Here is a 72,089-nt window from a genome sequence, read left to right as displayed (position 1 = left end):
GAAATATCAAAAGGACCCTCCCTCCAGCACTGCCTGCCAAGCTCACTTCCTGTGGTCTGTTTAAACTGCTTTGTTTTCTGTAAGTGTTCATTGATCTCTGCAAGTTGATGATTGTTCATTATACTTAGTCTCTGATTAAACTAGGAAACTTCTGCTAAGAAGATCTAGTTACAATTTCTTTTTCCACAGGTATATAGAATTACCTAGGCATTTTAACCCATATAGACCAATATAGCCTTGTGATCCAGATTCTGTCAGGTGTCATAGTAAACAAAAGAAAAACAATAGTACGAGAGCAAACATACAATCTAAAGCAATTAAAATCTCTACTCAGTTTCTTATGTAAATATATGGGGGTAGCCAGTGGTGATGAGTATTGGACAGTTTTCCATGAGTGTCTCACATTTTCTTGTGAAGGAAAGGACTGACTGCCCTTTGCTCTGGAGTGTCTTTTCAAGGATGTTTGTATGCCTAACAGCCTTGGAAGTTAGAGATTATGTTTCCTTCTCGAACAAAGGACAGTCTTGAGTGGTGGGCAGAATAATGGCTCCTCCAAAGATGTCCATACCTTCATTCCAGGAACCTTTGAATATGCTGCTTTATGGGGAAAATGGGAATTAATGTTGCAGATGGAATTAAGAATGCTAATTAGCTAAGTGATCTTGAAATAAGGACGTTATCCTGGATTATCAAGGTGGGTGCAGTGTATCACAAGAATCCTTTAAAGTGGGAGAGACAGAAAAGGTTAGAGTGATTTGAGGTAAGAAGGACTCATCTTCTGATAATTTTGAAAATGGAAGAAAGGTGCCATGAGCCAATGAATGCTGGTGGCCCCTAGAAACTGGAAAAGTCGAGACAGTGGGTTCTCCTGCCAACACCTTGATTTCAGCCTAGTGAGATCCAATTTGAACTTCTGACCTCCAGAACTATAAGACAATAAATTTCTGTTGGTTAAGCCACTAAGTTTGTGGTAATTTGTTACAGCAGCAACAGAGAACTCATATTTCTTGGTAGATAGGGATAGTGTTTCCCTCTGGGGCCAAGGGTAAGTAAGCACACTCACTATACAATATGACAAAGAAAATGTTTCTTTTCAGGGCAAAGGCAGGCATACTATTTTCCATTATAAAATCTTCAGGTTCCCAGAGGTTTTCTCTGCTGTAACACAACTCACTGTGGATGCAGGTATGATCTGACTTTCTTTTCATTGTCCTGTGGGTGTTGGGGCTTGGAGCAACTGGCTCAGATGCTGACACTCCAGCTACTGCTGTTGCGGGGAGTAATGCCCTGTCGTTTGTCTCTGACCCAGGAGTGTCATGTCTTTTGCCAGCATCTGAAAAACTCCCGCAGGCTAGGTTGTTAGTTTGCAAGTAGGCTCTTCACATTTGTTCATTGTTAATGCACTTCTGCAAAGTTTCTTTGAAAATCCTCTAAACCGGGGCTAAGCAGCTAGGTAATTATTGCTTTCACGATACTGTGTACTTTCTTCTCATAATATAGGGATAAAGTGTCTCAATGTCTCTACCTTTACAAAGATCAGAGATCAGTTGGCAACAGATTGGAAATTAAAAACGAACAACAAAAAACGGACTTCCCTGGAGGTCCAGTGCTTAAGACTCTGAACTTCTGCACCTCCCCTGCAGGGGGTGAGGGTCTGGTGCTTGGTCAGGGAACTAAGATCCTGCATGCTGTGTAGAGTGGCCAAACGACATCTCCCCCCCATCCCCCCCAAACCCCCCCAAAACAGAACGTTGTTGTCTACCACAGATCGTTTAAGAAGCATTTCTGTGTTCTGAAAATTGCTGTGATAGCTGCTAGAAAGTGTCTTGTCTTTTGATTTCATGTACAGAATTTCCTTACTGCCTTGCTTCTCCCGTTTACCTTTTTTTTTCCACGCCGTGCTAAATGAAGAGAAGATCCTTGGGAATTAGTCTCTCAGAGCTCTTCTCCCATGAGAGAGGCTTTCCCACTCTCAATTTTTCCCACTCTCAATTTTTGATAGATTAGATTTCCTTCTTGGTTATACCATAAAGCTCCCTGGCTTCTATAGCCACTTTCTTGTTTTTATCGTGAGGTCTGTGGCAAAAGTCATGTCAGAAGCCATCCAGACCAAGGATTTTGTTGCATAGATGTGAAAACCGAAGCCTCTAATGACCAGACAAGCTATTGCCTTGCTTAATTCTTTTCAGACCTAACTATCAATACACCTGCCTTGGGAGAAACTGTCTAAGCTACTTTCACTCCCCTTTTCCCTGACACAAGGTCTGGCTCAGTTGTTAGTTTGTTAAACAGTATTGCTTCCCTCCACTCCTCCAGAAATGTAACTGTGAAATTGAAATTACTGTATTTTACAGGCTGCCTGTGGCTAGAGAAATTGACCTATGAAAGAAGTTGGAAAGAAACTTACAATTATGCTTATAATTAATTAACTCAAGCATCTTTTGAGGGTCTGATACAGACAAGGCACTCTTTTAGAAACTGGAACAGTGCTTGGAGTAAAGGCTGGGAGACCGGAACTTCCTGAGCAAGGTTGAAAAGGACTTTATTTGGGAAGAAATTAACAGGTGTATTCCAGGGTCTGGAATTGTGAAGGAGTTTGGGGATTCTAGAGAAGGGGAATTTTGTGCGGTTTTATCCTTGGATTTTTTTTGCCAGGAGCATGTCATTTTTTCTTTTTTTTCCAGAGTCGGAAGTTTGAAACATTTCTTTCTCTTAACAGGTGTAGTAAGAAAAGCTAGAGAATTTTTTTTTAAATTTTCCAATTAATTATCTTTGAGAGAAATAATTTAAAAATCTTAATTGCTTGTGCTCTTGGATGTCACTAATAGATAATGCGGGTCAGGACTTTGTCAATTAAGCAGTGGACCTGTTACCCAACGCAAGTTCACGTGCCTGACAGACAGTGAGGCCAAACAAATTGAAACATCGGAGTTTGGGGTTTGGAGCTGAGAAAGGGCCATGCAAGGAGAATGAGTGGCTCGCACTCAAAAAACGCTGAGCTCCCCAAAGGGTTTCTGCAAAGCCTTTTTAAAGGCCAGGTGAGGGAGGGGCGTCCCAGGGTGTGTGGTCTGCTCGTGCACAATTCTCTGATTGGTTGATGGTGAGGTCACAGGACAGTTAACATTATCAATGCATAGGCGCCAGTAGGTCTGGGGGCTACATGCTCATGATCATCAAGTAGTTAACATTCCATTTGGTGGTGGTTTTTAGCATCTGAAAAACTCAGGACTTATGCATGAGATACTAATATCTGGGTACTTCAGAGAGGAGCTACAGCAGAGGATATGGGGGAGGGGTCTGTTCCGGGAAGGCCCGGTAGCGTCCTTCTGGGTTACAGACCCACAGAATTCTCCGTGCTGCTTCTGGGTTAGACATCTAAAATGTGTGCTCCATTTGTTCTGAGGACTCCAAAAAAAAAAAAAAAACGAGCTGGGGATTACCAGGTTGGGTAATGTATAATCTTAATGTAGTCTGTGCAAAATACATTATACATAAATATCCAATTTTTAAGGAAAGACAGTTGGGTTGTATAGAATTTTGATTCATAAAAGAAACATTTCTTGATGGAAGAACATAAAAAAATAGTTTTGTGCGTTTTGGTAAAGTTATGTAATCTAAGCTTTTCTATTCTGACCACTACAAAAGAGAGAAGCTTCCATGTGTAGCAAAAATTCATTGCAAAAGGAGATCAGTCAGCTTTACTCCATATCTGTTCAGCTTTTGAGTATGAGGATGTTCTACAAAGCAACAGAAGATGCTTCAGAACAAATTATGAGTCCTTAAGAAGAGGCAGATGAATGTCTTTTTTATTAGTTGCAAAGGAATGGTTATTACCAGAAATATCCTGTATTGAGCTTACATCCTGAAGCTGTCTCTCAAACCGAATTTATATATAGACAAGAGACCACATGTAATTCATTAACTGATACAACTGTAGGTGAGGACAAATATGATTCCTACCATTTTTATAAAACTACGTTCGGATTTAGGAGCAGTTTGTGTTTATTGGTTGATAATTAGTTAAGGTGATTAACATGTAATATTTAACAAATCTTCCTTCAGTGGGAAATATAGAACAATGCTTACAATAAATTTTTACATGAAGACATTTTGCTGTAGAAGAAACATATATTGTGATTCATATTCTCATTCTTGGTATTGGCCGTTTGACCTACTAAACTTAAACCAGGCACCACTCTATACCTGGTAACTTTTTCTAGAACTGGAGAAATGTTTAGAAAGAGAAACTATTTGGGAGTATACCTTATAAGTCTGTAAAGTACTGGTAAAACTCAGTGATGGAGTAAAGATGTTTGGAAAAAATACTTTTCACAGATGTGTAAGATAAGAAAGCAAAGAGCAAGACAGAATTAAGGGATATGTAAAAATAAGTAAACATGCTGTATTTCCTCTCATGGGATAGATTTTTCAACAAGTCCTAAGGACCAAAATATAAATGATGACGTCTTAAGTTCCTTTGTGGTTCTGTTCTAAGAAGTAATTAAATCCATTTAGTATTCCTGCCTTTTTACAACATTAATTTATTCCTACTTTGACCTTAAGGGTTCTAACAGAATTTATGGTTCATTCATTTGCATAAATGTTGTAGATTGTGTAAAAGTATCTTTAAATGAGTTAATGTATATGAGGCACTTGGATGAGGGTCTGGTATAGGTTTGCACTATGTAAATGTTATTTTTTCACAAGAGGAAAAAAAATCTTAAAATCTCAAAAATCTTAAAAATCTAAAAGCATTTAAGCTGTTTATGGTCAATCTTTAGAGTGCCTTTGGTCAAACTTTCTGCACCTCAGCATGACATTAGATTGAATGCAGTGAGCTTGTTTCCCAGATGGCTGGATGACGTTTTTGACTTTTTTAGATGACTTTGAGGCTCTTTGTCTGATGGTTTATGTCAAAGAATCTCTTTTCTAGCCCCTTGAGTTTTGGGGGCAAATGGAGTTGTTTTGAAGTAACCAACCATTAGATGTCGCTTTCTTCTCATCACTTTTGGTTTAGGAGCAATATCCTGGGTTTAAGCTTTTTAGTTTTCTACTTTAAAAAAAAAAATGCCTATAAATAGTCTTTATGTCAAAGCTAAACGGGAAATTTAATTTTAGATTAGTAGATAAGGGGCACAATACTCAACTCCTTGGAATGATTAAACTTTGTGCCTGTTTTAAGTGGCCTGACTCAATGTCCCTAGTTGACTAAATTTGGAAATGCAGTATTTGTGTTTTTCTTTCTTGCTGAAATTAGCATAGTCCTGTTTCTACACGAGACACATTTGCCTGGGAATACCTTTATTCTGGTCAAAGTTCATGGGTTTTTATCTATTGATCGCTGGGTAAAAAGTATGTTCTTCAGATATCCGTTTAGAGTTTTTCCTCCGGGAAACCTCAGTGACCCGCCCCCTTCCCCTCCCCCAAATCGCTTAGGAAAAGCCCTGTGCTTAGCCCGTCTTAGCCCTGATGACACTCTATTGAAATTGTTCACTTATCTTTCAGCTGTATTGAACCTTCAGTATCCTTGGACTCTGTCTTTTTCACCCTTATTACGTTCCCAGTTGTTGAAGGAGGTCATTGAGAGGACGTGACCTCTGGTTGACCCTCGAGCTGTACCGCGGCAATCAAATGCTTCTCACTCCCTCCCCTGCCCTTGGAAATGTACGTTCTGCCCACCGTTCGCATACTAGGAGCGGGTTTTCTAGGTTCTGGCCTTGAGAGACTGAGGTGGTGTTAAGACCATCTGGACTGTTTATGTGTCTTAACCCTGTTAAAGCCTCTCTATAAACTCTTAAGATTCTGGAGGGCGGGTTTGGAGATCTATTCATTTTTCGACCCCCCAAGACAAGCCTCTTACGTAAATTCCCTTGCTTGTTAAATCCACCACCTACCCATCTGGACAGGTCTGCCTTTCCTTCGGTCTCTCCTCGCCCTCAGTGTACAGGTGGCCAGTTTCAAATTTCAGCCAGGGGAACTCTTGAAGCTTCCAACCAACAACAGTGCATTTCACAGCCTTCTTCTATCAGGTGCGTCATCAATAAGTATTTGTTAAACGAATGAATAAATAATTAAATGGGGCAGAAAATAATTTGGGAATGGTTTGATATTGTTGCCTGCTATGTATCCAGAAGTTCTAGCTCTTTTCCTCTTCTGGAACTAACCACGCAGAGACTTCTTTTGAAAAGGTAAGTCATAGTCTGGGTGGCATGAAGCTAATAGGAGCTTTCTTCAGCAAGAGGCAGAATTGGGGCAATACTGGTTTTCACTTGGCTTCTAGGCTCCTGTCCATTTTTATCTGGGTGTTTCCTTTAGTGTACACCACAGTACCAGCTTCTAGATGAGGTGGGGTTTTGTTTTGTTTTGTTTTTCAGGAATTGCTCATCAAAAATTTCCTTGGGGAGGGGCTTCCCTGGTGGCGCAGTGGTTGAGAGTCCGGCTGCCGATGCAGGGGACGTGGGTTCGTGCCCCGGTCCGGGAAGATCCCACATGCAGCGCAGCGGCTGGTCCCGTGAGCCATGGCCGCTGAGCCTGCGCGTCCGGAGCCTGTGCTCCGCAACGGGAGAGGCCACAGCAGTGAGAGGCCCGCGTACCGCAAAAAAAAAAAAAAAAAAAAAAAAAAATTTCCTTGGCGGGGGAGAAAAAACAGTTCCTTGGAACTTGGAAGAACAGAACCTTAAACAGAAGGATGAGGGTAATTATAAATTAAAGTGAAGTTTTTACTTGCAGTTTGAGTAATCGTTTCATTGCTCCAATTTACTGTAACTGGGGGGCCTGGCCTGTTGCCTATGTTGACTTTGTCCCCTGGAGGGGAAAAATGTCACCTAAACAACTTGTGGAGATTATTTCCCAACATTTAAAGGACTAAATCCCAGACCCTTCTGTAAACCTCAAGTTCAGAAATAGCACTAGATGATAGAATTTCCCTCATAGAATATGATAAATTAAAGCAAAATTAAGTGGCCTTCGTAAATCTCCAATACTGGTATAAATAGCAGACTAAACTCATTTATTAATTATCACAATAAACTCAGCCACAGTGAATAAAGTTCTTAGCATGGCCATGTTACATGACCTCATTGCTGTGTTATTAACTGAGTTTTTAGTCCTAAAGATACGATGCTTACTTACTTCCTTGGTATATTGTACAGTGAGCTTGGGAGTGCTCCTTCCTCTGCAGTTTTTTGGAAGAGTTTCAGAAGGATAGGTGTTAACTCTTCTCTAAATGTTTGAGAGAATTCGCCTGTGAAGCCGTCTGGTCCTGGACTTTCTTGGGAGTTTGTAATCACTGTTTCAATTTCAGCACTTGAGATTGGACTGTTGGTATTTCCTTTTCTTCCTGGTTCAGTCTTGGAAGGTTGTCCCTTTCCAAGAACTTGGCCCTTTCTTTCAGGTTGTCCGTTTCCTGGGCGTAGAGTTGTCTGTGGTGTGCTGCGCAGTGAGATGACTCGGGTTAGTTACAGCAAAGCCCTTCAGACCTGCTGGCACTTTCTTGGTGTCACATTGCAGCAGAAGCAGCTTTAACAGCAGGGGCGATGATTTGGGAGACAGTTACAAAGCAGAAGGTGTGAGGCTGGAGACAAGATACTCTTGAATCGAGTTCTTGAAATAATAATTGACATTAATTTTTCTCTTTTGCAAAATTTTCTGTGTTTCTGGTGTGAAGTTCTTCGAGATTTATTTCTTTGGTGGTCATAGGCTTTGCTCCTTTGAAGAATCGTAACTAGTAAAGATCATTAGCAAGTTTAGGTATGAGAATGTGTTCAAAATTTAGGAAAAGCTCATCCAATAGGACAGGATGAAAATTTATATAGATGTCCAAAAACAAAAGTGTAGCTTTTTGCATTTTATGTAACTTGACCTCATATTGCTTTTGTTCTTACTGGCGTGGAAGGGAAAAACTGTAAAGTGGCCAATTAAAAGTAAAGCAGTTTTTGTCTTAGAACCGTCTCTGTTAATCTTTTTTTTTTTTTTGCGGTATGCGGGCCTCTCACTGTTGGGGCCTCTTCTGTTGAGGAGCACGGGCTCAGCGGCCATGGCTCATGGGCCCAGCCGCTCTGCGGCATGTGGGATCTTCCCGGACCGGGGCACGAACCCGTGTCCCCTGCATCGGCAGGCTGACTCCCAACCACTGCGCCACCAGGGAAGCCCTCTGTTAATCTTTAAAAGGGGTCTCCCCTCATTGCTTCTTCCCACCATAGTGTCTGGATTCAGGCGTAAGCTTCATATCTTGATAAGCTTGGTGCCCTCGTGGTGGGCTGGTTGGATCCTGTTGAGGGTATTTTCCTGACTTCCACCGCTAATGACCTTGAGATCTGCCATTGCCTCTGGAGGTGAGGTCTCTGTAGGCTTTCTGCCTTCTTCTCCAGATCCCAGGCCTCTTCCCAGTCATTCTGAAAGACTACACTGGGAAAAAGATTACTCGGTGCCTTAATGGAAAACAAGACATAGTCTAGCACACTCTTTTGGTTACCTGATTCTATGGGGGCTCTATCCCTTTCATTGTCTTTTTGCTATTTTACAGTTCTGTAAATTGTGGAAAACTAATAATGATGCAAGCAAATGACTCTTATCTACAGAAATGCAAATTAATTGTACCCAGTGGAATGCACTAGTTCATTGCCCTGTGGATACATCCATTTCGCATCTATTTGTAAATTTATTGCAGCATTCATATATAGGTGTGTGTATATATATGCATATATATATATATATTTGTTTAAAAAGTATAGTTCCCTGTGCTATATAGTAAATCTTTGTCACTTATCTGTTTTATGTATAGTAGTTTGAATCTGTTAATCCCATACTCCTACTTTATCCCTCCCCCCTTCCTCCTTTGATAACTGTAAGTTTGTTTTCTGTCTGTGAGTCTTTCTGTTTTGTATATAGATTCATTTGTATTATTTTTTGAGTCCATATATAAGTGATATAATAGTTGTCGTATATGTGAGTGATAGTAGTTGTCATATACATATACTTTGAACCAGTCGTACCTTACTGGTTCCCTCCTTAATTAATGAGTTAAATACAGTCTTTGAGTGTTCACTTTATATTTGTGTCAGAGTCAGTATTATAAAAATATTATCCTTTTGGGCTTCCCTGGTGGGGCAGAGGTTGAGAGTCCGCCTGCCGATGCAGGGGACACGGGTTCGTGCCCCGGTCCGGGAAGATCCCACATGCTGCAGAGCGGCTGGGCCCGTGAGCCATGGCCGCTGAGCCTTTGCGTCCAGAGCCTGTGCTCCGCAATGGGAGAGGCCACAACAGCAAGAGGCCCGCGTACCACAAAAAAAAAAAAAAAAAAATTATCCTTTTAAAAAAAAATAAAATTATCCTTTAACAAGTCCATCTTCTTCTCAGAATTTCCATGCTTCCCATGGGGGCATATGCAAGTTTTAGGACCCCCTGCATGCTGTACACAACCAATTGTGGGCAACTAGAAGTGCTGTCTTTGGCTCATTTAACTACCCAGGCCTGAGGGGCAAGAGAGCTGTGGTCTGGATGTTCATGGACTTTCTTCCATTATTTGGGAAGTCATGGTCCAGGAGGGCAGTACACGGGCCATGATTTATTTCTTGGGATCCCAGACAGCATGTTGTCCTAGTTTTTAAACCTTCCAATTTCTTCTACCTTTTGCTGGCTACTTGAACTTTTATTTCGTTTTCTGTGCCCGGGAAAGCTGCTTTGATGTCGTAACCTCTCTACTTTGTCTTATAGAGAAATTCTATACTCAGAACTTAAAGCTCTGTGTTAATAGGAAAAAGAAAGATTTTAGGATTAAAAAAATTTGTTTCCCTGAAAGTAAAGCCAGTTATCTTAGTTGCATTCAAATATAACCTAAAACTTAAAGTTGACTTCTTATACGTCATTGGTACCATTGATTTTTACTTAAAATTACTTAATGATTAATCATACTTAAAATTACTTTAAAGAAATTAATACCATGTTATTGGTGTGAAAAACACATTGGCTTTATATCTAAAAATATCCTTTTTTTTTGAAAAAAGCATTTTTAGGTTTACCATAAAACAGATTGCCCGTTTACCCCTGTCCCAATGCATGCATAGCCTCTCCCATCATTAGTATCAGTCACCAGAGTGGTACATTTTTTACCAAGGACAAATCTGCATTGGCATAGCATAATCACCCCAAAGCCCACATTTTAAAGTTTCTCTTGAGATTTTTTTCTTTAACCCTAAATGTGTTATTTAGAAGTGTGTTATATCATCTCTACATATTTTAGGATTTTACAGCTATATCTGTTACTGATTTCTAATTTAATTTCACTGTGGTCTGAGAACAGACATTGGATGATTTCTGCTCTTTTAAATTTAAGGTGTGCTTTATAGCCCAGAATGCGGTCTGTCTTGGTGAAATGTTCGAAGTGATCTTGATAAAAATGTCTGTTCTGCTGTTATTGGATGAAGTAGCCTATATAGATGTTAATTATATCCGTTCGATTGATTGTGTGGTTGACTTCAATGATGTCCTAACTGATTTTCTGCCTGCTTGTTCTGTCTCTTCAAATTGTGTTTTTTGTCTCTTGGTATGTCTTGTGATTTTTTTCTTGATAGCCAGACACGATGTCCTGGGTAAAAGTAACTGCTGTAAATAAGGCTGCAGTAACATGGTGGTGAGGGAGGTCTTAGACTTTTAGTGAGCCTATGCCTCTGAGCTGTGAATTTAAGTGCTTTTCAGTTTTTCTTCCCTGTAGGTGGAATAGGATGGCTAGAATGGGCTAGAGTTGGGTGTTTTTTGTCTCCCTCATGGAAGTTAGACCCAGCTGGGGTTGGGTATTTCCTTTCCGCAAGTCATTTAGGTTCTGATCATACCCTGGCAGGTTAGGCTCTGGTTAACTAGTTTCCCCTGAGGTCAGATCTTGTAAGAAGAACAGAGTGCTCTTGTGTATTTAAGAATGTTTCTTTTTGTCCCTTTGCTGGAATTTATTTGGGAATCTGGTTGAGCTCCTGAAGGCAAATCTCACAGTACTGTGGAGAGTCCCCCATGACTGGGTCCCCCTGAAGTTTTTTAACTCTCAGACTTGTTCACGCTGAACCTCCAGCAATTCATCAATTACAGTTTAGATTTTCCTACCCCTGCGCTGGTTCTCACAGTGGTTTCTGCTAGTAAGTCTGTAACAGTAATCTGTGACTCCCTTGTTTTTGCCTGTCTCTCCAGTCTTGTGACACAGGTTTGCCCTGTGTCCTCCTCTCTCTTAAGCATCCAAAAAGAGTTGTTGCTTTTTCAGCCTGTTCAGCTTTTTACTCATCAGAACAGTTAGGGACGAATTCCAAGCTCCTTGCCTGTGGAACTGGACACCCACTATCATTACCTTCTTTTCATTATCGTGATTTTTTCTGTTGGCTCCGTTTGCTCCAGTGTATAACCCAATGTGTTCTTTGGCACTGGAGAAAATGCTTCCATTGCAGCATGTTCAATGAATGCTGTATCTCATGTGTACTTCATATTCCAGGCTGAAAATGCTTTGCTAACACTTTGAATCTACCTATTTTTTTTTTTTTTTTTTTGCGGTACGCGGGCCTCTCACTGTTGCGGCCACTCCCGTTGCGGAGCGTAGGTTCCGGAGGCGCAGGCTCAGCGGCCATGGCTCACGGGCCCAGCCACTCCGCGGCATGTGGGATCTTCCCAGACTGGGGCACGAACCTGTGTCCCCTGCATCGGCAGGCATTGGCAGGCGGACTCTCAACCACTGCGCCACCAGGGAAGCCCCTACCTTTTTTTTTAAAGCAAAGGTCCTTTGCTCTCTATTGCTTCACTGAAATGGGTTTTTTTTTTTTTGTTTTTCCTTTTTCTTTCTTTTTAATACTGATCTCTGGCTCTTTTTCTCTAATCACATTTATCCCAAGGGTCATCTGTTTTTTATGCATTTCTTCATTTTATAAGTTGACCCTCTTGATATTTTTGCTACAGTTTGATTTCTTATATGTAAGCAATTTTTGTGCTTGGCTGGAAAGCTCCTTGAGACAGTCTAAAACGTTGCTTTTTCTCATTTTTGTGTAGGAGCATAGTTATATCATATATCTCGCCTTTTCCTGAATTCAACATTTCATGCTTTAATTTATCCAGAACATAAATTTTTTGGCTTCTAACCATCTTTTCTCTTTCTTAGATTTATTTACTTTATCTTTTCTTACATCATCAGCCAACTTTTTTTTTTTGGTGGGGGGAAAAGCATATGGGAGGGCATTTTCACAGAGAATCAAAGTTTTATTACTTAACAAGAATAACTCTGGACATCAGACTATAGGGATCTGTGTTGAACTGTGGGTTTTGGGCCATTGTCCACGGCCAGTCACTAAAAGCATACTCACCTTGTACTCAATTTAATTCCTTTCTTTGCAAAGTTAGACGTTATCAAGACGTCATAAAGCTTCAGTGTTTTTCACGTTTAGTTAAACCCATGGCTGTTAAATCCTTGAATGTCAAAGCTAAAAGTAACCCAGAGTTTATAAAGTATGCTGGTGTAGAATACTAATTTTAGAATCACTTATTTTTATGACTGGGCATTAAGCCCAGTAATACTAGCTAAGAGCTATTGAGTGTGTACTATGTATTGAGTACTAGTCTTAACATTTTCTGTGTAGTAATTACCTTAATTTTATAACAATATTTTGAGGCAGGTAATATTATTACAGTATCATTGTAAACACAAGGAGCTTGAGTCATAGGGAGTTTAGAATCTCCCCCAAGGTCACAGCTTTAAAATGTACCTGGTTTTTGTCCTAATCAGGTATAGCAAGATGTGTACACATAGAAATCATTATCATGAAGGAAGAGGTTTTTACTCACAATTCTCTGGAAATCCAGACACAGTCCAGCACACAGGGCCACATGGGGAAGCACCAGGGTCAATCAGGAGGCAGAAGGAGCAGGAGGAAAACATGGGCAAGAGTCTTCATTGCAGTGGCCCAGGGAAGGAAAGAATGGGAGAGGCAGGGTAAGGACGCAGAGGACTGGGTAGTTTGAATAAGTTCAGTGGGCTCTGGGGCCTAGGGACTCCCCTGGTTTTCTGGTACCCGACCCTGGGATGATTAGGGCAGAAGAATATTGCTCCGTGGTGTCTAAGAGCCACATACAGGGGTTGGTTCTGAGTATGGGCTCTGGATTAGTTGGATTGCATATGAAGGGTACGTTTGAATTGACTAGCTTTGGGAGGGGCAGTCTCTCGCTGTCAGGAAGACCCTAGGTGCTCTACCATCAAGAATACAGGAAAGGGGCTTCCCTGGTGGCACAGTGGTTGAGAGTCTGCCTGCCGATGCAGGGGACACGGGTTCGTGCCCTGGTCCGGGAAGATCCCACATGCCGCGGAGCGGCTGGGCCCGTGAGCCATGGCCACTGAGCCTGCGCGTCCGGAGCCTGTGCTCCGCAATGGGAGAGGCCACAGCAGTGAGAGGCCCGCATACTGCAAAAAAAAAAAAAAAGAAAGAATACAGGAAATAAGAAAATACTGTTAATACAGTCACACAACTAGTAAATAACAGAGCAAGGATTCCTCTGTAATATTTTGATCTACGGCCTTCTGACGTCATCTTAGTTGGTACTGATGGATTGTAGATAATTATAAAATATGACATATGGATTAAAATGCCTTCCCGAGTAGTCTTACTGTGCTCCCACATAACTGAATGAAGAGCTTCAAAGAGATATAATACTGCTGCTCTAAAGCTGTTACTTGACATTTATTGGGTCCCAGCAGTGTACTCAGTCCATCCCCATATATTGAGGTGAGGCGGCAGCTGGTCCTACTTTGTCGACTTTGACCTCAGTTGTGATCGTCAGCCAGGCCACAGTGGACAAAAGGCTATTAGCTTTTAGGTTACGGGAACCACTATAAAAAATAATGATCCTGACACGTATTTCAATGCAAAGCTATAATCAGTTGTAAAAGGCCTTTTATGAATTACTTTAACTGACCTTAAGCTAGAATTTTAAAACATTTATGCTTTTCCCAGATCTATGCAAGATGCTGTAGTAAAACAAAAACAAAAACACCCCACATTAGTCCCAATCAGGAGGCAGGGTGATAAGGGCAATAAATAAGTGTCAAACTTTGGATGATACAGATTAAAAGTGCAATGTGAATTTAGATAAAGGATTTCAGATTGTTTTGAGATGAAGGTAATGGTTTACTTAATGTCTTTGAGCTTTAGTTGTTATATTTGTAAATTCAGAATAATTACACTTAACCCCTAGTATTGTGGGATGAAAGTGAAATAATGTGTGTAAAATAGAGTACTGACATCATTATAAGTCAATTCAAATGGGCTACTATTACGTTATACATGTATTATACATTGTATATATGTAAATTCTATATATGTACAGATCTATCAATCACAGGTAGAACAGCTTCACTACTAAGATGTTAACTCTTCCTTTTCCCCTCTCTCCCACTTTGTCTTCTCTTTCCTATCAGTAAAAATAAAGGCATGTTATTTCTGGAGTTTGTTGTTTTAGGTTAAAGAGCTGATTACAGATACCTTCTCACCCGTACGCAGGACATGGGATGGGAGTTGATAACTGATGATACTGCAGATACTCAATTTTTCTTTATTAAAACATGCAGTAACAATAGCTATTCTGAGTTTGGTTACATTGGAGGGTTGGTGCCACTGTCCTGACTTCTGGAGAGGTCCCGTTCTCACCAGGTAGGCTCTATCTTACTGGGCAAGGGCTGTCTTCCTGAGTCACCTCAGGACAGAGGACTTCCTTGGGTTCTGAGGATCTGCTAGATCAGAGACTCAACCTGATGTGCATCAGAAGGGACTTGATCTCCATGAAATTACAGTATGTGTTTTTAAAAACATTTTATACTGTGGTAACTACTAAATAACATGAGCTCTACTTTAAGTACACAGTACGTATTGTCACCTATAAGCATAATGCTTTACAAAGCAAATCTCTAGAACTTTTTCATCTTGCATGATTGAAATTCAGTACCCCTTAAATAGCAACTCCCTACTCTCCCCCCACCCCTGCCCCTGACCTTGGCAGCCACCATTCTACTTTCTCTTTCTATGAGTTTGATTGCTTTTGATACCTTGTATAAGTGGAATCATGCAGGATTTATCTTTCTGTGACTGGTTTATTTCACTTGGTGTAATTGTTTACTGCTATGGAAAACAGTTTCCTTGAAAAAGTAAAAATTGTTTACTGCTGTGGAAAACAGTATGGAGGTTCCTTGAAAAATTAAAAATAGAACTATCATATGATCCAGCAATCCTACTTCTGAGTATTTATCCAAAAGAATTGAAATCAGGATCTCAGAGATATGTGCCCTCATATGTTCATTTCAGCATTATTTACAATAACCAAGAGGTGGAAAAAACCTAAATGTCTACCCACAGGTGAGTGGATGATACAACATGGATTATAACTATGTTTCAAGGGAAAATTTGGGGGGGAGAAACTTGTACCTTTCTGTCATTCTCAAAGGGATCTGGGGTCCAAACAAAGTTAAGTATCGCTGCATCAGGGTAGGCCTAACATTGAACAGATTTGAGATAGGTTAAACTTGCCCTTGTGCTTCCATGTTTGGGGCCTACTCCAGGTAATGATGTGCTCACGACACTGCTCTCCCTGCCCCAGATTTTAAAGGGTCCTTATCTGTAGTTGCTCACTTCGGTCTGCACTTTCTGGATGGAGCCCTAATAGGGACACTACCATCCTATCCTTTAAAAGCATCCTTGTCCCAGCACTACTCTTTTCCAGGGAAATGAAAATGTACAGAGCCCAGATGTAATGACTTGCCTTTCTCAGATGTGAGTATTTCTATGGAATTTCAGGAACCGAAGCTGAAGAATGCAAATGGTAGATTTGGGGCACAAGGGCAAATTAGAATGGTGGAAGAGATTATGTCAGCTTTTTCAGGTCATAGGGCATACACATTCTCCGCGTGCAAGACAGATCAGCCTACTTAAAAAAAAAAATACAGATCTATTTAACAATGGCATCTAAAATTCATTTCTGGATCTTCAAGAAGGTATCCTTAAAATAAATGTTACTTTGGCGGTCCAGTGGTTAAGACTCCGTGCTTCCACTGCAGGGGGCATGGGTTCAATCCCTGGTTGGGGAACTAAGATCCTGCATGCCACAGAGCGGCCAAAAAAATAAATGAAAAAGGAAAAAAAAAAATGTTACTTTGTAGGAAATGTATCCATTATTATAGTTGCGTTTCTTAGGATCACAGTTTCAGGGATTAAGGATTCTGTTAGTTTTTCCTCTGTGTAAGAGCTTGTGGCCGGAGGTTTCTGTCACACAGGATTGAAGAATAAATCTCGGGTGAAAGTTTAACTTTTTTTTTTTTAACGCTCAGGACACTTCTAATGAGCTTAATTTTTTCCAAAGCAGTTTCCTAGTAACATAAAGATTTGGTAGTGAGAGAAGAAGTTCCAATTTTTTTTTACTTATAGCTCCCACCTACCTTTTAATGTTTTCTTAAGGGATGCCTTAACCTTTTGCATGATCTTTAGTAAAATTTGTGTAATTCATGTAACAAAAACAAAGTTACACTGTATTTCCTATAGATTTAAAGTATTGGGATGGGGTGCGGGGGAGAGATAGGGAGTTTGGGATTGACATGTACACACTGCTATATTTAAAAAGGATAACCAACAGGGACCTACTGTATAGCACACCTGAACTCTGCTCAGTATTCTGTGACAACCTAATTGGTAAAAGAATTTGAAAAAGAATAGATACATGTATATGTATAACTGAATCACTTTGTTGTACACCTGAAACTAACACATTGATAATCAAGTATACTCCAATATAAAAGTTAAAAAAAAATAAAGTATTGATATAAACTCAAGTGTATTCTGTATAGACTACTTTGTTTTTAGAGTTTAAGTCGCTTTCTCATTCAGAAACTAAAGAGAAGCCTGTAGTCACTGGCTTAAAGATTGATTCCAAATAAATTTGTAGACATAGTACTTCCCACCCCAACTTCATTCCCATTTTACCCCCTTTATTTCCTTACAAAACAGACGTGAAATTTAAATATTTCTCTAATGTTATTGGCATAACCAACTTTGTCAAAGAGCCAGTATGGTTTATGCAAACACAGAGATAATCTTGGAACATTGACATATGTAAGTTTAATTTAAAAAGCCTATGCAAATAGTAGGAAGCAGATGGAGCGTTGCCATGGAAATCACTAACAAGTAGAAGAAGAGGAATGTTACTTTCGGGTCATTGTTATTTCTCAAGGAATGGTCAGACTTGCCAGGGTTTTTCCCACCCAGTTTTCAGTCATAAAAACAGTTGTTTGCACCTCATTATATTTTTTGTTTATCTATGATTTTGTAACGCTTCTGTTGCACTCAGTGCATTATAGGTATGCATATTTTCATTGGTAAAGATATTTTTGGTAGTGAGAATTAGACCAATTATTCACCAGTATTTTAAATTAAAACATTATTTTCCTTTTTTTTCTGAATGAAATTTTAAGTTGTCGCTTATTTTTATCTATAAGCAAGCTTTCATCTTAAGTCTCAGAATTACGTAGTCTTTAAAAGAAGATAAGTTAAATGCATTTATGGGTTAATTGTATTAACTGTCAAAAATGGAGACTTAAGTCTGGATAGCTCAATGAAGGTGATAAAAAATTGCTTAGGCCAGATTCTTTATTAGAAATTATAATTTCTAGGCACTGCTCTTTACTACAGTTTAATCATAGAGAAAGTTTAAAAAAAAACCCAATAGGAAGTCATTTGCATTGCTCATTTTGCACCAGTGATTGATTATTTATCACCTGATTGTTTTATGTATTCATTACTATGCACTTCGGAAAAGTCAACAACTAAATTCTAATTCTCCTTTCCTCTGAGGCAATTTTAGTTGCTATGGTTCTGATGGAATAGACTCATCAAAAGAAGGAAAAGAATTAGAATTGGGCCACAGGAGATCCTGGAACATCAACATATTTAATGTGAAGTTGAATGCTGCTTTTGACCTTGAAAATGGAATATGAAGAATAAAGATAAACATCTAACAGTTTTTCCAATTTGCAGTAGGAATTCATAAAAATTTACTTTTTTGCAAAATACTAAAATTGCACAGTGAAAATCAATGGGAATTGAAAATGAGAATGTAGGAATCAAAGTAAAACATGCGAAAATTTTAAAAGAATACGGATGGGTTAGCATCTGAATAATTAGTTTTTGTGTTTTCTTGGTAGATTTGGATGGCAAATTGCCTTTCTGTAATTGTGTTATGGCTACCATTGCAATTAAGAAATGGAAAATGAATTTCTGAGATGCAACAAAGTCTGTTCTCATCAGCATCAGAACCATGTAAGGAAAGCAAAAACAAAACACAGATTTAAGAAAATGGCAAAAAAGATCCATGATTGAGAATGGGAAAAAATACTCATAAGTGGCACAGCTGAATCTTGTGAATAAATCAGCCTTAGGAAAATTGCAGCCTGAGACATCTGTCATTTGTGAATGGGCAAAGTTTTCGTTGGATTTATACCTGAGCCAGGAGTTCTTGAGATCCCTCATTTGTTGTGGGCAAAGAAAAATGAATGTTTCTATTTTGTGGAATGCTTTGGGAATTTAAATGTTTTATTGAAGTATAACATAGATACTGAAAAGGGCACAGGCCATAAAGTGTAAGGCGTAGCTCAATTTCCACAAAGTGAAGGCAGTTGAACCCAGAACAAGAAACAGGCTGCTACCAGAAACCCCAGCGTCCTCCTTCCCCACCAGCATAACCTCCTGTTGCTGTGGTCCCAAATGTAACTACAACCCTGACTTCTAAGCCCAAGAGTAGTTTTGCCTGCTTCTGAATTTTACATTAATTTAACCACAGAGGATGTGCTTTTCTGTCTTTGTTAGCTGAGTATTATGTTTCTGTGATTTATTCCTTTGTGGTATGTAACAGTGTTAATTCTCAGAGCTTTATAGTTTTCTGTTGTATGAGAAATCCAGTTTTTGGCTAATATTAACTGCTGCTGTGAATATTCTTATAATTGTCTTTCTCAGAGGGAACAGAGGTACACATTTCTTTTTCCACATACCTAGGAGTGGAACTTCTGGGGCATATGGTAATCATCTTTAGTGGAGACTGCTGAATCGTTTTCCAAAGTGGTTTTATGAGAGTTCTGTTCAACTTCTTGTCCTTGCCAACTCTTGGTATTACCAGTCATTTTTATTTTTGGCCATGATGGCAGATGGTGGTGGTATCTCATAGTGGTTTTAATTTGCGTTTCAGCTAAAGAAGTTGAGCATCTTTAGATGTTTTTGTTCACTCTTCAGATATCCTTTTGCAAAGTGCCTTTTCAAGTTACTTGGCAAGTTTTTCTATTGGATTGTCTGTCTTTTTCTTATTGATTTTGGAAGTTCTCTTGGTTCTGGATAGGAGCTTTTTGTCAGTAAGATGTATTGCAAACATCTTCTTCCACTGTGGGGCATTATTAATGATGTTGTTGACAGACAAGCTTAGATTTTTTTTTTTTTTTTTTTTTTTTTTTTTTATGCGTTACGCGGGCCTCTCACTGTTGTGGCCTCTCCCGTTGCGGAGGACAGGCTCCGGACGCGCAGGCTCAGCGGCCATGGCTCACGGGCCCAGCCGCTCCGCGGCATGTGGGATCCTCCCGGACCGGGGCACGAACCCGTGTCCCCTGCATCGGCAGGCGGACTCTCAACCACTGCGCCACCAGGGAAGCCCCAGCTTAGATTTTATATAGTAAAATCTATCAATTTTGTTACACTTACGATTAGTGCTTTTTGTAGTCTGTTTAAGATTTCTTTTTCTATCCAAAGTTCATAAAAATATTCTCTTATCATATATTCCAGAAGCCCTAATGTTTAGCTTTCACATTTAGATCTACATTACACCTGGAACTGATATTTCCAGATGGTATAAGGTAAAGGGGCAAGATTCAAATTTTATATACTTGACCCAGCAACACTGACTAAAAACCATCCGCTTCCTAATTAATTGTGTTATAAATCAAGTGGATACTTTGAATGTTTGACTCAGCCTGTCAACTTCCTTAAAAAAATATCCAGCTGGGATTTTGATTGGGGTTCATGGAATCTACAGATCAGTTTTGGAGGATTTGATAATTTTACAACACTGAATCTTCAAATCCATGAATATGATACATCTCTCCCAATAATATTTTCTAACTTTTTGAGTACATGGTGTTACATATCATTCAGTGAATTTATTCCTAAGTCATTGATATTTTTTGTTTACTTTGAATTATTGAATTTTATTTTATTTTTTTACAGCAGGTTCTTATTTGTTATCCATTTAATACATATTAGTGTATATATGTCAATCCCAATCTCCCAATTCATCACACCACCACCCCTACCCCGCCACTTTCCCCCCTTGGTGTCCATACGTTTGTTCTCTACGTCTGTGTCTCTCTTTCTACCCTGCAAACTGGTTCATCTGTACCATTTTTCTAGGTTCAACATATATGCATTAATATATGATATTTGTTTTTCTCTTTCTGCCTTCACTCTGTATGAGGGTCTGTAGATCCATCCATGTCTCTACCAATTTCGTTCCTTTTTATGGCTGAGTAATATTCCATTGTATATATATGTACCACATCTTCTTTATCCATTCATCTGTCATTGGGCATTTAGGTTGCTTCCATGATCAGGCTATTGTAAATAGTGCTGCAATGAGCAATGAGGTGCATGTGTCTTTTTGAATTACGATTTTCTCTGGGTATATGCCCGGTAGTGGGATTGCTGGGTCAGATGGTAGTTCTGTTTTTAGTTTTTTAAGGAACCTCCATACTGTTCTCCATAGTGGCTGTATCAGTTTACATTCCCACCAACAGTGTATGAGGGTTCCCTTTTCTCCACACCCTCTCCAGCATTTACTGTTTTGTAAATTTTTTTGATGATGGCCATTCCGACCGGTGCGAGATGGTATCGCATTGCAGTTTTGATTTGCCTTTCTCTAATGATTAATGATGTTGAGCATTTTTTCATGAGTTTGTTGGCAATCTGTATATCCTCTTTGGAGAAATGTCTATTTAGCAGTGACTAGCTCTTGGTAGCGAATTAGACCCTTTTTATACCTCTTTTCCTTTTTGCCTGAGGCCGAAGTTATTTTTCTGTACTATGAAGTCTACGATTTTGTCCCTCAGGGGAAGGAATTAGGAGCTCCATTTCCATATCCATGACCTTCTTTTGTTCTACTTAGGAGATTTCTTTTCCACTCACATCCTCTTTCTTCCTCACTGAGGCCCCAGAAGTGCAACCTTGTATATATTGATACAATATTTATTTCACTTTATTATATGTGGATATAAACCACTGGCTGGTTTATGATTTTCTTTTAATCCATTTTTTTCTCAAAATATGGTTGCCAACTACCTGCATCAGAACCAGTCATGGTGCTTCTTAAAAATGCAGATTCCGGGCTTCCCTGGTGGCGCAGTGGTTGAGAGTCCGCCTGCCGATGCAGGGGACGCGGTTTCGTGCCCCGGTCCGGGAGGGTCCCACATGACGCGGGGTGGCTGGGCCCGTGAGCCATGGCCGCTGAGCCTGTGCGTCCGGAGCCTGTGCTCCGCAACAGGAGAGGCCACAGCAGTGCGAGGCCCCCGTACCGCAAAAAAAAAAAAAAAAAAAAAAAAAAAAAAGAAGATTCCATAGCTCTACAGTGGACCTATGAGTCAGCAATTCTGGAGATGGGGTTTAGGGGTTGTATTTTAAAAACAACATGCCACTTAATTCATTTGCACACTAAATTTTAACATTAAGTCACTTGTGTAAGCTTCTAGTGTATTCCACATGTGTTCTGTAGTTTTCTAACTTGCATTTCAAAGTGTAATTTTTTTGCGAGAAGATAATGCAAAGTGTTACAGAAAATGTAGTTTAGCTGCAAGTCCAGCCCTGAAGGGATTATAATGGTTTATCTTTCATCTGTGAATGTGATGTTATTAACCTCTTGTTAGTAGGACGTGTCCCTTTTGTTTGGCTGAGGATGGAAATAGGTGGTGTTGGTTCTGGTCCCTCTTGTGTCCTTCAGCCTAACTTTGCTTGTTCATTCTCTGACAGTGGAGCATCAATTTCTTTTTTTCCCTACTCTTGGTGAAAAAAATCCCTGTGTTATTTGCACCAAAAACAAAAACCAACACAAAAAATCCAAAACAAAACTAAATCTATTTACAGAGTAAACTAAAAAGTATTAAAAGTAACACTTGGCATCTAACAAAAAATTATATTTTTATTGATGGCTTCAAGATTGGATGGTGTCAGAGAATTTCAGAAATGTTCTCTCTCCTGTCTCTACTCTTTTGACGGCTTTAAGAAGAGGAAGGGAAGCAGAGTGAGCGGCTGTAAAGGCTTTGCTTTTACTCCTTATATGATGGTTGGAATGTCTCAGACCCCTCTAAGGTTCACTCTCCTCGTTGTAAAATGGGAATATGTGATACAAGAATCCACTTTATAGATTTGCTGGAAGAATTAAATTAGGTAATGTGTGTAGAGCACTTGCCATAGTACATGGCACACAGTAAGTAGTTTTATTATCATATGCAACATTTGTGATGTGTCTAAATCAGAGATTTAATAAAATGCCTGCCTCAAGCTGCTTGTATGCTGGTTGTAAAGATAGTGCAGAGAAATACAATTATGGAGGACTCCAGGATGGGGGTGATGCCTTTGCATGTGTGTACAAAGTCCTGTGTCGTCATTATGACACCTCTGATGAATGTGGTGTAATCCCTATTTTACTAGTCAAGGAAAGTTGGGCTCAGACTTAGTGAAATGTTCAATATCAGAAGCTAAAAGCAGCAGAAGCAGAGCTTAGACCAAGGATATTTGACTCCTTAGTATTGAACATCCTATCTGCACCCTCATCCATTTCTCATAGCAGGTTGTGATCTCCTTAGACATCTGAAGGGCCCCATCTGATGTGGAGGTGCCAAGATATGATCTCATCTATTTGTCTAATATATCTACTGAATCAGGCAGGTTAGGGAAAAGGGCCATTTCCTGGCTTCCGAGAAATTGTAATGATTGTTCATTGCAATGCTTTGTGAAAGGGCTATAGTATGTGATTGTCGTAAGAATCAGGATTTCTCCTCTTTCCGAATGAAACATTAAAGGAGAAGTACGTGTGTTAATTACAAATCTTTTAAACAAACAAAATGAGTAGTTTGGAAGCAGTTTATTCTGATTGATCAAATTATAAACATGAAGAAACCCTAAGAAGTGCCATTTGAGGGGTTAGAAATAATTTCACATAGACATTCCTGCTTCATTTTAGTGGTGGGTCATTCCATAAATATCCAGTGCTTGAAATTGGAGGAAGTGAAAGATAGTAATGTTGTGCTCTTTTTGGCAACTTAAAAACTGCTGGTTCTCCTAGAGAACAGATTTGTGGTTGCCAGGCGGGGGTGGAAGGAGGGATGGATTGGGAGTTTGGGGTTAGCAGATGCAAACTCTTATACATAGGATGGGTAAACAACAAGGTTTACTGTATAGCACAGGGAACTATATTCAATATCCTGTGATAAACCATAATGGGAAAGAATATTAAAAAAAAAAAAAATGTAGCGACTTCCCTGGTGGTGCAGTGGTTAAGAATCCGCCTGCCAATGCAGGGGACATGGGTTCAAGCCCTGGTCCAGGAAGATCCCACATGCAGCAGAGCAACTAAGTCTGTGTGCCACAACTACTGAGCCTGAGCTCCCAGAGCCTGCGAGCCCCAACTGATGAGCCTGCATACCCCAACTACTGAAGCCTGTGTGCCTAGAGCCCGTGCTCCGCAGCAAGAGAAGCTACCGCAATGAGAAGCCTGCGCACCGCAACGAAGAGCAGCCCCCGCTCCCTGCAACTAGAGGAAGCCTGCGTGATGCAACGAAGACCCAATAAATAAAAAATAAATTTCTAAAAATAAGAAAAAAATAATAAAAAAGTATACATATGTATAACAGAATCACTTTGCTGTATAGCAGAAACTAACACATTGTAAATCAGCTATACGTCAATTAAAACAAGAACAAATAACAACCAAAATAACCCCTGCTGGTTCTCTGCTGAGAAATGCTCTGGCTTAGCTCTTACCATCTTGTTTCTTGTGAAGGCAGGTGAACCAGATGTTGTGATGTGTGCCCAGGTCCCCCTTCAGGGCTGAGGAGCTTAGACATCGGCAGCCCTGGGCTGAAGAAAGCCACCTCGCCAAGTTCATGATCCCTTCCGGGGGTAGGGAAACATCCAGTGACAGGTTAGCACCAGGTATAAAGACCCAGTCCCCTTGTCCCAACTTGAAACAACTCTGGAGAACTGTTCCAGTCTCAGAGCTCCCTGTGAGTCAGCTTCAGTCTTTCTCGTGGCGGTATCTCAACCCAGTGTCTCCCTCTGCCCAATCCTGCTTCATTTCCTTACCTGACAGTTCACAGCCCCCAGTAAACTTCCTGAATCCTAATCTCTGATCTAAAACCTGTTTCCCATGGAGCCCAGCCTGCCACAGTGGGGAACTGAGAAGGCTTGTTCCCACAGTTGTAGGGGTGGTACTCACAATTAGTGTACATAGTTGGCGTAAATACTAATAAGTGTAGTGTGATTCTGGATTGGAGTATACTGAAGATACTTTTAGAGACTTTAGAAGTTATTTAGACCCTAAAATTGAGACGTATATCAGAATCTCTTGAAGAGTTTTTTTTTTTTTAATTTGACTTTCTAGATTTTTGGAATAATCTTTAGAGGGGTGGCCCAGAGCTAACCAAAATAATTCTGATGAAACCAGTCTATGACTGACAAAAAATACTTCATTTCTAGATGACAAAAAATTATAGTCTCAGTTGCCTACACCCTAATTTTTGTCGTATGTATTTTCTTTGGCCACACCTTGAGGTTTTTGGGATCTTAGTTTCCTGACCAGGGATTGAACCCAGGCCCTCATCTGTGAGGGCACAGAGTCTTAACTACTGGACCACCAGGGAATTCCCCCTGTTGTATGTTTTTTTTTTTTTTTTTTTTTTTTTTTCTTTTTTGCGGTATGCGGGCCTCTCACTGTTGTGGCCTCTCCCGTTGCGGAGCACAGGCTCCGGACGCGCAGGCCCAGCGGCCACGGCTTACGGACGCAGCCGCTCCGCGGCATGTGGGATCCTCCCGGACCAGGGCACGAACCCGTGTCCCCTGCATCGGCAGGCGGACTCTCAACCACTGCGCCACCAGGGAAGCCCTGTATGTATTTTTAATGGCTGAAGATGGAGGTTCTATAGATATGAAGGCATGTAGAAAGTGCTGGATAAATGGAATGAATGAGAGAATAAACCTGCCATTTACATAGGGGTTAATGATTACTACTGAGTGGATATGGACGTGTCTAATAACCCACAGGACGTTTAAGCAAACATTACCAGACTCTCTATGACTAAGACAGGGAAAAATTCCTAGTCGAGCTGCACCCCTAAAACACAGATTGCCGCAGGAAGTAATGGTGAGTTTTACATCATTTGAGGCTATTCAAGCAGAGTATGGCCTTTTGCTCCTTAAGTGGGGATTTCTGTACAGTGATGTAACTTTAGCTAAATAGTCTGGAAGAGTCTATGATGCAGGAGGCGGATGAGGAATGTATGTGTTCAGAGAAAGGCCAGTTTCGGTGGGATCGTGTCAGTCAGTCCTGAGAGCATTTAGCTGTGATTTTCAGTGGATCAGCTTTGGATTAAGGCATGGCCTTTTCTGGGTCTTTAGTTAAAAATGAATGAATGCTCTGATAATTTCTTTTCTTTAAAAAAAAAAAAAGTTAACTCTTGTCAATCTCAAATGGAAGGGATACTGTATGTGTGTATGTGTGGGAAGGAGTGTGTGTGTGTGGGAGGGTAGAGTGGAGTGGGGAGATACAGCATGAGTGGTCTTTCTCCCACCATGTGCCCTGGAGATCTCACACAGTCAGATTCCTCTGGGACTCTAATTGGGAGAACAAAGCTGTTTTTCTTAATGAAATTTGATCTTTTTGTTCCAGAGATGAGCTCAGAACAACAAAAAAGATTATCTTGTCTTAGAGAACAACTCAATATAGGTCACAGTGACATAAGTTTCATATACTTAATTGAATCTTTCTATGAATGGCATTCCTTAATGAAATTTTTTATAGAAGATACAGTGTTTTCATTTACTAGCAACAAAAGGAAGAATTGCTTCATAGACATTTTAATAGAGAATTTATATATTGAAAACTGTGCTGCCTATTCAAGTGATTGTTCTGTAGATGTTCCCAAAAAGCAGGTGGGCTATCAGTTTGTGGCCTCAGGTATTGTCTTTAAAGAGCTCCAATATTCAGAATTACGTGAACAGACATGTGAACCTACATCTATCTATCTCTCTCTATATAATATACATAGAGAGAGATAGATATACACATATATATAATCTTTTCAGAAAAAAACATTTCTATATATATATGTATATGTGTATATGTGTATGTGATATATATATCAATATATATAATATATATATAATGTGTAATCTTTTCAGAAAAGAAACCATTTGGGGAGGAGTGTACTGTTAGGGTAATTTTTGAAGGCAAATATTCAATCATTTTGATTTGAGTTTTGAGTTCAGTGATTGAATTGAAGTGTGATATAGTGGAAGGAATAATGAAACAGTAATTCTGGTATTGATGTCATTCCCATTATCTAGATGTGTGGTCATCAACAAGTCTATTTTCTGAGTACTGGAATTTCCTTATCTCTAAAATGTTGGGGTAGGTGATCTCCAGGGACACTTCCAGGTATAAAATAGAAGCTCATATTATCTGAGTATTTAGTTTAAGACTTGTTGGTAAACATATTCTTTTGGTTCTACTACATGAAGATGAAAAGCTATGGATCCATGCTCTTAACCACTACTGCAAATAATGATGTCTGTGTTGTAGAGCTACTCTGAGGATTAAAATGAGATAATATATTTGAAGTAATGAGTACAGCTCATAGCTATAGCATAGAAAACATACAATAAATGCTATTTTTATCGTCTTACAGATTATACTACCTTAACAAATTACCCCCCCCAAATATCTTTATTACTTAGACTCGTTAATCTTAGTGACAATGAACCTATTTGTTTTCTAGGGATGAATTAAGATTCCTAAATGGGGCTTCCCTGGTGGCGCAGTGGTTGAGAGTCCGTCTGCCGATGCAGGGGACACGGGTTCGTGCCCCGGTCTGGAAGATCCCACATGCCGCGGAGCGGCTGGGCCCGTGAGCCATGGCTGCTGAGCCTGTGCGTCCGGAGCCTGTGCTCCGCAACGGGAGAGGCCACAACAGTGAGAGGCCAGTGTACCGTAAAAAAAAAAAAAAAAAAAAAAAAGATTCCTAAATGGATGTTACAATTTTTTGGATAGTTATGACTGATGAAAAGTTATACCTAAGGTCCCCATTTTCAAGGCCTTATTTGAAATTTGGTGAAAGTTCTCTGATCAGGGATAAGATGTATTAGCATTTATGTACAAATATAAAATATTTTTATTTAAATTATTTTAGTATAAAACCAACTTATAAAAATTAGCGTATGGGGAAAATTCAACCATCAAAACACATTGACCATTATCATTGTAGTGTGCCTCTTAAAATCATTTATTCCATATTTAATTTTTAACAATTTAAACAATACGATAGGTGGGTAGAATTTGGAATTCTGTTTTTATCATTTAATATGATATTATAAGCATGTGTCATATAATTTGGTATCTTCACAAACATTTTTTGAAAAAAATAATTTTTATGTGGTCACTAGTTCCCTGCTCGCTATCACTTCTATTTATTGCCACCATTTATTTATTTTTTGGCCTCACTGCATGGCTTGCAGAATCCTAGTTCCCTTCAACCCGGGCCCTCAGCAGTGAAAGCTCAGAGTCCCAACGCCTAGGCCTCCAGGGAATTCCCTCCAAACGTCATTTTAATGGATGCACATATTTTAACTCTTGTTCTTATCAGCAAACCTTTTTTAAAAAAAAATTTTTTTTTCTAGGTGTACAGTTTTATGATCCACACATGATTATATGTTTTAATAATTTCATATTTTCCTGTTGAATATCATATTGCATTGTCTAGAGCTCAAGAATTGCTAGTAGTTTAACATATTTGAACTAAGGCTCCACAGGATGGCGGTGAAAGATGACATAGGAGAGAGAAAGTAGATTTAGTTCCTGAAGATCTAAATGCCCTTGAATGTTATGCTAACAATTTTGAACTTTATTCTGTAGAAAAGAGATGTGTGAAAAATGAAATTAGATCCTTACTTCACATCATTCAGTTCCATATGGATTATGGAGTAGATATGGAAGGCAAATATGTAATACACTTAGAGAAAAAAGAAAGAAGACTATCTTTATGACCTGAACATGTGGAAGAATTTCTAAAACAAACATGAAAAGCAAAATCCGTAGATTCTCATCAACAGATGGTTATTGAATACCTACTAAGCAAGACACTATTCTTTGTCCTTGTGATGTATCAGTGGTCAGAACAGAAAAGACATAAATCCCTTTCATTATGGGATTTTTTTTTTTATTATTAATTTTTGGCTGCGTTGGGTCTCTGCTGCTTGTGGATTTTCTCTAGTTGCAGTGAGCAGGGGCTACTCTTCGTTGCGGTGCTCAGGCTTCTTCTTCCAGTGGCTCTTCTTGTGGAGCGTGGGCTCTAGGCACATGGGCTTCAGTAGTTGTGATGTGCAGGCTCAGTAGTTGCAGCACATGGGCTTAGTTGCTGTGCGGCATGTGGGATCTTCCTGGACCAGGGATCGAACCCGTGTCGCCTGCATTGGCAGGCGGATTCTTAATGACTGCATCACCAGGGAAGTCCTCATTATGCGATTTTACATTCTTATAGTTTATAAAATACAAAACATAATACTGTAATACATAATTTGTAATATTGTAAAATAAATACAATACGTAGTAAATTACAGTCAGCCCTTCCTTTCTGTGGGTTCCACATCCACAGATACAGAGGGCCAACTGAATGTAGTATGACATTTTATGTAAGGGACTTAAGCATCCACAGCTTTTGGTATCCATGGCATCCCAGAATCAATCTGTGTCCATGAGGGACAACTGTATACAGTATGTAAGAAGGTGGAAAATGCTATTTTCTCCTGAATCATTCTGCAAAACTCAGTCCTAGTTGTCTGTGTTTTTCTGTCAGTCTCTTTCCCTTAGTGATCTTAATGCAGTTCCCTGGCTGTAAGTACCATTTATATGATGATGGTTCCCACATTTTAATTTCTGGCCCAGAATTCCACATTTGTATATTCAGTTGCCTACGTGACAACTTCACTTGGATGTCCTATAAACATCTTAAACTTAACATATTCAAAACTAAGCTCCTGATTTCATCTACCAAACCTCCTCCACCCAGTCGTCCTCCATTCAGATGATACCAGTTCCATTCTACCAGTTGCTCATTATTTGGCTCCTGGTACAATCTGGTTCCATCTCCTGTCATTATTTTTCCTAGCCTCTTGGGTCTCCTTTTTGTACATTTTAACAAAGTGCTAGATTCCCACTGAGTGAAGGGCCTTTGCAGTGATTGTTCCCTCTGCCTGGAATATTCTTCCCTGAGCAATTGACATGGTGAACTCCCTCACCTTTTCTAAGTCTTAATGCCATTTTTAAAATGAAGCCCATGATGACTGCTCTATGCAGCTTTATAGCCATTGATCATTATTGCCTAGATTTGTTATTTCATTAATGATTTCAAGTCACCATGTTTAATTCTATAAGTTCTTCTTTGTTTATTAGCTGGAATACTTTTATAAAAAGAAATAATCCTTCATCAATTATTTGGTTATCCTGAGGTATAATTATACAACAAAGGAGAGAGAAATGCTTGATTCTTTTTATGAAAAGACTTAACTTTTGATTGAATGCCTTCACTGATTATAGGATCATTCATATTTTATGTCAGTCCTCTTCCAAGTTATATTCTAATTTGCTCTGAATTTTATTTTTTCTACTAATTTTTAATCCCATAAGCTAGTCACTATAGATATTACTATTATTTGCATTTTATGTATTAAAGTTGTTTTAATATAAGCTATAAATGGTTGATTTTATCTTTTAACAGAATAGATTATTCCATTTACATTTATTGTAGTTAACATACTTGAATTCATTTCTACCATCTTATTTTGGGCCTTTTCTTCAGCCCGCTTTCTTTTTTTCTTTTCTGTTATTGTCTACTTTTAGATTAAGTTGTTTTTCTTATTTTCCTCTTCTACTAATAAAGATATATACACTTTATTCTAATCTTTTTGTAGTTACCCTCCTGCTAGACAATATAAAGACTTAGAATGCTCAAATTTTGATTAGTATTTTAGTTCTATCTTAATATTTTAACTGCCACATTAGATGCTGTTGCTATTGATTTATACAGTGCTTTTTCAGATTCACCTCATGTTCGCTATTTTCATTGATTGTTGGCATATCTTGCATCTTAGCCCTTGCCTAAGAAGTTATTTTCCTTCTTCATGAAGTACTTACTTTATACATTCTTCTAGTGATGGCTGTTATTAATAAACTCTTTGAGGTTTTATTCTTTTGTAGATGCCCTTATTTCACCTTTATTCTTGAAAGATGGTGTTGATGGGAATACAATTCTGTCTGAAAATTGTTCTCTCAGTGTTTTGAAGATATTCCACAATTCTTTTAGTTTCCATTGTTACTTTTGAGAGATTAGTCATCAGTCTGTCATTCTGTTGTAGGAAATCTATTTTCTCTCTCTGGTGGCTTGTAAGATCTTCTTTTTGTTTTCAGTCTTCTATAATTTCACAACAGTGTGCCTCAGTGTGGATTTCTTTTGATTTTTCCCTCCTGGGGTTTGTTGCCTCCTGATTGTGAGGATTTATATATATGTTTTTTACTTTTAAAAAAATCTGGAAAATTATCAGCTCTTATCTATTTAAAAATTTCTTCCCATTCTCTTTAGTCTTTCTTGTAACTCTATTTCATCGTATACACCCTACTTCTTAAACTCTTTTGTTTTCCATCTAATGGTTTCTTTGTGATACATTCTGTGTATTTTCTCACTCTGTTTTCTTAGCTCTTCTTTTCTCCCTAATCTTCCATCTGAGAAATTCTTCTGAATAAGTTCTTCAAAAATATTTTCTAGTTCTCTAATTCTCTCTTCTACTTTGTTTATTCATATATTTAAACCAATATTGTTTCTAATTTCAATTATATTTTCATTTTTAGAGGTTTTATTTGGTTTTATCTTCAAATCTGCATGGTCAATTTTGTTCCTTCATTTATACTTTCAGTACACTATTTCTTATATTACTACATAAATATATTATTTTTATTAATTATATTCTTATTATATAATTACCTTTTATTCAGTATCTGGTCATTCTAATATATGTAATTGTTGCATGTGTGATTTTTTTCTCTTCTTGATTCTGCTAGTTTTTACTCATAGTTGCATGTTTCTTCTTTTCTTTGTTTTTATTGTTGAGCTCCTGACCTTGGAAATTTAGATTTAGAAATTATTTGAGAGAGGGTTGGAATGTATTTCTCCAGAAAAATTGTTTGTTTTTGTCAGGTGCCTGGGGGCACTACTGTCCTAGGGCTACTTTAAACTTCATTTCAGTTTGGAGTTTTTCCAATAACAGAGGTAATATAAATTTCACTTCTGATTCCACCATGGGACAGCCTATAATTATGAGTTCTCCAGGCGGAATGTCTATCCCCCTTCTCCCAGAGCCAAGGCTACAGCAGTATACATTTGGTATCTTCCTGTAATTCTTCCCCTTTACTTCACTAACTTATGCTTTTATGCAGGATTCTTTGATTTGCTTTTCTACTTTGTAAAGAATCAAGGCTTTGTGTTCTTTCTCTTATGTTTGAGTCCCATTAAAACCCAATCACCAGAGAGCTATCCAGCTGGATTCCAACTTTTATGTGAATTTAGGCCTCTTAGGATTTCTGTTTTTGGGTGCTGCTAGCCCAGTTATGTATTTTTAAAACATGGTTTTGCATTTTATCTAGCTGAATTGACATGTAAGATTAAAAAATCTGAATAGATGAGAAACCATGGAAGAACTGTGGTGTTTTAAGAACTACCTTAAAAATGAGTTTTCTAGACTCAGAAGATGTTGTGGGCAAGTACTTGGAACTGTTTTGAAACTGACACTTCTCATATTCTATAAAAATGTTTAGATCATAGGAAAAAATAGCCTTAATACAAAACCTAATGAAGATGGTTTCAATAAAGTTTGTGGGTCAGTCTCATTTGTGCCTATCAATTTAGGAATCTGGAAAACCACAACATTTTAAATCAGGATTTATTTCAGGAAGACAAAGATAGTTGACTATCAGGGAATCTAATACGTAAAGGATAAAATATATTATCTCAATAAATCCTGAAAAAGTATTGATTATATTCAACACAAATTTAGCATAAGTACTTAGTAAACTGGGAATAGAAACATTCACAACATAATGAAGTATAGTTATTTTAATTCAGTAATTAATATATTGTTTCATGGTAAAAACTTGAGTTTAGAGCCCAAATAAAAGTGTCAAATTAGTGGTTTTATTTTTGAGAATCATATTTTTATAGTTCAAGATGGGGAAACAGGGATCACTAAAAGAGGAAGATTAGAATTGAAAGAGCAAAGAACCAAGAACAGAACTTTGAAAGTGCCCATAATTGGGGTTGGTGGGGGGGTAGAAACTGAAAAAGATGTCATTAAAGAGTTTGAGAACCTGGGCAAAACAGCTTCTTGGAAAATGTAATGAGGAAAGAATTTTAAGAATAAGACAAAACCAAATGATGTAAAATATCATAGAATGGTTGAGAAAAAAAAGGACTAAGGAAAAAATCATTGGATTTGACTATTAGGAAGTCATGGTGACTTTTCAGAGTGATATTTCAGTAGAGCATTGTGGATAGAATACAGATTGTAGTTTATTGAACTGTGGACTCAAAATGGAGTAGATACGTGATTATACATTTCCCCACCTTGTTTGTTGGTAAAGAATAAGAGAGAAACAAGATAGACCTCAAGTTTTGTTTTTGGTTTTTAAATAAGCAATGGTATTTATAGACTAAAAGGAAAGAGACTTGTATAGAGAGATTAAAGACTTTGATGGAATATGTTTTGGATATTAATACACTCAAAGGAAGTAAACTTTCAGATGGAGAGATTAAAGACTGATGAAATATTGTTTTGGAGAAGTCAGGAAACCATAGAGTAAAGAACTAAGTAGTAAGAATTAACCTTGGTATGGAAAGAGACACTTTATTAACTGAGAAAGAAAAAAAAGGTAAAAATATGTGTTGAGCACACAAAGAAATTTAGGAGTGGGAGGAAGGAGATTAAGAGAATTAATGTTTAGCCTTGATTTCAATGAAGTGAGGTCATTTATTGAGACTAAAAGTATGAGGAGGCTTTTGGAGACTTGAATAATGTAGGAAAAGTTCTCAATTGGTGATGTTTCATAGTAAATTAATCAAGGATTATTAAAAGATAAATTACCAGAATTAAGAGGAGCTGAAATAACATTAACTTACAGATAAGAAGCTTAAAATGTAGTGTTTTCCATTATGGTGTAATTATAAATGTTGCGGGTCAGGTTGCCTAGAGAGCACACTCTGAGACAGAAATTTGCAAACAGGATGTTTATTTTAAAATTTTTAATTTATTATTTTTTTAAGTGGTTCTTGTTTACATGTTTAATCTTAATGAACAGACCAACTCGGCACACTAATCTTTAGGACACAAATGAGGAGCAGGCAGCTGGGGCTGCGGAGCCCAAGTCCGCCAGGACAGCCTGTCGACCCACAGCCAACAGGATGTTTATTGAGTGAATGATCTTGAGATCAACACCTGTGGCAGAAGAGAAGGAAGCAGGATTGGGCAGAGAGAGCTGTGATACAATCTCGGCAAAAGCTACCACTAACCTCAGAGGATGGGTGCCCTGCAGAGCTGTCCTGCATTAAGTTGAGGGGGCCAGGCTACTATAGCCCCATGTTGATCTGTCATTAATGCAGGCAGTCCCTGGTAAGAGGATGTGACCTTGGGCAAGAAGGCTGTCTTTAACTGAGGGCATTTATAGAAAGGCCTGATGGCTAAGGGCTGTTATCTGACAATACTTCTGTAGTGGGAGAAGTTAAGTCTGTAGTCCTGAAGGGACAGGGCTTCACATTATAGCATCCACTTCAGTCTACCCCTTATACTACTTAAATCCACTTTTTAAGGATCACTTCTGGGAGGAGGTCCTCCAGCATTCTGTTGGACCCGTTTCTGTGGGGGAAGCTTACAAGAGGATAGTTAGTGGGATAAACCAAGGTCTGTGTTAGTAAGCTGGGCTTGAGTGGCAATTGACAGTCATCCACTCCCATCTCTTTATCTATTTTATGTTGCCCTCATCCTCAGCTTGCATCTCTTCTGGTCTAGTTGGCTTATCTTCTGAGCTAGTTGAGCCCCTGGTCACCATGCCCTTTACAGGCTATGGCTGTTGCGCTCATTGGTTTACCTTCAAATTTGGGCAAAAGAATACCCAGAGATGCCCAAATGGATCACCGAGGTGCCACATATATTCCACCCTGCCTTATCTCCTAATGATGATCAGGGCCAGTTATTCTTGACAGGATGATAATGCCTTGCATACTGCTTCTTTGGCAAAAGGATGCCAAAGTGCTTGGGTACCAACTATAGATTAAAAATCACTGAGTCTTCTTTGGGAGCAGGAGAGGGGAAGCCTCGACCTCTAGTTTGAGCAAGGGGGAAGCATTTGTCCTTAACAGGGAGGAGTGGGCCACTTCTACACATACTTGGAGGGCTTAGAGGAATCTATGGATTCTGGATTTATAATGCATCAGCTTAGATGACTCCTATCCCATATCTCACAGTCCCATTCTTTGCCAACAACAGCCTTGACCTTAGCATAGTGGATTGAGAAATTAATTTTCTTTGGAACTCTGCTAAGTACTGGGCCTATTCCTCAGCGTTCTCTGTCCTCTAGCTGCAGGAGATAAGATTATGTGCTGCCACGGAGACCTCCTGACTTTCACACTTAGCTGTTTATTTTTTCCCCAAACTTTAGATTTTAAAGAATTGAGATGTAATTCACATATCACAACATTCACCCTTTTAAAGTGTAAAATTCTTTGGTTTTAGTATATTCATAAAGTTGTACTTCTAATTCAAAACATTTCTATTTCAAAACATTTCCATCACCCCAGAAAGAAACCCTGAGCCCATAATACTCTTCATTCCCTTCTTCTAGCTTCTGGAAAGCACTCATCTACTTTGTCTCTATGGATTTGTTTGTTCCACACATTTTATATAAGTTTTAATGAAATATGTGATTTTTGTGTCTGGTTTCTTTTACTCAGGATGTTTTCAAGGTTCATCCATATTATAGCATGTATCAGTACTTCAGTTCCTTTTTATGACTAAATAATAATCCACTGTTTGGGTATAGCATATTTTGTTTATCCACTCATCAGTTGATGGACATTTGGGTTGTCTCCACCTTTTGGATGTTATAAATAATGCTGCTGTGAACATTCATGTACAAGTTTTTTTTGACATATTTTTGAATTCTCTCAGGTATACACATAGGAGTAGAATTGCTGGATCATATGGTAACTATGTTTAACTTTTTGAGGAACTGCCAGACTGTTTTTCAAAGCAGCTGTGTGATTTTACATTCCCATCAGCAATGTAGGAGGGTTCCAATTTTTCCACATTATGGTCGATACTTGTTATTGTTTATATTTTTGACCGGTCACCTAGTGAGTGTAAAGTGGGATCTCATTGGGGTTTTGAGTTGCATTTCCGTAATGACTCAAGACAGCAACGTGCTTGTTCATTTGTATATATCTTCTTTGGAAAAATGTCTTAGTCCTTTGCTCATTTTTAAATTTTATTTTATTTATTTATTTTTGGCTGCGTTGAGTCTTTATTGCTGCACACGGGCTTTCTCTAGTTGCAGAGAGCGGGGCCTCTTTGTTGCGGTGCACAGGCTTCTCATTATGGTGGCTCCTCTTGTTGCGGAGCACAGGCTCTAGGCTCATGGGCTTCAGTAGTTGTGGCGCATGGGCTTAGTTGCTCCACAGCATGTGGAATCTTCCCAGACCAGGGCTCGAACCCATGTCCCCTGCATTGACAGGCGGATTCTCAACCACTGCACCACCAGGGAAGCCCCTTTGCTCATTTTTTACTGGGATTGTCTTTTTGTCATTGAGGCGTTCTTTGGATATTAAACCCTTATCAGATATGTGTTTCAGAAATGCCTTCCCCCATTCCGTGGTTTGTCTTTTTCACTCTTCTGATAGTGTACCTTTTTTTCTCTTTTGCAATGTTTGTTTGTCCTTGTAGATATGCAATTATCATAGTTTACAGGACGTTTTTAATAATTAATTGGACTATAAGAAAAACCATACAAAAAGTTTGTACCACAAAATTATGTCCCTAGGGATTAGGGTCCTCAGTAACAGAAATAAAGAAGCTCGAAAGGGTCACTGCTCAGCAAGCTCTGGTAACTAAAGAGAGCAGAACACAATCTGCTATTTGTGGAAATGAGACTTCATAAAAATATCTTTCAAATATTCCGTATTACAAAAGGGAATGCCTATTAAAATGCCATTGTTTATTCTATATAAAATATCCTGTCTACCCCCTCAAAAACTTTTTTTTTTTGCTTTAAGATAAAGCAAAGGCCATATTCCTAAGATACACTTTGTGAAAATTATCTCAATACAAGATCCAAAGATTTCCATTATTTACTGTCCTTACTCAAAATCACCTGCATGTACCAGATGCAATTTTCTAAACTTCATCATCGATGAACCTATTCCAAAGCAGAATTCTTCAGCAATACAAAAGACACAGGCTAAAATAGTCCTCACAGTTATACTTTAAAATAGATGTATTCAAAATATAAATATAATAATTCTCCAGACCATTATTTTTCCTAACGACTAAACTCTAAATTAAAAAAAAAAAAAAAAAGGAAGTTTTCAAACCAATGATGTGTGCAGCCCATTCTCATGACACAGTCATTTAAACTTCTCATTCTGCATGAGAAAGTTTTATTCCCTTTGTCTTGCAGAATAATTTAGGTTCCCACCTTAGGCACGATTCACCAAGTAGAGTAAGACTACAGATAAAAGTGAGAAAGAAACACAGGCAATGAAGAAAACTTCTAAAAACAGATATCCCCAAGTATCCAGTATCATGCCAGCAATGATGGAAATGACTGCCAACCCATGATTCTGAATGGACTGCATGAAGCCGTATGCAGTTCCCAGTTGATGTTTGGGAACTACAAATGCCACCATTGGCCACAATGCACAGGCAGGCAATGAGTAGAGAGTCCCAGGAGACACATAGCAATCCAAGGGTTCCACAGCCTGAAGGCCAGCATCATATGGGAAGCAAGAGTGGTCACCACTGCACACAGAACCCAGATGATGTTCTTTCCTGTTTTATCCACCAGAAGCCCAAATATCGGGGACATGGGAGCTGATATTACATACACAATACTGTTAATAGCACTCGCTACCTGGGAGGAAAAGCCAAATTTCTCTGTAAGAAAGCTTTCCCAAGTCCAGTGAACGGGAACACAACAACATAATATCAGACACAGATGATGAATATGAGCCGCAGGGGGAAGGAGGGGTCCTTCACATCAGTTAACTTGATAACTTCACCTGTTTTTCCTTGCTCTTTACGAAGGATTCGTTCTGCTCTCTGATCCGAGTAAGCGAGGGCCAAGGCACAGACTGGTGAAAGAAGACATGTTATACCCCTGATCATAAGTGTGACCCCAAGGGCTGTGTGACCAGCAGAACCCAATGAAGCTTCAACCTTAGAATACAGCCATCCCATGAGGTTCATGTTTACTGTACTTCCAGTTCTAGCCATGCTAAGTTGGAGTCCAAACACCAAGTTTAATTCTTTGCCTTTAAACCAACTCACAGCGTATGTATTCCGGGCAACTGCTAAGGACTCCCCACCAATCCCAAACACAAACCTTCCAAATTCCATCATACAAAAAGCGGTGAAATATTCCACCCAGAGCAAAAACAACCTGTCCAACGCAAACAAAGCAACTAAACATAACGGCGCCCCATCGTATTCCAGATACGCAGTCTATCAAGAAGCCACCAAAGAAACACAAAACTACATAGGGCCAAGAATACCAGGCATACGGCAGCATGAATTTTGTGGGATTCACCTGCATATCCCGTTTAACCTGAGTCTGAAGGGCAGCGGGATTATCATAGCAAAAATAGCTGCCGAAACCAAGGAAGCAACAGCACCAAAAGCTGGTGCGCCAGGCGACTGGGGTCGCAGAGGGCCGGCAGCGCCCCGGGGGCAGCGGGGGGTAACGGGGGCGCCTCTGCTGGCCTCGTTGGGGCCGCCAGGCAGCGGCGGGCCAACGGGAGGCCGAGAGACGACAGTGACTCTTGATAGTGTACTTTTGATACACAGAAATCTTTCATTTTAGTGAAGTTCAATTTATCTGATTTTGTTGCCTGTACTTTTGGTTTCATGTTTAAGAAACCATTGCCAAATCTAAGGTCGTGAGGGTTTGCCCCTGTATTTTCTTCTAAGAGTTTTACAGTTTTAGTTCTTTATTTATTTATTGAAATATAGTTGATGTACAATGTTGTGATAGTTTTAGTTGTACAGCAAAGTGATTCAGTTATATATATCTATCTATTCTTTTTCAGATTCATTCTGTTAGATTATTATAAGATACTGAGTATAATTCTCTGTGCTGTACAGTAGGTCCTTATTGGTTATATATCTTTTATATATAGTAGTGTGTATACGTTAATCCCGAACCCGTAATTTATCCCTCTCCCCCTTCCCCTTTGGTAACCATAAGTTTGTTTGACGTGCCTGAGTTATTACTCAGCCATAAAAAAGAATGAAATAATGCCATTTGTAGCAACGTGGATGGACCTAGAGATTATCATACTGGGTGAAGTAAGTCAGGCAGAGAAAGACAAATATCATACGATATCGCTTATATGTGGAATCTTAAAAACTGATACAAATGAAGTTATTTATAGTTTCAGTTCTTAAACTTAAGTATTTGATCCACTTTGAGTTAATTTTTGTGTATTCTGAGTTAGAGGTTCAACCTTATTCTTTTGTATGTGGATATCCAGTTGTCCCAACATCACTTATTGAAGAGACTGTTCATTCCCTATTGAATAGACTTGGTACCATTGTCAAAAACTATCAATGTATGAATTTATTACTGGACTCCATTGATTTATATGTCTACCTTTATACCAGTACTGCCTTGTCTTGATTACTGTACCTTTGTAGTAAGTTTGAAATCAGGAAGTATGAGTCCTCCAACTTTATTTCACATATAGCTTTTAATTAATGATTTATAACCACCAGACTTTCATTCTTTTTCTCCAGAGCATAAATTCTCAGAAACTGCTCTAATTATATTTTTCTTAGAATGTCTATTTCCTCAAATTCTCCGAGTCCTGATACATTGCACCTGCTAAACCGTTTCTTCCCGCTGGTGTACCATCCCAGTTCACCACGGGTGAAAATAACAATTGCACTGTCTACTTCGATCCAGGTTTCTTAGAATCTAGTTTTATAATATTCTTCTGGCTCCTTCTGGTCCATGTTGAGTAGGTGGAGGGCAGGTAAGAGGACCTGGAGTTACCTGCGATCCACCACCAGTGATGGGGTTCTCATTGCTAGTCAGCCGGAGAATATTCAAATACCAAAACCTCATCTTCGTATTTGCTTTCTCAGAGGGTACTGGTACTAACTGAAGCTGACTCTGAGACAGACATTAGTGTGCAGGGAACTTATTAGGGGCCCAGTATTTGTTGGGGAAGGAAAGGAAGAGGCATTGGGCAGAGGCAGAAATTGGGCTGTGATGCAGTCTCCACGTAGCCTCAGCCAACTTCACGGGGAGCTCAGAAGCTGGGGAGGCCCTGCAGAGTTGCCCCGAGTTGGGGTGAGAGAGTCAGTAAACTTGTGTACGGACTGGTCGTCTTATGGGCTTCTGTTTATGGGGGGATGCAGCTGTCTTCAGCTGAAGGCAGTTCCTGGAGAGGGCTGAGAGTTGAGGAATCTGCCAGCAGCTCTTACAGCCACTGAGAAATAAGCCCTTCAGCCCTGCAAAGGGGATCTGAACGCTTATCACAGAGCCCACCGTCAGAATCTGTCAACCAAGAAATAGAATTCCAGTGATATGTCGGAGACAGTTACAGGCTTTTGGCATCCTCTTATTTTCCCAGTGATATGAAAGAGGGGGTTGGAGAGCAGGAAGGCATTAAGCACTGGAGGTAGTACAGGACCAAATGCAGGGGGATTGTAGAGAAGGCTAAAGCTGCTGAGGGGAGAGAAGACAGTTCTCTGATTCCATGATTGCATCCAGGATCTGCTTCCACTCAACTGTGAAGAAATGGAAGCAGAAGGCTATATTTAATTTAATATAATTTTTAAATTTTTTGCCTTTACACAGCAGAAATTTATCTCCTCACAGTTCTGGAGGCCAGAAATCCAAAGTCAAGGTGTCACCAGGGCTGTTCTCCCTCCGAGGGCTCTAGGGGAAGATCCTTCCTTGCCTCTTCCAGCTACTGGTGGCTCCAGGTATTCTTTGGCTTGTGGCTGTGTCACCATCTTCTGGCCTTCTCCTCTCTATTTTCTCCTCTTCTGTTTCCACTTCGATATGGTTTTCTTCTCATTGGTCTGATGTGTAGTCATTGCTCGGTCAGCCTTTAGGTTTTTTTCAGAGGTAGTTGTTCCATATGTAGCTGTAGACCTGGTGTATCCATGAGAGAAAGTGAGTTCAGGATCTTTCTACATTGCCACCTGGAACCAGAACTGCTGCATTTTATTGGAACTTAGCCGAGATCTTCTCTAACCCTACAGCACCGGTGTGACTTCGCACGGTTTGTGAAGATTCCTTCACCTAAATAAAGGAACTTTATTTTCAGAGGATTCTTGTTAGAGGTGTCATTTTGTTGGAGTTCACTGTTAGTGTCAATGACGTCGATTTATTGGTGTTGCATGTTGGGTTCTCCAGGATTCACGCTCTGAGACAGGGGTTATTGTTATGGTTGTGTATTAGGGAGTGTCCTTGGGGTGAGACCTATAAGCAGGGCTGGGCAGGTGAGGAGCCCAGCTAGATAGAGGCCCAGGCTGGCAGCCTCTGCTGACCCCATGGGGAGCTCTGGAGCCGAAAGGGCCTGTCAGAGATGCCTCACATTGGGCCAGAGTTTCCAGTCCTTTATCCCTTGGTTAGTCATTGTATGCAGGCTACTCCTGGAAGGGTGTGACTTTGGGTGAAGGGGTTCAGCGTGGCCGAGGCAGAGGGAGTCCTGAGGAGGCTGCCAGGCAAGGCCACACGCTCCGACTTTCTCAGTGTCACGTGGCTCCTCAGTGTCAGGAATCTAGATTTTCTGACTCCTACTTAGGAGATGTTTCCTCTCTCAGATGCTGCCCCTCACCTCCTGTAACTGCACAGTGGGACCAGCACCGAGCTTGCCACTATGTTTTCTGGGCCTTGTTCTTGGCAGCAGTGGTTGAGCTGTGTGGACTTTTTGTGAAAGTAATATTTTTGAAAGACCTCAGGTGGCCTAGGTTTAGCAGAGTCAGCTCCAGGATCGGCTGAGGCAAAGCATTCCTCGAATGGATTCACTGCTAATTCACCAAGTTCTCTCGGACAATTTATAATAAATCTGAAGGGACACCGAACCAGCCGGCTTGCTTCCCATTTTTGTTCATTTCCAGGGTGGATACGGAGTTTGGCGTCTCCCTGGCTCTTTTTGCTGCCTGAATATGTCAGTCTTGAACTAAAAATAGCCTGCAGCTTACTGGGGTCGATGTGGGTTGACTAGAGCTCAACTTCTCAGCAACTCGGAGGAGGTTGGAGGGGAAGATGAAGGGGATCATTAAAGGAAAGAGATTTTATTTAGTGGTTAATATAGATGGCTTTGAGCTTTAGAAAATAAGAGTGATTGCTTCATGAAGTCTAGGTTAACCAAAAGGAGGTTATTTATCAACATTAGGAGAGCAAGGAATTGTTTTGCAGACGTGTAGGCACGATAGGAGAGAGGCAATGACTGATGGCTTAGGAGGCACTATGGAGGTAAAGCAAAGAGTGTAGTCCAGGAGTGGATACGGAGTCAGTCTCTGGATGCTAGTTCTGATTCTGCTATTTACGAGCACATACCTTTGGGTCAAAGTCTTGCTGTCTCTTGGTTTTAGATTTTCCATCTTTAAAATGGGTCGGATTACATATGATTTACCTTATTCCTTTGATGGTTACAAGGAGCAAATGAAATAATAGATATAAATGTGTGAAGTTCCATAGACAAAAGAATAAATTTCTAGGGCTCTCTGAATCTCAAGGCTTTGGGCAATTCTTGAGACTCTGGGATACATACGAAATGGATAGAGTTTGGAAGATCATAGATCTGGGAGGTCCTAATTACCTCGGGAAGCATGGTTTAGAGGAAGGAACCTGGTTTCTAGTTCCTCTTCTCTGGCTTCCAGGAGTCTTGATTCATCTGTTCTTTTGGAGGTTCTCTGGAAATTGAGATTTCACTGGGCCCTTATGGGTGGCTTTAGTCTGTTTGGCCCTGTCTCAACTGTCTTGGACAAAATGAGCTTCTCTTGGAGCAACTAAAAGTTCAGGAAATGAGTCAGAATGACTGATAGTAGCTAGTGATGCAAGATGATGCGGCTCTAGCAAATATATTCTTTGTATAGAAATCGAAGGTTTGAGAAAAAGCGCACATCCCTTGTGAGAACTCAGTCAAGTAATAATGAAATTTGGGAATGAGTCTTCTCTACAGATTCCTGATGAAGATACGTACGTGAGAAGACCATGATGTTTCATGGAAGACATAGCAGAAGCAGGACTCATCTGCTCTATTGACGTAACCTTCTGACTCATCTTACTGTGTCTAGTTTCCTCTGTTCCGGTTCATTCTTCACACTCTCAAAGAGTTACCTCTCTAAATCTGCCTGTGCTCTTTTTCCTGCTTAACTCTCTCGCTTTCAAACTAAGGTCTGAATTCTTCAGTGTAGCAAGTGCTAGACTCTAGGGCAGGGATTTTGTTTGCCATGTGCCTACAATATCTAGGATAATTTCTAGCAAATAGTTAAATGTCCAATGAATATTTGTTTATGAATTAATAAAGAACATTCACGATCGGGCTTTAATCCACCTTTTCAGTTACCCCTCCTGTCCCCTCTTGCTCTACCTGTTGGGGACAGGTGACCCACTGTTCCCAAAATCAGTTTGCTTATTTCAGTCCGTGTCTTTGAAATACTTTTCTTGCCGACTGGAATGATCCGCTTTATCACCTGTGGCTGAAAAATATTCTTCTGATTCTTTAATATTCAGCTCAGTTGTCACCACTGCTTTGATGACTTTGTTGACCCTCATGGTCTACGTTCCATTCGCCTTTGTTCTGCAGCGGTCGCACTTCGAATGCTGTAAAGCAGTTGTGTCCACATCTGTGTCCCTTACAAGGTCTTATCTTGCTTATCTTTGTCAAGTTGCTGGGCATAATAGGTGGTTAATTAATGCGTGTTGAATGATCAAATGGATGTATTTTATGATGCACCAGTTAGCTTAGTGATAAGTGTACCATGTTCTCTCCATGGGCTATAATTAAGGAACTGGAATGAAAGACAGGTCAAGCAGTAGGTACTGTGTTCAGATACTGTTTTGTTCTCAGGTTCCAAGACGAGAAATAGCAACATGTTTCACGGTCACAAACCTTATGGGCTCAACGGCTAATCACAGGTTTAAACTCTGGTGCTAATGAGGTTTGTTCTCCCCGTGAATTATCCTCTGTCATTTGAGAGAAAACTCTCTTTGGAGGGCACTGACTGTGCTACCAAGATGGCTCAGTATTTCACACATTCCCAGTAATAAGTCAGTACAATTTTTCTTTTACTCCTACTGGAGGAACAATTTAAAGTATTTGTATATTGGATGGCAGGACTTTGTGTAACAGACTAGATTTTGTGAGACAGCGACTCAAAATAACGTGGTTTAGTGTCTGACACGGTACCTAATACAGTAATATATTCATTAACTATTATATCACCTTGGAAATAAATTCTTACTTGTTTGGATCTTTATTGGAGAGGGACAGTTACGATCTATGGTAAAAATGGAGACATATTTCAAATTAAGCAAAGCCCTGGAGAAAGTGTTTCATTTCTCTTTCCCATGTTTCATATTTACTGGTCTTAAATAACTCTTTAGTTGGTTAGAGCCTTTTTAATGATAACCAGGACGCAGAATTAATTGATGACTTGTTAGCATTGTGAGAACCGGGGACAAAACAGAATGTTCTGGATCCTCAGCCGTATTGTATTATCATGCCCATTTTAAGGATCGCATATCACCTGTGATGCCCCATCACCATAGCTTGATTATTATGGGATATCTGGAATTTAAGACTCAGTCCTTTACCTTCTTACACCTCCCTGGTTAGCTATATAGTGAGAGTGTAGTTAATTTTTAGCTCTCTCAACACAGATTGTTCCAAATCTGCTGTTCCACTATCAGTTTTCCTAATCTAGTCTATGTCCTTGTATGCTGGTCTGGCTTATTTATATGTTGCAAGCTCTCTGTGCCAAAGGAATCCATCTCTGTGTCATCTGATCTACATAAAAGTCTTGTGAAGTGAGTATTGTCCTTCCTATTTCATGGAAGGGAAAATGGGCTAAGAAGCCTTTGCAAGACCATACTACTAGTATTCATCCATTCACCAACTGTTTAATGAGCTCAGTGCAAGACACTGAATTGGTAGTTGGCAAACGGGGGTCTTTGCCCTCATGGAGCATATATTCTAGTGGATGTAAGTTATAGAGCCTTTGACTTCAAGACTGACACATAGCCAAGCACCCCAGACTGTAAGATTCTTGAAAATAGGGACCCTATTCAGGAACTATATCAGTTCAGTTACTGAATTGAATGGAATTCTGGCAACTAGGATTTATTCTTATCTGCTATCCCTTGTTTTCTCCTTAGTGGATGTTTAACAAGGTGAACACATATGTGTGGGTAGAACAAATGGCTAGCCAGTTCCTAAGCTGGTATCCTTTGGTGAATTTTCTTTCCCCCAAATTCCCACCAGTGGTCACTTAACTGAAGGTACTGTCATTTCTGGCTTCCCCTGATAAGCTTCAAATGTGTATGGTATGGGAAATGCATAGTCTAGTAACTTAATACCTCAGTACAAATTAGTTTATTAGGTAAACGGCCTGTTTTGGCTAGAGGGGCCCAGGTCTGAAGCATATGCCAAGAAAGTAGAAGTCCAGGTAGGTTGTCTTGACTGAGACTTTTGTTTGTTTGTTTTTCTTCAAGTGAAGCTGGGTGTGGCCTAAGTAGGGTGAATCACAAGGCATGGGGCAGTGAAGGTGAAGATGTATATGGAAGTATAGACCAAGTGCTGAGGAGCTTCGGGTGATATGTGGGCAGTGTGTGAGACTCTGTGTGTGTGTGTGTGTGTGTGTGTGTGTCACAGTTTGCCTTAAGCACAGTTTGTATCCAGGAGTTGTCATGTGTAACTAAGACAACAGCGCCCAAGTGAAACTTGTGTTTCTCCTTGTATTTGGCGGCTGAAAGACTGTACAATTTATTTAGTGCTTTTATTAATGGGACCCCGTTATAGTTCCTGGGTTAGGTTGGGTCAGCAATGCATCAGAAGGCCAGTGCTGTGTATTACCAGCTAAGAGGATGCTCCCAGTCATGTATTACCATGACAATAGCTTCTACTCCGTGGTGCCCATCTTTCACTTAAGGAAGAATTAAGGGAAGAAATGGCACAAATGGATGTTGTTGCTGTAGATAAGGGGCTAGAGTAGCTTTGTGGTCTTAATTTAAAACCTTTTATAGAGGAGGGATACTCAGAGGCAGGAAGGTAAGAGGTGTTCCACACAGCTAGCTAAACTAAATAGGAATGTGGTTCTTAATGACTCTTGAGACAATGCTGAGGACAATAACGGTTGTAATATTTTTGAAGAATAGTGTGTAAATCCAGTAAAAGGAGAGAAGAGATTTCTCATTTTCCTGTTTTTGGAGCCAGCAGGATTTCCAGCTGCATGTAATTTCAGGAAGTAATGTGACTATTCAGTAATAGTTTGCAGATTTCCTAGGAAATGATGAAATCGTTCCGATGGAATTAAAATGGCTATTGAAATATATGTCATAATATTTGCCAAGTATTGTTTCTTGTCTGTTAAAACCATATTAATTTATTTCAAAATGGAAGTAAAATCTTAACAAATACTTCATATAGGCATATTTTCCCGGAGTGAAAATACAGTATCAAAATTCACAGCACCAAAGCCAATCAAACAGGGCACATGGACACGTGAAACTACAACTTTGGTAAGTGCTCTGCAAGAAAGGCACATGGTGCTGTGATGATACCTGAGCATTGATGGAAGGCTTCCGTGGAAGTGGAATTAAAGCCAAGACCTAAAGGATGACTAGGAGTTAGCTAAGGCTCGTGGCAAGAGTCCTCTGGATGGCAGACAGCATCTTCAAATGCCTGTGGTGGAGGGAAGCAGTACAGAATGTAGTTTGGGGATGCATGGTGGGGGCTTATGGTACAATATAGGCTGGAGAGTCGGGGGTTAAACCCAGTGAGGTTTGTAGACCGTGTGAAAAATCTTCATCTCTATTTTAAGAGCAAGTAGATGCTGTAAAGGGGTTTTAATAGCAGGGGTGAGAGTGGAGGGTGATACAATCAAATCTCTGCTTTGGCTGCAATGTAGAGGCTGGATTGTAGAGGGACAATAGTTCAGGTGGCCTCATTACTCAGTAATGAGAAAGAAGGTTAGATAAGCCTATGGATGTGGACATGCTTTAAGGTTTGGTTTACATGAATGTACAGTATCCTCTCACCAGATTCTCACCTGTACTCACAGCAGCACACACACAGGAAGCTGGTGGAAGATGTTTAAGAACCTTTTCTTCAGAGTCCAGTCCTTGGTTGTCTTCTCTTGCTTTGCATCAGGAAGACAAATCGTTTTTTAATTCAAGTGCCAACTCTGGTTGGTTGGTAGTGGATGCTGGGGGAGCAATACTGAGAAGGTTTCTGAAATCCTCTTTGGGTTTAGCAAGAGAGCGCACTCTGATAGCTTTGTGATGCTTTCCCTGGGCACGGAGCTAAGAGTCCTGAGAGTGGTGGTGTGCATTTCCCTCTGTATGCTCTCAGTCCTTACCATGGCTTCATTATGTATGTTGTGTTGATTCAGAGTTTTGGATTTTTTAAAAATTTGACTCAAATCTGTACCTCTAGGTGAGTTCTTTCCCGAATTGTAGATAATTTCCAGCTGTCTATAGAACTCCTCTTCCTAGATGTCTTGTGGTAACTTAAACATTGTGTCTCAAAGTGGTCTACATTATTATTATTATTTTAATTTATTTTTTATTTTTTTTGCGGTACGCGGGCCTCTCACTGTTGTGGCCTCTCCCGTTGCGGAGCACAGGCTCCGGACGCGCAGGCTTAGCGGCCCATGGCTCTCGGACCCAGCCGCTCCGTGGCATGTGGGATCTTCCCGGACCGGGGCACGAACCCGTGTCCCCTGCATTGGCAGGCGGACTCTCAACCACTGCGCCACCAGGGAAGCCCTTGACTACATTATTTTCCCATGTCAAAGGGATTAGTTCTGTCATGTTCCCTATTTTAATGACATCATCACCATTCCTGTTTCCTAAGCTAGAAACAGAAGATTCATCCTTGCCTCTTTGCTTTACCTTTCTCCCTTACATCCAGTTGACAAAATATTCCATTAATCCTACTTTATTTTTTTATTCTTAAAATTTTTAATTGAAATATAGTTGATTTACAACATTGTATTAATTTCTGCATACAGAGTGACTCAGTTATACATATATATTCAATCATACTTTATAAATGTCTCTGGAATCCTGACTCTCCTCTCTATTCTATAATATTACAATCGCCCTAGTTCAGTGTCTAGTTTTCCTCCTAGAGATAAGAAAGTCACAGTCTCCTAGCTGGTTTCTCATTATTACATTCTACCTGCACCCTGATTAGCTTTTGTACTACACCAGAATTGTCTTTCTAAATCTGATCATGTCATTCTTCTGTGGAAATTCCCTTCTTGTGTATAAATAACATGCAGTGACCTCTCCTTAGCTTAGAAGCCTTTAATGGGTGGACCTGTACTTGTCCCCATCATTTCTCACTCTTCACACCATGCACTCCATTGGTCAAACATGCTGAAGCTCTTGCTGCACCTGAGACTTGCCATACTCCTTCATGACTATGTATCTGTACAAGCTGTACTGTCTGCCTGGGATGTCCTACTCACGCTACTCAAAGTTGTACCAATCTTTTAAGTATCAGTTTAAACATCCCTTTTGGTCCAGTTAATTTCTCCAGAGATGAATCTTTTCATATCCTGTTTTTGAGGTATAAGTCTGGCTGCCAGCATCCCAGAAGCCTAGGACTACCACTCTTCAACATGTAGATTTTCACATCATCCCTTTGTTTGTGACATGGTACTTCATGCCCTCCCTCTACTATGCCTTTTGGTTTGCATTCTCCATGGCAGACTTCCTTTTTCCAAGGTGCAGGAGTGGTACTTGCCCCAGCCCTCATAGCCACTTTCATAAACACTCTTTGCCTCTGATTCCTGTACTTTTCTGGGATTCTGCAGTACAACTGGTCATGGGTCGTATTTGTTCATCTTCTGAATGTATTCAACTGTCTCGGTTACCATCCATTCATTTGCTTTCCATATTCCCAAATTTTGTTAACGTCTCTCATTTGCTGTTGTATTCATTCTGTTTGTCTGGTGGATCACTCACTTTTTATTTAGTAACTGTTCTCTTTTAGTCCATTTATATTAGTGGAGTTTCATTTAATCAGTCTTCTATTTGTTCATTCTACCATGTTTCATCAGAACCTGTGCAGTTGTTTTCCAGTTATGCTCTTTGTCATATACTTGTTTATCTTTAACAAAGGGGATATGTGAGCATCAAAGAATAAGCATCTATTAGAAGAAGCAGCTTTTGGAATCAAGGCTTTGGCAGATCTTTCCAGCTCCATCACTCATGACATCTCCACATGTACACTGTCATTCAGTCACACCAACCGACCTGTAGTTTGCTGTTTTGATAACAATTTTCTAAAGACAGTTGTTGATTATGTTCTCTGGATTTGGAATTCCTTTTAGCTAAGGTAAACCTAGATAAAAATCTCTCAGTCTTTTAAATTTGGTTCAAGTGCCCTTTATTCTGGAAGCATTTCCCTGTCCAACCCCAGGGTGTGATTTATACACTCTGTCTTTATCCTTCATCTAAATGCCTCTGCTGGGCTCTTACAATGTCTTTGCCTTCTTGATTATAAGAATTATCAGTGTATCATAATACTGATTTTCTTGCCTACTCTATAAACTAGACTGAGCTCTTTGAGAACAGGGTCTGTGTTTATTCCTACTGTATCCTCCTTACCTGTACTACAAGTAGCACTCAATACCCCATTTGTTGAATTAATGATGACATGATACCCTACTCATAGAAGTGATCTGTTTTCCTTCCTTTAGGAAGTTTGTCTTACCAGGGGTGCTTTTTTCATAGTTGCCACCACTCTGTGGACTCAAGTGATCAGGAAACAATTTTCAGAGAATACACGTATACGTGAAACATGCAGTTACGGCAGGTCAAGCGCCTGTTTTTGATTGTGGCACTGGGCAGCTTGATGAACCTTGCAAGCACCCTTTAGAAATTCTCAAGTCTACATACTGCAGGTGAAATACATTTGATGTTGAAGCAAATGGCTAATTATTGAGAATTGGTTGATTATTAATGCAGTAGCCTCTTGTTCAATCTGTTATGCATACGGGAAACACAGCTAAAAACACCATGAATGCTCTGAAAAAGCCAGTCCAAAAAAAAAAAAGCAGTTAGCTTGAACAGCTGGAAGCATATTTTGCCAGGATATGTATTTACTAATATTTGAGTAACATTGGTTCACAATTTTTACTTAGGGTAATAACATCACTCAAATCCCCAGAGGAGGAAAATGTCTTTATGCTAGGTATTTCTCTAAGCATTCCCCCTTTTTCCTCTTCTTCCTCCCCACAACTTCAATCACATAGTCCGAAATCTATGATACATAATTTCAAAGACCCAAGAGGGAAAATAGAGAGGCAGTATAGTAACTCATGTAAAGCACAGGGTCTGGGCGTGGGTTGCCTCAGTTTGAATCCCATCTTCAGTAGTACTAAGTGTATGACCGTGGAGGAGGTCGTACACTTAGTACCCTTATGTACCTCATTTGTAAAACAGGGTTACAAAGATTGATCTCAGTGTTGTTGTAGGATTAAATGAGATAATACTTACAAATCTCTTAGGGAAATGCTTAGCATATCATAATCAGTCAATTATTGCTATTACTCCCGTACAGTCTTTTTTAAAAATATATTTATTTATTTTTGGCTGTGTTGGGTCTTCACTGCTGCGTGTGGGCCTCCTTTAGTTGTGGCGACCGGGGGCTACTCTTTGTTACGGTGCTCAGTCTTCTCATTGTGATGGCTTCTCTTGCTGTGGAGCATGGGCTCTAGGTACGTGGGCTTCAGTAGTTGTGGCATGTGGGCTCAGTAGTTGTGGTGCACGGGCTTAGTTGCTCCACGACATGTGGGATCTTCCCGGACCAGGGCTCAGACCCGTGTCCCCTGTATTGGCAGGTGGATTCTTAACCACTGTGCCACCAGGGGAGTCCCCCATGTAGTCTTGAGGCTATATATCAGTATTGATCCTTTTTCGAGGTGTGGTGCTAAATTTCTATTTTTTCCCATAATTCTTTATGTTAATGGTGTGATGTATGTTCATACCAGTAATGTAAAGAATTAGTGCCAAGATCCCCCATGTGTGCTTTGACTAACGCTTCTTAGTATTTGTAATCTCTACCTGCATTCTAGGCTCCAACTTTTAGCTCTCATTGAAGAAAGGGAGTGTTTATGGCCAAGGAACAAGTGTGCCCTTTGGTCAGTATCCTGTTAAATTCCTATATCACATGCGTTTTTTTCTTGTTTTTTGTTTTTTTTTGCAGTACGCAGGCCTCTCACTGTTGTGGCCTCTCCCGTTGCGGAGCACAGGCTCCAGACGCGCAGGCTCAGTGGCCATGGCCCACGGGCCCAGCCGCTCTGCTGCATGTGGGATCTTCCCGGACCGGGGCACGAACCCGTGTCCCCTGCATCGGCAGGCGGACTCTCAACCACTGCGCCACCAGGGAAGCCCCCACATGCGTTTTTTTTCTAAGGGTGAACTCTCTAAAATTGAACTTATAGAAATCTCAAACAGAAAAGTAGAATTTATTAGGTTTGTCAACCCACAGGAATTATTGATTAAATATCTGAAGTAGTAGCTGTGTTGTAAAATCTAATACAGAATATCAGAATGGGTTCCTACAGTCCCACACATACTCTCCATATGTGGTATGAGATGTCCTGGACTTGAGCTGCTACAGTGTTTCATATATGAATAGAGGCTGCTCAAAGGCTTGAGAATAATTTGTTAATTAGTATAACTCCATCTCCATTTTACTTATAGTACACTTTGCTCAGTAATATTGCCTTTCATATACTGTATGAAGGCAAATTTCAACCCTGTCTTGTTGAATTATGACAGTACAAATTAGTGTGTGTGTATGTATATTTACCTATATATATTTCTGCATATGCCAACTATACTTGTTAAAAAGTGACAACACGTGGAGCTTTCGGTTTATAGATGAAAACACTAAACAGCTATTAATTTTTAAAATTATACTATACAAAAATAAGCCACTAAAATTAGTATTCCAGGGCTTCCCTGGTGGTGCAGTGGTTGAGAGTCCGCCTGCCGATGCAGGGGACATGGGTTCGTGCCCCGGTCCGGGAAGATCCCACATGCTGCGGAGAAGCTGGGCCCGTGAGCCACGGCCGCTGGGCCTGCGTGTCCGGAGCCTGTGCTCCGCAATGGGAGAGGCCACAACAGTGAGAGGGCCGTGTGCCGCAAAAAAAAAAAAAAAAAAAAAAAAAAAATTAGTATTCCAGAAGGAACCAATAGATGTCAGGCAGGCCGGTAGGATCTGTAATAATGGATGGACTCACTGAACAAACTTTAACAGGATAAGTCAATCAAGTAAATGTAATGTGACTTCCCTATGAGAACTTTTTTCTGAATAAAATGACCAGGTCTATTAAGAAGTAAAAGGAGAAGTTTAAGTACTTCACTAAGACTTTCAAAAACTCTTTGAAAATATTTTCAAACATAACTATCAAATTAGTTACTGTGAACTTGGAAAAAGGTTTTATAATGTAGAGGTTTAGAGACAAGATAAATAGTAGGGAGATACAGACACTTATTGAGGTGAAGAAAATTCATAGTGTTGGGTGCTAGGGTCTGGAGGAAGGGAGTGAAAGGGTATGCTACCCACGAGCAAAGAAATGTAGTTTGCTTCCAACAGCTGACTTGGTAGCTGTTGAGCTGTAGTTTTTTTTTTTTTTTTTTTTGAGGTACACGGGCCTCCTCTCATTGTTGTGGCCTCTCCTGTTGCAGAGCACAGGCTCCAGACGCACAGGCCCAGCGGCTGTGGCTCACGGGCCCAGCTGCTCCGCGGCATGTGGGATCTTTCCCGACCGGGGCACGAACCCGTGTCCCCTGCATCGGCAGGCGGACTCTCAACCACTGCGCCACCAGGGAAGCCCTTGAGGTGTGTTTTGACTGTTGGGGAAGCAGAACAGCAGGCTGCCGAGAGAGCCAGCGACTATCCACATGTCGTCTGTATTCTTGAGGGGTGGGAAGTGGCTGCCTCAAGGGTACTGCTCTGTGATTATCAGGGAGGCTTGGGGTCAGATGTCCCTTGTGAGGCGCCCTCCACAGTCAGCAGCCATTGGAAGTGTGCCAGTGTTGCAAACAATAAAATTCACCTTAGCTTAACTACGCAGGAAAGAAACTTATTAAAATATATTTGACGCATCAAAGAATCGGCATTATACTTAGGGTGTCTGGCTCAGTCACTGCACATCCAGAAACGATACCTAGACCAGACCTCGGTGGCTGCTCCAGCAAAGACACCAAGGTTGTCTCCACCTAGTGCGGACGTCGCATTTTGTTTTGGACATTGTAACTCCAGTGATGATACTGGACTGGGGCCCAGAAGCCCTGGGCTTTCTGACCTGAAAAGATGGATGCTTCTGCTGCCACACTTACTGAAAGATGGGTTACATCTGCATCTATTTTCTCATGTCACCACCTTCCCAGACTAAAGTCCTGTGTGGGTGCATCGCATGCCTTTACCCTGCTGCAAGTAAGTTGGAGTTCTGGCTTCTGTGTTGAAGAGACAGGGCTCAGTATGTGTGAGACTGTTCAGTCAAAGGTATAGTGTTCAAAGGATGCTGGATTGCCACAGACATGACAAGTATTCGCCACACCCCCAGAAGTGGCACTTAGATGGCATAGGATCTAAGAGGGGTGTTACCAGCTTTGTATACTGATCATTTAATTAATGCTGTTTGTATTAATAATACAGTATTAATAAAATGCTGTAGTATGAATACCTGCTCTGTGTTTTAGGTTATGTCAGGAGTGCTGTGAGTGGAAAAAGCATATATAAAGGCTAGAAGAATGGTTGGACTATTCACTCGATCCTTAAATCCCAATATATTAGAATGAAAGAATACTTCAAAGCTCATTAAAACATGAGTATGAACACATAGTATATAGTAATGAGCCTGCTATCCTTATTTAGATAAACTTGACAGTTCTCTGTTTTTCATCGAACCATGTACATAATGTTACCATAGCAAATATAATAGTTTATTCCATTTTTTCCCCTCACATATCTGTCTCTAGTCTGTTTTGTATAGGGTCTCGGACTGGCACATGGTAAGAAATGAAAATGTTTGAATAAGATAATAGTATCAGAGTGCAAACAGGGATGTCTGGGGTATGTCATAACTTTTCTGAGATAGATATCTTAAGCATCAGCAATGTTTTTCCCATAGGTATATTTTGGCATCATAGTCATTGAGAATATAGACGAGGCAGTGATGTGGCCATGGATAGGAGCAAAGCAAAGTGCGGGCAGCTACCCGGTATGATGGTTAGGATTTAGGTCAAGGAGAGGTTGGCACATCTAGATCAGCCAAGAGAAAGACTCATTTCTTGGTTTTGTTTTGCCTTTGATTGGATGAGTGGTGAAATAGTTATTTACATAAAGGTAGGGTAAAGTTGACATGATCACCTCAATCTTCTTTTCCAGATAATTTTATTTATGCTCTTTCTAAGAATGCAGTTAAACACTTTATATACAACATTTTCAAATTTGAAGTAAAAGGGTTTTGATGTGACTTAGTATGTTACACATTCAATGAGTAGATTCAAAAACACATGAACTACCTATTAAAATATTTGTAGGAAATGACTGGTGTTGGTTTTAATTTAATATATTGAGATATTAAAGACATTTTTGTTTTTTTAATAAATTTATTTTTGGCTGCGTTGGGTCTTTGTTGCTGCACGTGGGCTTTCTCTAGTTGTGGCGAGTAGGGACTACTCTTCGTTGCGGTGAGTGGGCTTTTCATTGTGGTGGCTTCTCTTGTTGCGGAGCATGGGCTCTAGGTGCGTGGACCTCAGCAGTTGTGACATGTGGGCTCAGTAGTTGTGGCACACGGGCTTAGTTGCTCCGTGGCATGTGGGATCTTCCCGGACCAGGGATCGAACCCGTGTCACCCGCATTGGCTGGCGGATTCTTAACCACTGTGCCACAAGGGAAGTCCCAAGGCATTCTTTTTGAGTAAAAGGAGACATTGTGCTTCTAACTGAGCCTTTGTTCAACCAATGAAATCCGAGCATTATAGGATAGATTATTACAGTTTTATTAAAAATACTTGTTACCTAAATGCATGTTATAAGGACCCATCTCTTGCTAGAGATTTCACAGATCTCAAACAGAATTGTATTTATATTTAATTTTATGTAGTGGATTATGATTTATCACAGGGTCAATGCCTAAAAGATGCTACCTGATTTTAAGACCACAGTTGAAGTTACTGCTTAATGTTTTATGAGGTCTTTCATATAAGGACTCAAATGAAGCTAAATTCCTGTTTGACTACAGTGCCAGGGGAAAAAAACCCCTGAATAATGTGTTTTCTATAGATAGAAAAAGGAACCTGCTACTCCACTTTTGCCTTAACTTCCAGAAAATTAAGAGCCAGAAGAATTGCCTAAGTGCTAATGCCCGTTGAAATGTGCTTGAAAACACTAATTTTATAACTGGAAATTTGTACGTCTTAATTCCCTCACCTATTTAATTCAGTTTTCCCACTGCCCTCCACTCTGGCAACCACCAGTTTGTTCTCTGTATCTGTGAGTCTATTTCTGTTTGTTCATTTGTTTTGTTTTTTAGATTCCACATGTAAGTGAAATCATATGGTATTTGTCTTTCTCTGACTTATTTCACTTAATATAATACCCTTTCGATCCATCTATGTTGTTGCAAATGGCAAGATTTCATTCTTTCTATGGCTGAATAATATTCCATTGTATATAATATACTACATCCTCTTCATCCATTTGTCTATCAATGGACACTTAGGTTGCTTCCATATCTTAGCTATTGTAAATAATGTTGCAGTGAACATGAGAATGCGTATATATTTTCAAATTAGTGTTTTTATTTTCCTTGGAAAATATCCAGAAGTGGAATTGCTGGATCATATGATAGTTCTATTTTTAACTTTTTGAGGAACCTCCATACTGTTTTCCATAGTGGCTGCACCAATTTACAGTCCCACCAACAGTGCACTGCGGTTCCCTTTTCTCCATATTCTCACCAGCACTTGTTGTTTGTTGTCTTTTTGATGATAGCCATTCCAACAGGTGTGAGGTGATACTTCATCGTGGTTTTGGTTTGCTTTTCCCTGATGATGAGTGGTGCTGAGCGTCTTTTCATATGTCTGTTGGCCGTCTATATGTTTTCTTTGGAAAAATGTCTGTTCAGCTCCTCTGCCCATTTTTTTTTTTTTTTTTTTTTGCGGTATGCGGGCCTCTCACCGCCGTGGCCTCTCCCGTCGCGGAGCACAGGCTCCGGACGCACAGGCTCAGCGGCCATGGCTCAAGGGCCCAGCCGCTCCGCGGCACGTGGGATCCTCCCGGACCAGGGCACGAACCCGCGTCCCCTGCATCGGCAGGCGGACCCTCAACCACTGCGCCACCAGGGAAGCCCCTGCCCATTTTTTAATCAGGTTGATTTTTTGTTGTTGGGTTGTATGAGTTTTTTGTATAGTTTGGATATTAACCTCTTATCAGATATATTGTTTGCAAATATCTTCTCCCGTATAGAAGTCTGCCTTTTCGTTTTGTTGCTAGTTTCCTTTGTTGTGCAGAAGCTTTTTAGTTTGATGTAGTCCCATTTGTTTATTTTTACTTCTATTTCCCTTGGCTGAGGAGCCAGATTTAAAAAAAATGTTGCTAAGACCAGTGTCAAAGAGTATACTGCCTATGTTTTCTTCTAGGAATTTTATGGCTTCAGGTCTTATGTTAAAGTCTTTAATCCATTTTGAGTTAATTTTTGTATATGGTGTGAGAAAATAATCCAGTTTCATTATTTTGCATGTAGCTGTCCAGTTTTCCCAGCACCATTTATTGAAGTGGCTGTCTTTTCTCCATTGTTTATTCTTGCTTCCTTTGTAGTGGATTAATTGACCATATACACTTGGGTTCATTTCTGGGCTCTGTTCTGTTCCATTCCTCTATATGTCTGTTTTCGTGCCAGTTTTGGTGACTAGCTTTGTAGATTCTTTTGGCTATTCATTGTCTTTTGTGTCTTCATACAAATTTTAGAATTATTTGTTCTAGTTCTGTGAAAAATGCCATTGGTATTTTAATAGGGATTGTATTAAATCTGTAGATTGTCTTGGGTAATTATGGTCATTTTAACAATATTAATTTTTCAATCCATGGACACAATGTATCTTTCCATTTGCTTGCGTCTTCAATTTCTTTCATCAGTGTCTTACAGTTTTCCAAGTACAGGTCTTTTACCTCCATAGTTAGATTTATTCCTCGGTATTTTTTCTTTTTGATGCCATTGTAAATGGGATTATTTTACTGATTTCTCTAAGAGTTCATTATTAGTGTATAGAAAGGCAGCAGATTTCTGTATATTAATCTTGTATCCTGCAACTTTACTGAATTCATTCTAATAGTGTTCTGGTGGAGTTTTTAGTATTTTTTTAAAGATAGTATCATGTCATCTGCCAACAGTGACAGTTTTACTTCTTCCTTTCTCATTTGGATTCCTTTTGTTTCTTTTTCTTGTCTGATTGTTGTGGCTAGGACTTTCAATATTATGTTGAGTAAAAGTGGTGAGAGTCGGTAATCTTGTCTTGTTCCTGATCTTAGAAGAAATGTTCTCAATGTTGAATGTGATGTTGGCTGTATGTTTGTCATATGTGGCCTTTCTTAGGTTATGTCCCTTCTATACCCACTTTGTTGAGTATTTTTGTCATAAATGGCTGTAGTGTCTTTTTATATATGTGTCAGTGTCTATTTATTTGCTAAATATGCTTATTCTCAAATATTGCCTTAATTAGGATCATACCTAATAAATATTTTTTATATCAAAATGTATCAAAAGCATATATCAATACATCAAAATATGCTAAAGCATTTTTCCAACTCATAAGCTATTTTTGTAAAATATGATTTTTCTTGGCTCCACAGTATTCCATTATAATGAGGGAAATTTTATTTTTTTTAAAGGATACATTTTTTTAAAATTTAATTTTATTGGAGTATAGTTGATTTACAATGTTGTGTTAGTTTCAGGTGTACAGCAAAGTGATTCAGTTATACATATATTCATTCTTTTTTAGATTCTATTCTCATATAGGTTATCACAGAATATTGGGTAGAGTTCCCTGTGCTATACAGTAGGTCCTTGTTTGTTATCTACCTCATATACAGTAGTGTGTATGTGTTCATCCCAAGCCCCTGATTTATCTCTCCCCGTTTCCCCTTTGGTAACTATACGTTTGTGAGAAATTCATTTTAATTTTAACAATTCAGTATAGGTAGACATTTATAATAGTTCTATTATTTACCTGTTGTAATTAACTTTGAGATAAACAGCCTTATAAATAATTTAGTGTTCATTCTAGAAATTGGACTAGTGGATGAAAGGGTATGTATATTTGTATATTTGAAGGCTATATCTATATCGTCTATATTTTTATCTGTATCTAAATGCTGTATCACTTTACGTTCCTGCTGGCTGCTTATGTGGGTAGTGTGGTTTCCTCACACTCTCAATAATTAAATTCTCAGCTAGACTGGTGAATTACAGAAATTCTTTGACTTTTAATTTATTGGCCACAGATGTTTCTGTTTTTACCATTTTGATGAATTATTTCACGTTTCTGAAACGCTAATTTCTGGACTCCAGGTTAGAAGCAAGTTCTAGCCTTGACTCTGCTACTAGCTATGTAGCTAGTATGCTACTATAGGAACTTGATAAAATGTAACCTTCGATCCTCTGTTTTTTTATCTAGATAATCTCAAATATATTTTGGTACTGATATCATTTTGATAAATTCAAAAAGCAAATGTGATTGTGTGACTCCATTGTTTTCACTTGCTAGTGGCATCCCTTGATCTAGAGGGAAATGTCATTTCTTGCTACGTGGGGCAGGGCCAACTATTTGGCTCATAGATGAATTTCATCTATGAATTTCATCAGCAGAGAATGTAGTATAGTTCTAGCAGATCACCAGTATGCTTCATTGCACTGAAGCACAATGAAGCACACCCACTGTGCTTCATTGGGTTATGTCAACCTATGGTTTATGGTTTAGTGTTTACTAGTATATTACAAGCTCTCCTGGATTTCCAGTCTTATGGTAAACATTAATCAGGTGGAGAAACCCAGTAGGTATTTTCCAATTGTGAAAAATTGAATGACTGATCTCAAGTGATTTGTAAAATGGTCTGCCAGACTCAGAGGGTGACTTGAAAAACAAGTGAAATAATCTATGGGAAAATATTTTATTATGGAGTGTAATACAAATATAAATTACTCTTGGCCCGAATGTTGTCATTGTAGTTGCTCTGTGGTGGTTTTCAGTGTTGAGTAAGTATGAAGAGTGGTGTGTTCTACGTGAACTAATTTCCTCCGAGTTGTCTACTGTCATGAACTTGGTGTAATCTCATGACTGGGTTCCTGCATGCTTATGGATATGGTTTCGGAGGTCTGTCATTATTACTTTGGCAAGGCTGGTGGAGACACACAAACTGACCTTAAGTCATTCTCAGAGGGTGTGTGAGCTGCAGGCAACTGCATCCTTACATCCTGGTGCCAGTGATGAGAAAGTTGTGAAAATATGTCACTAATACTAAACAAAATGACACTTTGATCATGAGAGAGTTTTAACTCAAAATGCAGACTGTGAGTGATGTGTAGTGTGGCTTTACTCACACTCATTCACATTCATAGACAGAGGAAAGAAAAAATTGATACCATCTTTCAACAAAAGAACAGTAAATATATATATATTTTTCCCATGTAGATTTTGTCTATCTCTATGCCTAAATTCATTTAAAGTATATACTAGTTACTTGATTTAATATTTTAATAATTGGCATTTCCAAACGGCCTCACAGCATGGCATCATGAGAAAATAAAAGATCTTTAGTGTCAAGAATCAGTGAATTGTTATGGGATTACATTTACAATATAGGTAAGGCAGAAAATGAATAGGAAGCCAAGGACCCTTAAGGGCTGCGCTTGTCTATCACTTGGCTTCCTGGTGATACTGAATATCATCTACTTAGAATGGTTATGTTCTTCTAGTTCATTGTTTTCTGTATAGGAAGTTTCGTGTACTTCTTTGAATAAAAAGTATTCCAATTGCCGTATACACCTCCTTAGGTGATTTTAGGATTGTGCTAATCAGCTATCCAGTATTTCAGGCAATAGAATACACTTTCCTGGCATCATCTCAGGCTTAGTGCCAAGTCATTGGTTGGATCATTTTGTTTTTATGTGAAATAGTCTCTGAGCAGCTCCATTGCTCTAGGGGGTCCGTTTAAAAGAAAATCTTTCCTGAAGGAGATTTTGGGAGGGATTGAGAAGAATGAGTATACTTGTTGGGCTAGATGTTACCATCACAGCACCTCATAAAGGACATAAGTGTTTCAGCCTGGCCTCCATCTGCCCACTGACGTCAGTGTGGAGGCGTGAAGTGATGGTCATATCTGCTGTATGACTTTTCAACTTAACTGTGTGCTTGCTTGCTTTCTTTCTTTGGGGGGCTGCGTTGGGTCATTGTTGCTGCGCACGGGCTTTCTCTAGTTGCGGCGAGCGGGGGCTACTCTTTGTTGTGGTGCGCGGGCTTCTCATTGCAGTGGCTTCTCTTGTTGCGGAGTACAGGCTCTAGATGCACGGGCTTCAGTAGTTGCGGCATGTGGGCTCAGTAGTTGTGGCACACGGGCTTAGTTGCTCCGTGGCATGTGGGATCTTCTCAGACCAGGGATTGAACCCGTGCCCCCTGCATTGGCAGGCGGATTCTTAACCACTGCACCACCAGGGAAGCCCTGTGCTTGCTTTCTTAATTGAATTCTGTTAACAGAGCTACCCCTTAGTTTGCTGCTGTGAAACTGAGGAAACTTCTGACAATTTTGACACTATTTCCCACTGTTATAGACACTCCAAATATTCTAGCTTTTTAGAAGGTTTTAAAAGGAAGACATTGTCTGCTTATTCTTAGACCTGATAGGTTTACAGTTTTTTGATATGGTAAATATTGTAGGGTATAATTAAAATAAGTACTTATTTAATTCAGAGAGTAATACTTTGGTATATTCATATGGCTTGTATATTCTGGACATTAAGACACATGATTTTCCTGTTTAGGCTCTGTACATCAAGTTATTGAAGAGCTCAGAGTCTTCATAAGGCAGGGTATAGACTCACGTTTTAGAAGCTAGTTGCAGAGTTAATTTTATTGACTATAGTTAGGAAGACACTTTTAGACAGCTTAGGCCAGCAGATGGCACTCTTACCTTTGCGCTTTTATAAAGAGATGTTTGGACTCGTGGTGACTTTTCTCAGCTAGATCTCAGAAACTGCTGAGGACTGCATTTCCCTATTTTTATTTGAACACAGTTTTATAACAAAGCAATAAAGATATTTTTACTGTTATAGAGAAAAGCAGATGAATGGACAGAACCATTTCTGTAGATAGGCTGTTCAGTTATTTGTTAGCGCACGAAATAGTTGAGATCCATATGGATGAAAAATGCGCTTCCTGCAAATGCAAATTCTATATTGTATCAGTGTCTTTTCTTCCTTTATTTATAGCTCAGAATCTTAATCTGATAAATCCAGCTGGGTGGACAATAGAATGAGAACAATGCCTCTCTTTTCCTTTCTTTTTGGGATTTCATAATATCTTGGAATCAAAATTTTAGTGCTTCAGGCAACATTATAGGGATCATCTAGTTGAACATACAGACTTTTAGGTAAGGAACTCATGGCCCACAGAGGTTAAACAATTTGTCCAGTCTGAAGGTAGAAACACCCACTTTCAATTAAAAACAGAAAAGGGGCCTCTTCAGAGCAAAGCTGGCACAATTGCCTAATACTCTATCATCTCATATTTCTCTTGCTGTTCTCTGATGGCATGGAAGGCAGGAAGCTTTAGGCACTTAACTTATTGGTGGAGATTGATTCATTTACCACGCTTTGTCTGCCTCTGCTTTGCTTCATAAAATTTCTGCACAAAGCAGTTAAGATTCCCGAAGTGCGTCTCAGATATAGTTAAGTGTACAAATGAGACCAAAAGGTATGTCAGGAACAACATTTTTTCCATGGTAATTACTAAGTTAAAGAGGGCTACATGCATCCTTAATCAAATTTAACCAGAGGGGGCATCCCAAGACTTAGGGTAACTTACTTGCTACAGATATAAAATGTCAAAACCCTGAGCCGGCTCAGTAAGCTTAACTTCGTGAGTAGTTAGTTCCTTTGCAGTAGAGATATTTGTGGAGCCCGGGAACATTCATAGGAGTATGGGATTAACAGGGTAAGGTTTCCAGTTAGCCTAAGGCAAGGGAGGATTGTAGAAAGCCCTTCCTGCTACAGTAAAGCTATGTCAGGATTTTCAGTATGTCACCGAGATGCAAAAAGCATCTCACTTTATTGTTCTGAATCAACTTAAATATGGATGGATCCGCTTGGCTAGCAGGACATCCAAACTCAAGTTGTTTTTTTCAGTATACCTCCCCTTACCCACACCCTGCCCCATCTCACTCAGAACAGCAGAAGAGCCAAGGGGGCTGAACAGAACCAGAAAAATTGGACAAGGGGGCCTCTATTCTCTGTCCTGGTTGAGGTGTTTGCTGTTTAAGCTTGTGTGGCTCGTGTGAAGGTAGTTCCCCATTACCGTTCACTGCCTCCATGGGGCAAGGGGCTTGGGCCCCCGAGCTGTGCAGCGTTCAGCATCCTGACGGTCACACAGAAGCTCTGCTGCTTGTACTCCCAGCCTCCCACCTCCACTCGAGGTCATCACCCCCAGCTTCCAGTCCCTGCAGATCCATTTCTCTCCAGGGTCTGTTGGGGCAAAAACCTCCATGCCTTCCACCTCTGAGACCGTGAGTTTAATCCACCCCAGTGGTTCTGAAATCAGAACTGCTTCCTTTTCTCCCAGGAAATTCAGATTACAACGACATGTCTAGGAGAACAGAAGACAGTGATTTTTTAGCAAGGAAGAGAAGACAAATTTTAGTTTCTCAACAATATGGCCTGTTTCATGAGGCTACACTTTATTCTAGACGAACGTTTTTAGGATGGGTAATGTTACCCGAGGAGGTAAAAGGAAAATCCAGATTCACAGAGGCTGCTGCTTCTGGTTGATTTTCTAACTAAGTCCCTGAGCACTTGCTGGGTGAAAAATAGGTTGAGTTTAAGTGGGACAGCTGTTAGAGTATTAAGATTGAAGTGTGCAGGGGAGAAAGATAAGTTGTTTTTCCCCAGAGGATTGGGCCTCATCTACCACGCAGCTGAAAAGGATTCTTGCTGCTCAATGTTCTGTGGCTCAATGTGATTTCTTATCTTCTCAGAAAACTCTTTGCTTCCTATTAAATGGAATTCACACTTACCACTTATTTTCTCCTTAGCGGTCCTGGAGAATTCCCTGGGCTCATTCATGCTAAGTGCTTTATCTTAGTCAATAATAATACTAATAAGGGCTATTATGACATCATCTAGACAAGTGAAACTAATAACTCTCCCCTCCCTTTTTTTCTTTTGGCTGTTCTTGATGTATCTCCTAGTCTAGGATCGGGATAAACTACTAGAAAACTTTCCAGTGAGGCGGAGGAAAAAATCATTTCTGTTATGCTCCCCTACCTCCTCAAATGTTGGTGTAACAGCTGAATTTGGGGGGTGTGCTTCATCTTCCACGTCAGTTCAGGTGTCTCACAGTGGATTCATGCCAGTTTGTGCGCATCTCTTCTCAACGTAGTGTTGGGAACATCATGGTGGTAGCTGCAAGTCAGTCACCGCGGGAGTGTTTACAAGTGACAGCTTATTCTTAAACACTTAGCACATCACAGCCTAAAAATCACAGTCAAATTGGTTTACTAAATAATTTATTTCAAAAAATGACCGAAAAGACCTAGTCTTTTTCTTTTTTTTTCCCCAATCTCATATGAAAAGAGTGTCTATAGAGAGAGTTTGGGTGATTCATAATGGAAGGGACTATCATTGCCTCCCCTTCAGAATATATTGATAATAGTAATTTTAAAATGCCAACACTACGTTTGTTTAATAAAGGTTAATTGCCTGTGCCATTGTAGCATGTTTTACATTTTCTAAAAAGAGAAATCTCTTGAATTGATGCTGAAAAAAAGTATATGGAGCGATAATAAAGGAGTACCATTCAGTTCTACTGCAGAGCTAGAAAGAGCTATTTGTACTGTAGTCTCCATTGGGTTTTTTTTCCCTCTAGCTTCTTTTTCCCAAGCTCTGTCAGATCTGTCCTGCTAAACCTAAATTACTTTGACAATTATCACAGATTCTAAGGAATATTGGGCTAATAAGCCTCAGGAGATGTAAGTGGATTAAATGGGATCATGAATTAATGGCTGCAAAATATTGTGCTACTGAAAAAAAAAATTCCTCTCTTTTCCCAAATGCCTCCATCTCCATAGACAAAATTCTGTGCTTGACTCAATGTTTATCACCATTAGGTGTGTCTTTATTTTCATAAGAGCCATGGTGTGAAGGGCAAAGAAATGGTTTTCTATATATTCTTACGATATTGCATAGCAGGATTGCTGAACGGTTGAGGATTCTGTTAAGTCTCCAGGAAGCTCAGGTATCAAATATTATCATTCGAAAAAGAGAGAAAAAAAAGACCTCCATGGGAAATTAAGGCAAGTGGTGGGAGGCCTTTCCTAGGATGTGGAACCTAGCATCATTGCTAATGCCATGGTCTCTGTAGTTACTGTTCATACTTGAAATGCTGTCAGCTACACAGCCATGGACTTACGAAGCAATGCCTCCAAGACCCTCAAGAAGTCATCTCTACAGGTTTCTAACTTTAGGAACATCTCATGTTGGCTTTTTAAAAATATCTTCGGATCTGGTGTGAACCACAGATGCACTGGAGCCCTGAGCCTCAATTCAGAGGGGTAGGTGAACCACATGTGCGTTCCCCAGATATGCACCTCTACCCAGGTGGCTGGATCCCCTCCTCCATCCCTCCAGGGAAGAGATGGCCTGCTATAGAGTCTGGCTAGAGTACCAGAAACGTATAACATTTGTACTTTATAGTCTTCTCTTCTTAGGTTTTCTAGCTCTGAAATGGTTATCCAGAAGTTACTCTCCCTGCCCCTCCCACCCCGCATTTCTTATATCTTATTAGGCCTGAGGGTTAGAGACACATGAATGACTGGGTTTTCCTGTGAGCCTAAGCATGCCAGATCTTAAAAGTTCATGAACTTGAGTATATACTTCTAAAGTCAATGTAAAAAAAATAAATAAAGTCAATGTAACCCTCATACTTAACCTTATTAACCCAACCCAGTATAAAAAAAAATGTTCAGAATTTCTGATACACTATAAGAACAGTGCTCTGAATTTCTGACACGGGGCCATTTATAAATTAAGATACTCAGGTTCCATCATTATATTTCCATGTATTGGAGTTTATGAAAGTAGTTATTTAACAGACATTTCTTGAGACCAAAAATCTGTATATGAAACAAATCAAGAATTTAAAATAATAAAGCAAACCATAAATAATAATACTTAACATTTGCAGTCCACTTTTCCTGTGCCAGGAACTGTGACAAGGGCTTTCAAGGGACTGTTCGTTTCTGAGAAAATCTCAGATCACATAGCCCGTAATCTTTAGAGCCAGGATATGAACACAGCTGGTCTGCATCCGGATTTAACCCCCTGCAGTACAGCTATCACATTGTACGCAGTAATGTAAATGGGTACCAAGGGGACAGCTGCGGAGGGATTTAGGAAGGAAGATTTCTTGAAAGACGTAAATTTGGAGCCAGTTTTTGACATATGTTCCTGTGGTCTAATGCCATTGGGTATATTAACAACTCAAGTACATAGATTTACAATTTGAAAATCATTTAAAATTTTGGAAGGAGTAAATGCCACGTGTACTAACAAATTTACAGGGACAAAATACCTTCCTACCATCACCTTCCCAAGTTTTGGTCCACAAATTCCTCTTTTGCAGTTGATCAACAGAATACTTTCATGAACTTAGCCCTAATCTTGGTGTCTGGCTTATCGTAGGTTTTTATAGATGGTTGAATGAATTCTGATGAAACATTCTCATTTTTGTCTTCAATTCTTTCTCTTGTTTTTAAATCCACACTATTTTTATTAACGAAACGTTCTCATTCTGAACTGCCTCCACCCCTCCCCTTGCAAAGAGGAAAAATATATAATATAGAGCTCTTAACGAGAATGAGAAGGGTGGGAGGAATTACAACCTTTCTGAGACTTGTGGTGAATGCAATCCTAAGACAGGAGATGGAAGTCTCTGGAAAGATAAAAAGTTCAATTTGGGCAGAACGGCTTCTTGAGCCTTCATGTGTGTTGAAGTGGTGTGCATTGGAAAGTTGTTCTATCAATGGCTACCAGCTAGATTCTGTTGATGATTTGGCTCTGAACGTATTCAAAGGAGTGCCTGTAGAAGTGGTCAGGAATTACCTAATTGCTGCTTTAGAATGGAGAAATACACTTCTTTTTGGATGACACTCATGCTTTTCCCAAAGGGACATTGTCACATAATGTTTGCACAAGTGCTTCCTATTTGTAACTTTGCCAGAACTGCGTTCTGTGTGATTTTTGCTTACATATCCAAGACTCCTTGAGTTGCCAACATTCAGACATCACTAATGACCTCATTAATACCATTTTGATAAAACATTTACATCACTGCTTCTCTTATATCTTGTTCTTGACGCATATCAGAATGTCTGTGCTATATTTCCCCACATCCTGCATTTACCACATATTTGTTTGATGTGTTTTTTGAGCTGTTAGTAAGTGTTCTGTACTTTTAATTCCCTTTTGGCCAGAACCCAAATGTTTGGTTCGCCAGGTCATGAGCCTTGCACCTTGGCAAGAAAAATTCTGCTAAAGGCACGGTAGATAATGAGTAGTATTGCCCATTCAGAGGTCTCATGTGGTTCATCTCCCTGCCTCGCTGTTACTTTGAAAAGAGTTCCTTTTCTTCTCTGTGCAGGACAGCCAGTTGACCTTGAAGGGTATCTGCAACTGCTGTTCTTTCTGGTACCATTTCTAGCTAATTTCACTTCCAGGGTGGGTCCTGAGTTGTCTATTCTCTGGAATTGGTTACTTTCCTAATAGAAATGCTTTTTGCCTGGGTTTACTGTCACTTCATGGTCCCCTGGTCCTGATATTGACTTTATTTGTTCAGATTCCTGAATGACAGCTTTATATTGACCTCTGCACTCTATGTGCTCCTTAACTTTGGTCTTCCTGAACTTCCTGTTTTATGCTGACATAGTTCATTTATATCTAATCTATCTCGGAAATTCCTATAAGGATATTGGTCTGAGACTAGTAAGAGGGGATTTTTGTCCTTAGTTCTTCACTCGGCTGTTAGCTCTTTTGTTCTTTTGCCATGACCCTTCTTTGTTAAGTGGCCAATCCCACCTCCCACCCCAAACAAAAACCCCAAACAAGAACAGAACATTAACTAACTTTCCTTACTGTTGAATGCTTAATATGCAGTTGTACACTTCGAACCTTTAGAGGGGTATATATTATGTAGCTAACAGTAGCTGCTACAATATTTACTGCTTGGTTACCTTCTAAACCTCCCCTTCCCCAGTTTTATGGGTGTATCCCAGTTACCCTGAAGTTGTTTCTTATCCCTGGCTTCATATTTGAATCATCTGGGGTGCTTTAAAAAATGCCCCAATTGGGGCTTCCCTGGTGGCGCAGTGGTTGAGAGTCCACCTGCCGATGCAGGGGACACGGGTTCGTGCCCCGGTCTGGGAAGATCCCACATGCGGCGGAGCGGCTGGGCCCGTGAGCCATGGCTGCTGAGCCTGCGTGTCCGGAGCCTGTGCTCCGCAACGGGAGAGGCCACAACAGTGAGAGGCCCGCGTACCGCAAAAAAAAAAAAAAAAAAGCCCCAAATCTCCTTCCCTTCCAGACATACTGAATCAGAGTCTCTGGAATGTGGGAATTGTGTGTTTTTATTTATTTATTTATTTACTTACTTACTTACTTACTTATTGGCTGCCCTGTGTGGCATGTGGGATCTTAGTTCCCCACGCCTCAGAAGTTGGAAGCACGGTGTAGTCTTAACCGTTGGACCACCAGGGAAGTCCCAGAACTGGGTGTTTTTAAAAGTACTTCCTGGGTGATTCTAAGTGCAGTTGTAATGGAGAAGAGTAGTCTCATCCAATCGGTGTGCTCTGACATTTCCCCTGGTGGCTGTTATTGGTTTACTTTTTAAGGCAAGGATGCACATTCACACTTAAGGGCAAAGTGAAGGAGGACAACCCCATCATCTCATGATCAGCCTTAGGATGAAGTTGATGCGTTGGACTAAATGTGATCTTTTAATGACATCTTCAAGCCATTGAATCAGTTAACCCTGAAACTTGCTGTACCTTTAGACTTGCCCTTGTTTATGTGAGAAAATAAACATCTAAGCGAAGGAGACTCAGATCAAGAGATTAAATGACTCATGGAAGAAACTGAAACCCAGGTCTTACACTTCAGTGTTCTTTCTGTGTACTCAATGAAGATAGTGCTCAAGAAATTAGTAGGTATAAAAGACATGAGAAAACGGTGCCTACACCCAAGGAAGTCACAACCTCTTTGAGGGAGATAAAACACAGTTGTTGGGAACCTGGTCAAACAATCACTGTAACCGACTCTGACAGCACGTTAGAGTTTACAGAGAATTTTGACATCTATCGTCCCTTTTAATCCTCTCAAGAAACTCTTAGGTAGGATAATATTTTACCTACTTCACAACTGAGAAGATCCGAGGCCGGGAGAGGATTTACCTCCGGTTTGCCCAAGATGATCCAGTTGGTAACTGTGCTAAGAGCTGAACCCAGATCTTCAGACTCAAAACCCAGGGTCTTTTTTGGCTGCATCTCTACCTGTGAATGGTCTTTATGTTTTGGAGTTCCATTCTCTCTCCCTTACCTGGATATAGAGACACAGGGATTCAGGAGAGAGTAAAGCTATCCTGTCCCCAGGAGCAACAGTGATTTGGGAAGCACAGCAATCTAAACTATATGGGGAGTGGTGGACTTCTGTTCTGATTTCTGGAAGGTGGATGAAGTTCATGGAAATTGTTGAGTTCAGGGGAGGAAAGTTTTGTCTTGGGAGATTAGAGTCTAGGGTTTCTGGGGAGGATTTCATTTGGGTTAAATGGCGCAAGATTACCCATCAGTGGGAACTGGGTTCAATTGTGGGAGCAGGAGGGACACTCCTATTTTATTCCTATATTGTCTGCTCTTGTGCACTTTTGTTACATCCTTTTTTGGGTATAACAGTTACATTCTTGGTATACATAGAAGTTCCTGTCATCTGTGTTCTGGAACTTTCTACTCTTTTTCCCAGTCCACCAAACTCAAGGTTTACAAATTGCCTCCATCTATAAACTGCTTCTGCAACACATTTTCCCCTAACTTCCCACAGGATGAAAAGAACAGTCTAGCAGTCTTCCCCTGGTATTGCTCATAATTCTGGGAAGATAGTAAACCAATTAAATAGTGCAGCTGTACAAACATTCCAGCTATAATCTATGAAGTTCAGATCGTGACCACAGTTTCATTGTCTTCTTTCCCCATATGGAATTTCATTGTTTCTTTTGATTGTATTTTTAAAACGGGTTTATGTAAGATGGAATGTTTTGTAGCTAGTGAAAGTACATTTAAGCTACGCTTGAAATGTTGAACTGAATTTTTTGAGGAGAAAATAGTTTTGGGAGGAAATTTTTTTAGAATAACTGATAGTTTTGGAGAGTGGAAATGGCTGAATTTCTGAGTCTATCTTAGACTACGTCAGCGTGAGAGTCCCCTTTAAGTTTCTCGGCAGTTATTTAGTGGGACCACCTCTTGGGATGGGTGCCAGCTGAGGAACCTGAGTCACTCTAGAGGCTAAAGGTGGGATCAGTGCAGTGAACGTTTATGAGCACTTACTATAAAGCAGAGCCTGCTCGAAGTACTTCACGTGAGTTAGGCTGTTTAATCTTCAAAATGACCTGATGATGTGCTTACACTAACCATCCCCATTTTGCAAATAAGGTAACAAAGGTATAGAGCGGTGAGTAAGTTGCTCTGTCATCTAAGCCAGGCATTTTGACTCCACATCTGTACTTTCAACCACAATGCTCTATGACCTTCAGAAGGAAGCAACCCATTTAATTGGTTTTCCTTTAAGTGACCTCTTTCTTCTTAGAGCCCCTAACTAGTCGATCAACTGACTGGTTAAACAGGCGTCACATGACAACGACACAGTTTTTTGTATCTCCTTACCAAAAGGCAGACCAGGAAAAATCATTTCCTGGAAGCAATTAGAAAGAGAAAAGAGTTTTGCAACTCTTTTTAAACATGTGGACAAAATTTCCTGTTACACTTTTTTTCCCTTTCACTTCTTGATTGTTGAGACACTTTCACTTTGCATGTAATCAAAAATAGAACCGTCTGTTGAACATTCCGTATCCCATACTTTTATGCCTCCTCCTAGAAAATGGTTCTTTGAGTCTCAAGGACAAATTCATTTTTTTTTTTTCCAATTCATACTTGTAACTGTCTAGGAAGTGACAGATTTCCAAATGAGCTGCTCCAATTGATGGCTCATTGTTCACAGGATCTGCTGTGTTAGGGATGTAGCTTTGCTCCTCTTTAGGCAAGTTGTGAATCAGTGGCGGCTAATGATTGAAAGGAGTTCACGTCTATTTCTTGATATTTCTTTGTATAAATCTAACTATAAATCTAACTTTTCCCAAAGCATATCTTAGATACTTTAGGGATGGAGACACAGAAGATAAATGACTTTTCAAAGGTCATGCATTTGGGGAGCCAGAGCTGGAATGATTGTCTTAACTTAGACATTTTCAACTTAATTTCTCTCCCTCTCTTGTATTAAATGGCACTTTGATCATTGTAGATACTAGTCAAGCAAGAAAGTGTGCTTTGAAGTGGTCTGCCTCTTTGAGGGCTGGTCATATATATATATTTTTGAAAGTGTACCAAATGTAAAAGACCTGCTGTGTTCTGAGGACCTGAGGAACTCCTTTTCTGGCTTCTGTCGAACTCTGTTGATCAGTATAACCAGGAATGATAAAGCTTTAAGAAGCTGAGTCACACCAGCAGGATAGAAAATAAACAGGGATGCTAGTGAGCTAATTTGCCCCTTCGCTAAGCGCTGCTCCACTGAGCTATTATTCCTATGTTTCTTGGAGGAAAGCAGCAAGAAACATTCTTGTGAACTCTGATTGTCGAGGGTGCTGCCTACAACATGGCTCAGTGCCCCGTTCGCAAAATCCCATGTGAGAAATCCCATTTAGCCCTAAGAGCTAAGAAAAGTTCTGCTTTCTCGGATGAACCATTGCATCTTTATTTCTCTCCTGTTAACAACAGAAGATCAACCATAATTTCCTCTTCCCTTTGACTACTTTAGAAAAATGAGTTACATAGACACTTACGATCTGAATACTCGCTTTACTGCCTCCCTTAAATTTTCCCGGGAGTGATTTATTATCATCCACAGTGTGAATGAAGAAAAATGACAAGCATCGTTCATCACCCAGTTCTACGAGGGTTAAGTCATAACCCACTGCACTTGCCCACCAGCAGTGCACCCTGAGAGGAATTCAGGATGAACAACAGGATGAGGCACTCTGTGCTTTGGGTAGACACGGCCTTAGGTAGTTAGACATGTATCTCAGGAAGAATTTCAGTGACCCCAGCTTCTTGCATCTTCCCATACATAAAAAAGCACTAAAATCATTAACTGGAGATATATTTGTGATTAGCATAATCTTTCATCAAGATGTATGCTTGACTGCATGTATTTCCAGGCCAAAAAAATTCATATATAAACTGGCTTCTCCTCTACCCCTTTGGAGCTGTTCTCTCAGTGCTACTGAGAGGGTCTCCTGGACTATAGTCCTCAGTAAGTCCCTGAATAAAACTTAAACTCACAGCTCTCATGTTGTGCATTTTTCTTTGTCAACGATAGTTAACTCTTTTACTGTATGGGTTTTTGTTGGGTACTGCTTAAAATTCTTTGTAAGACTTAGCATGGGTATAAAATATCTATAAATGAAACTTGTGAGAGTAACAACTGGGTGCAAAATGGGTTTTGTCTTTTAGCTAGTTCTTTTTTATAAAAGAAATTCTTTTTTTTTTTTTTTCTTCTGTTAGGGAGGAAAACCCTTTGCTCTACCCTCTTATGTTTAATGATCGTGGGCCTGCAAATTAAACTGACAAAGACAGATTAGCAAGAGAAAAGACAGATTTTTATTCACGTATATACAGGAGTGTTCCCAGAA

The 72,089-nt window shown here is 39.8% G+C and overlaps 1 pseudogene; it reads right to left on the bottom strand.

Moving 5' to 3' along the window:
* Window positions 1-36,862: 36,862 nt before the first annotated feature.
* Window positions 36,863-38,240, bottom strand: LOC116760815 (annotated as a pseudogene).
* Between the last annotated feature and the right edge of the window lie 33,849 nt (window positions 38,241-72,089).

Source organism: Phocoena sinus, chromosome 10 (genome assembly GCF_008692025.1).
Source record: "Phocoena sinus isolate mPhoSin1 chromosome 10, mPhoSin1.pri, whole genome shotgun sequence".
Classification (NCBI taxonomy): domain Eukaryota; kingdom Metazoa; phylum Chordata; class Mammalia; order Artiodactyla; family Phocoenidae; genus Phocoena; species Phocoena sinus.
Note: the sequence above shows the minus strand (reverse complement) of the source record. Positions and strands in the feature narration are given on the sequence as shown.